This window comes from Rattus rattus, chromosome 11, assembly GCF_011064425.1.
Source record: "Rattus rattus isolate New Zealand chromosome 11, Rrattus_CSIRO_v1, whole genome shotgun sequence".
Lineage (NCBI taxonomy): Eukaryota > Metazoa > Chordata > Mammalia > Rodentia > Muridae > Rattus > Rattus rattus.
The window spans coordinates 46,934,492-47,006,580 of record NC_046164.1 but is presented as its reverse complement, the minus strand read 5'-3'; positions in this window follow the sequence as shown (position 1 = coordinate 47,006,580).

Below are 72,089 nucleotides of genomic sequence, written 5' to 3'. Positions count from 1 at the left end.
TCCACCCAAAAGTCTTCAACCCAAAATTTGTCCTGCCTACAAAATATGTAGGATAAAGATAAAGCAAAAGGACATGCATGGTATATACTCACTATTAAGTGGATATTAGCCAAAAAAAAAAAAAAAAGTGCAGAGTACCCAAGATACAGTCTACAGAACCCAAAAAGGTCAACAAGCCAAGGGTCCAAATTAAGACACCTTAATCCCACTTGGGAGGGAGAAGAAAGCAATCACAGGGGGTGGGAGGGAGGGAGGGACCGAGGGACTAGGTAGGAAAGGGGACTGTGGGGGGAAGAAGGGAACATGATCTGGTATTGGGTGGAGGAAAAGAATTGAAGTCCTGAAGGCCAAGAGAAATAATGTAAACAGGCAACTTCAAGAGGTAGGAAGTATTGGGGGACCCTCCAGAATGTACCAGAGAGCTGGGAGGTGAGAGACTCTCAGGACTCAAAGGGAGAGACCTTAGATAAAATGCCCTACAGTGGGGAGAGGACAACAGGGCATCAACTGAGGGAAGGCGTTGCCATCCAGTTCAAACTTTGACCCAAAATGGAATTGAGCTGAGGGAAAGGAGGTCCAGATACGGGATCAAAGTGGGGTCCAGTCGAAGGGGAGGCTCCAAGACCTTACACTACTCCTGAGGCTATGGAATGCTCACAAAAAGAGACCTATCATGGCTACTCTCCGAAAGACCCAAACAAGCAGCTAAAAGAGTCAGATACAGATAATTACACCCAACAGAAGCTGCTGACCCCTTCGGTTGAATTAGGGAAAAGCTGGAGGATGCTGTGGACGAGGTCAACCCTGTAGAAGGACCAGCGGTCTCAATTAACCTGGACCCTGCAGTTGTTTCAGACACTGGATCTGCAACCAGGCAGCACACACCAGCTGAGATGAGATCTCCAACAATTATACAGCAGAGGACTCCTGGGTCTGGGCTCTGTGAGAGAAGATGCACCTAACCCTCAAGCGACTGGAGTCCCCCGAGTATTTTGAGGTCTTGTAGGATGGGGTGGGTGTTATCCTTGTGGAGACAAGGGGGTGAGAAGGAGGTATGGGATGGGGAATAGTCAGAAAATGGATCAGAAGGGGGATAAAATCTGGAGTGTATATAAAATGAAATAAAATTGTTAAAAAAGGTTCTTAAAAAGGTTTTAAATATAAGAAAAATAGGCAAAAACCTTATAAAGTTCAAATGATTTAAACTATTTCCATTCAATTCTCACAAGATCCATACACATAGATTAATATAAAAATACTTATCTAGGAAATGAGCAATGACAGCAGAATAATATCTTCTCAGAAAAGTAAATAATGTTTACAATTAGAGGCTGAAAAAATTAGTTATTACTCTCTTGTGAATTTAAAATATACTAAAATATAAGACCCAAATGGTCATTTCTTTCATTTAAGTTACCCTTTGAACAGAGTATTTAGTATTAAGAAATTACAAAGAAAAAACTGTTTGAAAACACTATACGATCCCTACCTGTAAAACAAGGTGAAGCCACTGAGTCTGAAATTAACAAGTCCCTGAAATCTGAAGGCTATTGTTTTTCACAACTCTTGTTAGCTAAATTGTGAAATAATTGCAAACATTTCCTCATGGCACTCAAGCTTTATGAATCAACCTGTTGGTAAAGTTTGGAACATTTAGATCAAGGCACAGTTCCATTCAGGATCAGCATGTTAAAAACAGTAGCAGGTGCCTTTATCCTTTCATTGCTGATAATTTCCATCTACTAGTAAAGGACACGAACCCTCTGTTCTTTCAATTTGCCATTCACCTCCTCATTTATGACTTAGACTATTAAGACCAATCACAATGTCTGGAAAAGGACTAAGGAAACCTTAATATGCAGCTAGGCACATATGTCTCTATTACAGTGATATTTAATATTTTGTTCTATGTGGGTTTTGGAAGGAGGGAAGGGAAGGTGGGATTGGTGTAATTGTATTATAATCTCAAAAAATTTAAAAAAGATTGTTGAGAAATTTTAAGAAAATTTAATGAAGTAACCCAAAATGAATTATTTTAATGTATGTTAAAATATTGTATGTATATTCAAGTTAATTATTTCACAAAATATATTTCTGGTGACTCTGATAATTCTGAGCACTGGCCAGGAATTCTCTGTGATAGTCCACAATTTAATTTGTCTGTTTTGTAAACGTTGTGGTATCTCAGAAGAAACTCTGAAATAAACTTCCTCTCTTGCCATACCCCCAAAAAAAGTCTCTATAACATATGTATTTATAAACACATGTGTATATTAGTTTCATGAGTTTCCCTTATATTATGATAAAATATGATTCTTGTTTTTAGTACCTATTCATGTATGAAATTTTCAAACACATTTTATTCTTTAAATGTTCAATGCATTGAGTTATATTTCTTATGAATTTATTATTATTATTTGCAGAAGGTTAAGTATGAAAATCAAAATTGATATTTGGTATTGTGGCTTCTTCAAATTTAAAAATGAGAGAATTTTCTTATCTAACTTTAGACAAAACTCATACATAAGCTTAGGTAAGTTTGAAAAAATCCTTGAAGAATCATGAATGTTTAGATTGCTTAATTAAAAATAAATGTCTTGTTTAGAGTTATGTAGTATCTCTTGAATTCTGTCTATATTCAAAATGTAGTATTTCTATAGAGAAATATGGTACAAAATGCATTATTCTCTATGTTCATTTGTAAATGGAGAAAATTAATTCTGACTATATTTCTCAACATTTTTCACACACACAGTAGCCACATGACAACTTACATTTAGTCTCAGTGTCGAAGCTAAGGTCAAAGCAATTTCATAGTGTTCAATGCTAAGAATTCCCTGTATATTATACTCTAGATATTCAAGTAGCCTATGTATATTCTCAGTAACAAACAAATGCATTCCATCTATGAATTCAATAATGTTTAGCTTGCAAATTGCATGTGATATCCATAGATGAAAGAGACATCATAATGTACATCATAAGACGTTTGTCTTTCTTAATCTGAGTTACTGTCTTTCTTATGTTAAAACTAGGCAGCATGGAAGCTCACACCGTACTCCTTTGCCCAAAACAACCTCTTTGCTCTGTAGCTAGCACTCTAACATGAGAGATCTCCACATCAATTCATACTTCTTGGTATCAGGTTTTTTTTTTTTTTTGAGTAAATTTTAGTACTTTTGAGTGAAATATATTATACTAGTAAGGTATCATAAATTTACTTTTGAAAAGTAAAACCAATAACAACATTTGAATCAATAAATGATAAAAATAATTTGGAAAAGGTACAACAGATTTTACTACTGGAGAAAATTATATTTCCAATGAAATAGAAGTAATTTTACGTATATGTCAATATTTCTAACAGTCTACACCACCCATTTATTTAACTAAAGCAGTCTGTAGCTGAATCTAGTATTATTCATTTAGAATTGAATTCTGCTGCACAAGAAGCAAAAAATGACAATAATCCATATTTCCCTTGTATAGCAAATATATATATATATATCAGAATGATGCAAAATTTACTATTTATAGACCAACTATTTTTTATCTCTTTGAAAATTCTTTCATAACTATAGATTTAGTATTTTGAATACATCAGACATCTCCCCAGCTATATATTTACAGTGCTGGACAAAAACACTTTTTTTCCAAGTTATATTTATAGAGTGTTTAATAGACATAGATCCCCTAGTATTAGTCCATTAAATTGTTGAAGTCTTCTATGTGAGTACTGTATGTATGAGTAACCATCTCACAGGACAAATTCCATCCTAGTTTCCCCTTTATCCTTTATAACACTAAATTTTCGATTTCCCTTCCTTGGTCCCACCTTCCCTACTTACTTTGTAGTAACCTGATCCCTGTGGATATTTTAAATGAAGCACATGCATCTAAGGCTTTTGAAAGTTAACATCCACATATTAAAAAAAGTGTGTGATGTTTGTCTTTCTGGTTATGACACACTTATTTTTAACTTGGGATATTTAGGTATTTTATACTTATTGTAACACATTGTTTATTGAATTTTTATTTATGATATCATTTTGGTTCTACTTTAGCCCATAAAGCTCATATGGGCTCTTTTGTTTATGTTTTTAATTTCCTCATATTAAGAAAGTACTTTGTGATACTCCACCATTCCACAAGGACACTTGCTTAACTATGTTCATAGCAGCTTTATTCATAATAGCCAGAAACTGAAAGTGACCTAGATGTCCCTCAGCTGAAGAATGGATAAAGAAAATGAGATTCATTTATACAGTGGAATACTACACAGCCATTATAAACAAAGATATAATGAATTTGGCAGGAAATGGATGGACCTAGAAAATGTTATTCTGAGTAAGGTAACCCAGACCCAAAAGGACGTGCATGGTATGTACTCCCATATTGGCCGTAAAGTGCAGGTAACCATGTTATATAATCATCAGAACTAAAGAAGTCAAATAACAAGGACGGCCCAGGGGAAGATGCTTGAATCTTTCTCAGAAGGGAAAAAATAGATATCAGATGTAGATAGAAGGCAAGAACTAGGTGGAAGAGGTGATTGGGAGTGGTACGGGGTGGGGGGTGGGGGATGTGCAATCATATGTAGGGAGAGCATGAAAGAGAGAAAAGGGAAATCATGGGACGGGTCAATTTCTAGGACATGCCAGAGACCTGGGATAAAGAGGTCCCAAAGGTTTATAAAGGCAACTCTAGCTGGGAATCCTAGCAGTGGTGGATATCCATCCTGAAGAAGAGGACACTTCTGTAGCCAGGCAGGACTCCCAGTGGAGAAGAAAGACAGCAACCCACCCATAAAACATTCCACTAAAATATATATCTTGCCTATAAGACATTCAGATATAAAAGTTGAGCAGAGACCAGAACACTTACCAATTACTGCCTCAACTTGAGACCCATCCCACGAGCAACAACCAGTCCCTAAAACTATTAATGATAATTTTATGCTTGCAAATGCTACCATAACTATCCTCTGACAGGCTCCATTCAGGAACCGAAAAAAAAAAAAAAAAAGAGAGAGATGCAGACACTCACACCCAAACATTAGATGGAACTGGGGAGGATTACAGAAGAGTTGGGAAAAGGATTGGCTGAACCAGAGAAGAAAAGGACTCCACAGAACAACAGTCAACCAACCTGGACCTTTGAGAGCTTCCAGAGACTGAATCACTATCCAATTTGCAAACAGGCTGGAACTAGGCCTCCTGCATAGATGTAGCATATGAGCATCTTTGTCTTCATGCAGGTCCCCCAACAACTGGAGAGGGTACTCTTCCCTGAGCCAGTTGTCTGCCTGCCTGTGGATCCTGCACTTCTAAATGGACTGTCTTGTCTGGATTCAGTGGGAGAGGATAACCCTAAGCTTCCAACAACTCCATGTGCATGGAGGGAGGGTTAGAGTCAGAGTGACACACAGAGGGTTGCATCCTCCTCTTAAAGGACGGTGGATTAGAGAAAGACTTCCATGGGCTACTGAGAGGAGAAAGTGACTGATTTTGGGGATATAAAGTGAATAAATACTTAAATTTAAAAAAGTAGATATCATCTAACTTCTAGAATTATTTTTGCACCAGGGACCAAAGATCAATGGCTTTGTCTAGCTCTTGTGGTACATCTTGTGAGAGTGCAAAATTCATACCTTTTGCAAGAAAGCATCACAACTGGGGTATGCATGCAATAGTAATTGTTGAAAAACCCTGAAAGACAGTCTGGTTCCTGGTTGATGTAAGGTTAAAAACCCTGGTGAGCCTGATGGGACGGTAGGCATTTTGCCTCTCTCTCAGGCTCCAGGCCCCTGTCCCTAGTCATAGCTCTCTATAGATTTTTGGCAACATCCCAAGCCACTCCACAGGTAGGGGATGTGACCAACAAATCTCCATTTTAATGAGGTACCTAAAGGCCTGGAGGCTTAACCAATGAACTTTTCTTCCTAGACACTCCTTCTTGCAAAAGGTATTTAATCTCAATCACACCCTGAGAAATGGAGTATGGTTTTCTCATTCACTTTCTGCCATGACAATAAATGACTTAAAACTATGGACCACATCTTTTCTTCAGATTCTGCATGGGGAGTCACAGAGAAGGCCTTCACCCACAAAGCCATCTTTGAATCTCCCTTAGTAGGCTTCTCTGTACTCCCTGCCATGACCGCAAAGCCAAACCCAAGCCTCCAGCCGACATCTACTCCATTCTCAGCTCTTCATGGAGAGACTGAGAACCTGATGGCCCCAGTCTCCTTGCAGGCCCTGAAACCCTTGAGTAAGTTCTAGCTATGTCCTGCACCTCAGACTGCACTTCCCCACCCCTGTAGTGGTGTCTCATGGCTTCCCTGCACCCCAAAACCTGCCCTTTAATGGGCATGGGGTAAGCAAGGTCAACTTCCTGCCTCCCCAAGCAGCTGAGCCCTGTGACAGAACAGATGTGGGACCCACTAACCCTACAAAAGAGGACATGAATTTGAAGGAGAGTGGGGAAGGCTATATGGCAGGGTTTTGAAGGAGTAAGGGGAAAGGAGATTTGTAATTAAAATAAAATTTGAAAAATAAAAATGAAAAAAGTATAGAAACTATTATTATAATGTTTGTCATTAAATTGCCTTCCTTTGAAGCAAGCCTCAAATCTAGTAGGTAGTTCATTGTCCCATAACTGTCATGCCATGTCATGTCCCAAAACATGTCATGTTTTATCAGTAGGCACAGATATCTTATCAAATCAGCTTTAAAGTCTGGAGTGTGCTTAGTTGAGTACAGCAATTGATATCTTCCCCCCCCCTTGGCAAGCTTTATAGAATCTTCTAGTATTATGGAAGCTATCTAACCATGAGGAAGTTTTCAGGTGTTATCAAACTGATTTCTTTATTGCTTATAGCCAAAAAGTATGGTGTCTCCAGGAATGTTGTGTTGACTTGTAGTTATGGTGGAGAGCCAAGGGCAATGGTCACAACTTCTGCTATTCTGGAGAGCCCTGTGAGCTTCCACAACAATAAATCTTAAGGAGGTACTAAATATTGAATATTGCATTTTTATGTAAAAATATATATCCTCTGTGACTAACATTGTCTACCCAGTGAAGGCTCATTCCATTTAAACGCATTTTGTAGATTCTGAGAGCAGGTCTCATCATGTGACTCTACCTGGCCTGGAAATTGGAATGTACAACATGCTGTCTTTGAACTCACAGAGATCGGACTGCCTCTCTTACCCAACTCAAATAATGAGATGATGTATGCTGGATACTTCAGAACGTTATATTTGAAAGTAGCTTAATAAAGAGTGGATTGATATAAGGTGGTTCATACATCCTTATTTTCAGTTAACCAACCCATAACCTGCTTGATCGTTGCAATTCACTTATTGCTATCTCACAATATCATCCCTGCCTCATTTCATATGTAGCCCACTGTCCTTGTTCTTTTCTTTTTAAGTTGGACTGTGAGATAATAGGCTTTCATACTGCTTTCCCCACTATAATATTTTGGTATGCTAAGCCCCTGCATCCTTCATATTCCCTTGTGTCTTCTTGCTAAAGCCTATTGACTTTGAGTATTGAACTCATTACTTTCATCTTGTTTATAATCTACTGTATCCTCATACTTAGTAGATTCTGCCAAAAGCCTGTTTCTGTTTTGTTTGCTTCTGTTTGTGCTCCAAGTTAAACAGAAACACAAAGACACACACACATACACACACATATGAAGCTAGAACTTACATATGCAAGCAACTATATAGTGGGCATGTTTCAGGACCTGAGTTACCTCACTTGATGGAATTTTTGTTATTTCTATCCATTTATTTGCAGATTTTATTTCACTTTTCTTTACTGCTGAGTAATATACCATTGTATATATGTGTCATACCTTTTCTTTTGTCTGGCAGTGTACATGTAGTAGGATTTGTATTTTTATATACATTTTCCCCTTTTTGAATGAAAATAAATGTTTTTATCCTATAATACATCCCAACAACAGTTGCAGAAGAATTTTAATCCAGGAATATGGCTGCTCTGGCAAGGTAGTACATCCAGAGATATGATCAGACTGGAATTCCAACAGCTATATGCCTCTAATCCCTCTATCTGGAATACAAAACATGACTTTAGTACATACCTTTAAGTTCAGACAATGGTGTCTAATTGAGAGGTCGACAAAGTTACAAATAAAAGAAAGATTTGACAGAATAAATCCGAGATAGAATATATATACCACACTCTCATGAGAAGAGACACAAAGGAAGGCTACTTAAAGAGCAGGGACGAAGAGAGAGGTGTATGAGTTCAACTCAGCTCAGTTATCCTCAGTTCAGTTTGCAGCAGTTCAGTTCAGTGGAGTTCTGAGCAGTTTAGTTCTGAGCTTCACAGGCAGTTTTTCCAAGCAGAGCAATCCAGTCAGAAATGGACAGGAGTCAATTTGAATAATTCAACTTGGAGATGAATTTGAGCCAGAGCAGCTGAATTACATCACCCAGGCAGAGTTCAAAATGAGCTAGAAAGAGTGAGTTTATTCAGCAGTAAGTCTGTGGGGCTAAAACACTCTAGGCCTAGGTTAGCAGATGGAGGCTTGAAGCTAAAACGTTCAAAGTCTGGGCTTGTAGAAGATTAGATTGCATGAAGGCTAGAAGCTTCCAGGCCTAGGCCTATGGACAGTTGGAACAGAGAAGGAAATGTTTTCAGCTTACCACAAGCTGCGCATTTGCACGTCTTACATATGGCTCTCATCTCATCCTTTTCTTTGGGGAAAAAAAAGCAACATAATTTTTTTCCAGTTGTTACTGGACATTTTATGTATTTACATTCCAAATATTATCCCCTTTCTTGATTCTCCCTTCTCCCATGCCCTCTTCTCCTGCTTCTATGAGGATGCTCCCCCTCCAACCCATCTATTCCCACCCTATCAACCTAGCATTCTCCTATATTGGAGAAACAATCTTCACAGGACCAAGGGCTTCTCTTCCTATTGATGTCACACAATGCCATCCTCTGCTATATATGTGGCTGGAGTCATGGGTCCCTCCATCTGTACTCCTTGGTTGATGGTATAGTCCCTGGGAGCTCTAGGGTGTCTCGTTGGTTGATATTGTTGTCCTTCCTATGGGGTTGCAAACCTCTTCGGCTCCCTCAGTCCTTTCTTTAACTCTTCCATTATATAAACACACAGTATCCCTTCCTACTACTTGTCCTAGATTGTCCTCAACCTCCCAAACGCTTCCTATGTACTCCTCTGTACCCTCTTCAAAGATTAACAGGCCTCCAAAGACAACAGCAACCAGGATAAAACAAGAAACAATCAGACAAGAAGAAAACCTTCATATTGAGACTGGACAAGGTAACCCAATAGGAGGAAAACAATTTCTAGAGCAAGCAAAAGAGACTAATTTAACTTGATTTAAGCTAGTGGTAGTCTTAATTGAAAAAAATTCCCCCACCAGATATATCTGTGTGCAAACCTGGGATGCCTTTTGTTCACTTTCACTGTTGTGTGTCTACCCTACAGGGTCAAGCCAGAAAATATCATTCCCATGGCTTTTGCTTCAGTTTCTGCCTCCAGGATCCTGTGATGAGTTCCTACACTGAGTTCCTTCCAGGAAGAACTGCAATATGAAAATAAAGAATAATCTTCTCCTCCCCATGTTGCTTATATTCTTGGTGGTTTAACAAAGCAATAAAATCATTTGGTAATACACCTCATCACTGTCAACAAAGTAGAAGTGAACACTGAAAAAAAAAGTTGAAGATGATTTTATTTAAAGAAAGAAATATGAGTGCTGGTTTTTGAAACCAGCCCATTTTAAAGAAAGAAATATATAAGAAAAATTGTTTCGGGTTGGGGATTTAGCTCAGTGGTAGAGTGCTTGCCTAGCAAGCACAAGGCCCTGGGTTCGGTCCCCAGCTCCGAAAAAAAGAAAAAAGAAAAAGAAAAAGAAAAGAAAATTTGTTTCAATTCTTTATAAATCAATCTTTGTTGTGCCATTCAAATCCATGACATCATAATATGAGCTTTCAAATACATATATATATATGTATATATATATATATATATACACACACACACATATAATGTGTGTGTGTGTGTGTGTGTGTGTGTGTGTGTGTGTGTATTTTCAGGTTTTTCTATGAAATACATATGATTTGGAGAAAGAAAAAAACTAGAGAAACTTTAAAGAAAATTAAATAATCGTATAAAGTGTTTTAGCTCCTGTTAATATTTGTTGAATCTAACAAGTAACCAACCAATAATCAGCCAAACAAATATGCCTGCTAAATTGAGAAATTATAAAGGAGGAACTAGCAATCAAATTCAACCATTATATGTAAGAACATACCTTCTAAAGAACTGATAACTGAATTTATATGTGGACGATCACTTCCTTACAACAGTCCAATAGGGTGGTAATAGGGATAATGTTTTTAAAAGGATGGTTTCTGGTCCATCTGTATCAGCATCATCAGGGTATCAGGGAAAATTCAAACTCTCAGACCTCTCAGCAATTATACTGGATCAAAAATGAGGGCTGCAGGTACCATTGTCTTTAATAAGTCCCACAGGTGAATCTGACACACATTCTACAAAAACCAGTTTTCCTTGAGACTTAGATGTACTTTTACCTTAAATAAAGTGTGGAGGATGTTATGTATATTAAATCCTGTTGATATTCAATTGCATGAAATTGCCATTTATTTCAAATAAAAGGGCAATAGGAAATGTAACATATTCCAGTCTTTTCTCCAGGGAAGTAATTAAGTTTCCGTCCTTCCATCTCTCTCTCCCTCCCTCTCTCCCTCTACTCCTGCCTCATGAATGCTCAGATATCACTACTTCAGTATTAACAGAAACATATTTCTTTTATTAATCGTTAGTCTGGTAACTTCCTTGATTACAGTGCTGTGTAGTAAATAAGTCATCAATTGTGTAAAATAGTGCTTATAGGACACAGAACTAATTTTCTGACATGAATTTTTATAGTCTATAATGATTTGAATATGTACTCCTATTGGCTCACACATGGAATGATGGGCAGTCAGCTGGTACAATAATTTTTGGGCACTGCTACAAAAATCAGGTACATACATGGGGTGTGCTTTTAAAGGATGGTGCAGTAAATCGCTAGAAGAATGAACCTAAATAATTGCTTTCTCTTTGATGCTGTTTTTGTCATGTGAACTGTTGTAATCACTCGAAATGTATATAAGAAATACTCAAGTTAATAAAAAAAAAGAAGTTAGAGAAAAAAAAAAGAAATTCATTACCAATTTTCAAACTTTTTGTCACAATTTTCCATGAAAAAATACTATACAAACTTTGGAGTCTATATCCCATCATTAATGGTTATGCTCAGATGCAGACTGTAGGTGATTCCAAAGCCAAGATGGTACTTGAGATATGGAGGTTCTCAGGCCTCAAGAGGACAACCACATCTGAAGCAGCACGTGTGAGCATCTGCTACATGCTCAAGAGAACACAGCAGGTGCACCGATCACATCTTATGACAATGCTCCAATCTCTTGAACCTAATTAAAAACCTGCCATGGAGACATGCAGCAAGGATGTTGAAAGGAAAATAAAAGCTACACATGAGTGACACACTGCCACTGCAATTATCTGGGCATTCATCCATCACTCCAGTGGGAACACAGTGACCTCTCCCTGGTAAGTGAGAGTGCAAACCACATGTTTGCACTATCTACATGGTGATTCTACCTTCTGTTTACTCTGTCTCTTTCCACCGTCACAGCAACCCTTGATTGTATGATTTACTTTTATCACTTTTCATATTTTCATTACAGCAATACATTTAAGTTGAATGTGCACAGGACTTTTTCATCTGAAATATATTCTTTAGAACAGAATTTAGAGTCCAGTTCTTATGGAAATACACACAGATATTAACAGTTGACAGGAACGTATAAACTATTAGTATTGGACTAATTTGGTATGTTCAAGTAGTAACACTTTAAGAGTAAGCCAGACATTCAATCCACTTAGTTTTTGAAATAGGTTTAGATAATACAAAAATTTTTAGACCATGTATTTTATTGAATATTGTTTTAAGTAGATTTCTTTGGGTTTCAGTATAAGAAAGACAACTCCTAGTACATTGCTCTCAGCAATAGAATATTCCAAGAGATATTTTGAAGTACATAAATGTTGCATATTTTGTATAACATTCATTTACTAATCTCATTAAGGTTTGAAAGATTAGACTAACGGGTGCCTGTTGCATTCTCTTGACCATGTAGAATATTTTAATGTGTGCTGCTTTAGACACCATTATTCTCTTGAGTCCTGAAATTATCCATATCCATAATTTGGATATTTTTAGATCTATGTTATTTTCTTCAAATTTATTGTGTTCAGTTTTCTACTCCTAATAGTTATGTCTATGCATGTTACAGAGAATACGTTTCTCTGAATGCCAAACTTTATTTTATCATGATTACATCCAGAGAAACCCTGAGGGCCTGGGAGATGATGCTTCTCTCAGTCACATATTCAGTGGATGAGGATTTCTACAAGATTCTATCAATGTAAGCTTTCTGTCCTACTGGTCGTCCAAGCCTGGTGCATGGGGCACAGATTTTGAAGAGCTTCTCTTCAGGTTAAATGAAACCCAACAACTTCATGGTTCTCTGTCTTGATACTAGCATTGACATATTTGGCAAGATAGACCCCTCAGTTAAGAAATTACATAAAAAAGATTGTCCTGTGACATTGTGCCTATGACATATTTTCTTGATTGCATTTCTGATGTGAAGGAGCCAGACCATGGTTGCTTGTTGTATCATTGCACATGATTGCCTGGGCTGTATAAGAAATGTAGCCAGAAGAAACAAACGAGAAAGCAATATTCCTTTGCATCATCTCTGATTATGTACTTGCTTCCAGGTTCCCACTGTGGATCACTGTCTTGATTTATTTTTCTTATTTACCTCAATGATGGACTATGATAAGAATATATAGGCCAAATAAACCCTTTTCTCCACGAATTTGTATTGGCCAGGGTTTCATCACAGCAACACAAACCAAACAATAAACGTGGCTACTGGTCTCTATTTCTTTCCAGCTACATTTTTCACTACTTAAATTTTTTCTTAGAAGAACTTCATAAAACAGGTTTAGTTAATTTCTTGTCTTAACATGTGCGTCTGCTAACTCAGTCTAGGATGGTGAATAAAAACACCTGTGTTCTTAGGAAATGGATGACAGAGAATCCAGAAACATAGCACATCTAATTGATTTCTATCTACTGTAATATGCTCTATTTTCTTCAATTTGAGCACAATGAAAACAATTCAAATGACTGAACCAATTTCTTTTCTAATTCAATTTGTAGCTCATGAATCATTTTTCATTTAAAAAAATCAACTTCATTAAAGGAAGATTTAATCTAATTCATTTGGAATATATTCATCGGGGGTGGGACTCAATAGGTTTGACGTGGTTTTAATCTAGACATACTTAAATCAGTAGAAGAATATGTTAGGATAACATGAGAATGTAAATAAGTCACATGCAAAATAATGTTAGCAGTACGATGGTTATTTTCCATTTTTTTAAACCAAGTTCTCTACAGCAAACCTAAAGTTGGGAAATTATATACCCTTACACGTGTCATCTATGCATACATTTGTTTTATCACAGATGTACACCTATGACGTAGAATTTCAGATCAACCGGAAGGGTGGAATATACGAATTACACTAATGGGTAGTCTTTTGCTCTTCAGAGTTCCACTGACCCTCTGAAGAATTATCTGAGACTACCTGCAGCCACTAGCTTTATCACCACTCTATTTACATATTGCCCACTGTTCTTACACTGTATGTTCTTTGAATACACCGACATCATCTGTACTTTTTGATCTCAAAATTTTGTAATTTTAACAATTCTTTAGACAACCCACAGTCAAATATTTGTAGATACATTGGTTAGAGCTCTGATAATTTTCCATGTATATCTAATCCCTTCCCATTGTGCATTAAGAAATCTAATGCAGGACGGGAAAGCATGCTCAGTAATTAAGAATGTTGGTTGGTCTTTCAGGGGTGGTGGTTCAATTTTAAGTCCCCACATAGCACTAATGTCTCAGTTTGAAGTCCCATCTTCTTAAGTCATGGACACCATGAATACATATGATGCATAGACATAAATTCAGTCAAAACACAAATACATGTAAAAAAAATCAATGAATAGTTTTAAAAGGCTAATAATCAAATATCTGTTGTGAATATTTGATGGTTTTGGAAGTTTCAGATATTTAGATTAAATGTGGATTTTGATATATTGGTGATTCAACACTAATGAGCTCTGCATGCGTACCAGTTGAGAATAAATTGGTAACCACACTATTATCAAAAGCTGAGCAAACATATGAGCAAAGACACACTGATAATTATACTATCAAAATCTGAGTTTGGCTTTGAATCAGGAAATATATTTTTTACTATACCATTGAAGAACATAGACATTTATGGGAGTATTATCTATAATATATCACTATTTAAGACACACAAAAAATATTTAGTGCTGTGAAAGTATCAAACTTCAAGCAATCATTTCTTGAGAGGTCCCATCTTCTTAAGAAATCTTGCTCTGAACATGAACATTCATGAGAATTAGACTCTGAAGTGACAGACTCGTGTGATTTGGGAAATAAGCATAACATTCACAGGCACCACTTCAGTGAGCGTTTAAAATGATAAAAATTGTCTTTGCTATCACCAGAGTGTCACAGGAATTGCTGCCACCTCTTCTGCCACATAGAACTCAGGGGAATGACATTACCCTTGTCAAGCACTCTGCTTCCTTCTGTAAAATCTCCTTAACTACTTTGGAAAATATGTATTGCAGTTTTTCTATACTTTAAAATCACTTGCAAGTATGCATATTTTATATTACTGTCAGCAAACTTAAAGATGAAGAAACATATCTAGCCAGACTTCTCAACAAATAGTTTTCCTAATAATTTCAAATCTTTTATACCTTACACTTTTCCTACTGTAAGAACCATCAACTAATATTTCAGAGTTTACAAAAAATTATATGTTTATTAAGTAATATGATAGTCCTGTACTGCTTAAACTGTTATTCTTTTTAGAAAGAAAGTAGAAATGTGTTCAATTTTTTTGGATTTATGGAATAAATGTTAAGTAAAGTAATATTCATACTCTATACCGATATTTTAGGCTCATATGAAAAGCAAAGCAAAAAAAGACAATAGAGAAAAGATTCTTCATGAAGAATAATGAATTTCTATTACAGACTTACAGTTGCTAAAGCAAATGCCAACCACATATTACAATGATAAACTATGAATTTATAATAATATGTTTTGTGTTATTTATTGTTAAATTGTATACTTTTTAATAAAGTGAGAATGAGAAAAACACTTAAAAGTTTTATTTTGTATTTCATCATGCAAGTAGTCTTTTATCAAACTGTTAATTTTTTCTTCTATGTCCCCTCTTTGTTATTGCTCTGTTATAAAGCAAATGTACTCCTAACATGATTATTCCTATTTTGTTCCATTAATTCTGCAAGCACTTGCTTATTATATAAACTTAAGCAAGTTTAAGTATTTTAAAAGTAGTTTGTGAAAGTTATTTAGATAAGAAAGACAAAGTATGTTATGTCTTTGAATATACATTGTCACCTATAATTCCACAAGAACTTCAGTATCATTAATGTAGGTTTGAAGTATTGCTGTCATTTCAGCACAGGCTATAATAGTTCTCCCAAACTTCATAAACACTGCTTTCATTTCCACAGACCACCCTATTAAAGGACTTTACAATTTAATGAGTAAATTCATAAATATTTTATTACTCTATGGTTTTTTTACCAACATGTTCAATATTGTTAAATATAATGGTTATCGAAAACATAAAACATATTATAGTGAATGGAGCTTGTAAAGAAAAACTAGAACATAAAAGGAAGGTAAAAGTGCAATGTCTATATTTACCATGGTCAATAAAATCTTATTGAGGACTTTCTATTTACTTAACTTTAGGTTAGATGCAGAAAATGAAAAGAAAATTATGACATAGTCCTAGAACTGACAGTCATTACATGTTTCTAGGATGATTGACAGAAAAACAGTAACAAAATTTAAGATAAAGATTGAAGGAGAGTGAAACATAATTCTTTCATTTTCTAGTCCTTTTTCTATTTCTTTTTACCTATTAAGATGCCCTCAATGTGATATTTTACATATGTAATTAAAGAATAAATTAATTGCATATTTAGTTATTAGGTTGCTAAAGTATTTTTTTTATAAAATTAAAGACAAAATTCAGTTTGTTTAAGTAATTACAATGATTTTAAATAGAGTTAGAAGTATCTGTTGCCAGATTTGGCTGAATCATACTTAACACTGTGATTTCTCACTAATAATGTGATGATCTCCTAAAAATGTAGATTATGATTTAAGATCTAAACTCTTCAAGGTTATTCAAAGGAAGTAATCTCATATACCTGAATGGTCTTCAATGTGTCATAAGTCTAAGAGATTTTCTGAACACAAAGCTATACTCTTTTTAAAAACTAAATTTATATATTTATTTACTTTATGAGCCATATCATTCCTTTCTCTTCTCCCAGTTTCCATGCAAGTCCTTCCCCCATTCCAACCTCCCCCTCTATTTCTGAGGGAACTCACCCTCTGGGCGTCAACCACCCGACCCCCAGCCACTGCATATCAAGTTGCTGGATGACTAGATTCACCCTCTCTCACAGAAGCCAGACACGGTTGTCCATTTAGGGGCACAAGGTCTACAGAGGCAGGATGCAGGTTCAGGACAACCTCCTCTCCAGTTGTTGGGGGAACCAGCAGAAGACCAACTTTTCCATGATCATTTTGTTGTGTAGGTGTTGGTCTCAGCTTAGAATTCCACAGTTAGTATGCAGAAAGCAAACTTGTGTCTTAGCAACAGTGTGGATTATTTGCAGATTTCCATGGGATCCTGTTGACCAACAATTCAATTGAATGCAAGCCATTCCTACCACTTGAATCCTTGCCTGGTGCTCTCCAGCCCCTGTGGCTCTAAAAAAATCTCTCTGCTTATTCTTTCTTGGGATTCCATGAGCTCAGAGAGGAGGGATTTTTTGAGAATTTCTTTCACCTAGGTCCACTCTGTGTAATATCTGGCCATGGATCTCTGAATCTGTTTCAATCTCCTGACACTGCAAGTCTCTTTGATAATGTTTTCTTTCTTTCTTTTTTTTTTTTTTTATTAACTTGAGTATTTCTTATATACATTTCAAGTGTTATTCCCTTTCCCGGTTTCCAGGCAAACATCCCCCTCCCCCCTCCCCTTCTTTATGGGTATTCCCCTCCCCATCCTCCCCCCCTTGCCGCCCTCCCCCCAACAATCTAGTTCACTGGGAGTTCAGTCTTAGCAGGACCCAGGGCTTCCCCTTCCACTGGTGCTCTTACTAGGATATTCAGATAATGTTTTCTTAAGGCACTGATTTATGAGTACAGCAGAATACCATAGGAGCCATATTATTGATTTTTTAGACTAGTCATGTTGGGTTTTACTCTATGTCTATGGAGTTAAATATTCTCTCATTCTTGGTTACCTAAACCATGTCAGTAAATCAGACATTGGTTAACAACTCGCACAAATTCTGTGTCTCCATTGCCCTAGCATATTTTGCCTGCAGGACAGAAGTGTTGTGGCTGGTTTGGTATTCATGTTCCTCTTTTGAAAGCCTGCAGAGTATTTCCACCAAAGAGACTAGAATGTAGGAGTAGAAGCTCCATTTAAGAACAAGCTTAGAGAAAATTGACTCTTCTTTTAACGGAAGTTTTCAGTTGCCAATCAATGGAACCGGAGCTTTGGGTGGGAGTCCATGTGACCTGTCCTTTGTATGCTGGGATTTTGTCTGAATAAAGCTTTCCCAGACCTTGCTTATGCTGCAACATCTATGAAATCTATGAATTTATAGTCCACCTGCTCTGTTGGGTCTCAAAGACACTGTTTTCTTGAAGTTATCCATTTCTGATGTCGTCTTCTATTATCTTACCATTTCCACAATGGCTTTTATTTTTAATGTCTTGATTAAATGGATATGTATGTGTTTACATTTTCTCTTGCTAAAATGGATAATTTTGTCTAACTCTAGACTTATGTAGAGTTTCTATTCTTATGTCTTCATATGCTTCCAGCTATATTCTGATGTTTCTATATTCTTGTTAGTAACTAAAACCATTACATTCTTCATTGCCTCAATTAGTCAATAGTTTGGGGCATTTTGTATTGTGGTTTATACTCATGCATTTGTGTTCAAAGACGGAAATAATAATACCTAAGAAAATGTTTTTAAAATGAAAGATTACCATATATATTTTAAGGGATAAACTTGTGCATTTCCCTTAGTCTTCTCAAATTCCATAACTTATCTTTCTATATTAAAAACAGAATAACAAGAAAAACATATACAATGGTTTACCTTAACTTTTACATTTGTTAGCATTTTAAACAAAACATAGTGGCCCTAGGAAGCCTAGGAGCAAAAATGTGTAAACTGTGTGCACACTGTTGGATGGACAGAAAATTTTCCTTGCTCAGATTTATAGAAAGAGGCTTTTTGCAGAGTTAAGATGGTTTATTGCTCAAACATAAAAAGAAGTAAAACCTAGAACAAATATTTGAGCTGCAGTGCAAAACACCATGAAATTCACTCATTACTTGTCTTGCTGTACAACGCTTTGACAGCAATGTCACCCCTGTGTCGATTTAGGACACGTAGCTGTCACACATTGGTTTTTATTACTGCCATCCAATGAAAGCAACTGGAGAAACATGAGGGAATTCTAGGACTAAGAATGGAAATAGCAAAGAAAGAACAGGAGAAGCACATGACAATGAAGGAGAGAATAGTGAAAAATGAAAGTAGATGTAGAGAGTGAAATATAGAAAAGAAAGGAAGAAGCAATGGGAGGGGAGATGGAGCAATATAGAAGTTAAACTAATGGAAGTATCTAAATGATATGCAAATTTTAACTAGAAGAGCTTTACCCTGCCAAAATCTAGGGATTCCAGCAATGACAAGTATAAAACTAAACATTTTCCAAGTGTTTCCATGACATCAATGTTCTGCAAAAACAACTTACTGTGGGCTTTTACCCTACTTGCTCCCTGAGTTATCTGCTGCAGAACTCTACAGAGTTGCTTAGAAAGTGATCCTATTCCAGGACCAGAGAGGGGGTTTTTAGTAAACAATTAGTGCCACTAAGGAAATACTTTTTACCTCAGTTGAAAACATTCTTTTTCTGCCTTGATAATCCATCTTCCTGGGAAATCTCAGTAAAGCTGAAGCTCAGCTAGTTGTGCAAATTTGTTTTACTTGCCCCCTCTTTATATCTGTGCTGTCATTATTCAAATCTTACTTAAGTACATTTCAATAGTACTTGGTTACACAGAAAATTTGTTTTAATTTTCTCTTTGGGCATCCAAGAAAACAAAAAGTGAAGGAACACACCACTGTAAGTGTCTATTTCTGTTAATATAGATGTAACAGAAATGCATATAATACATATAACATGGATAACTGATTTACAAGACATGTTTTATTATCACTTCATTTATTTTTGTGGTGAAGATGTGTTCTTTCTCTTTTATTGGATATTTTATTTACTTACATTTCAGATATTATCCCCTTTCCTGGTTGTCCCTCCAGAAAACCCCATTCCATCCCTTTCTCTCCCTGTTTCTATGAGGTTGTGACCCCATCCACCAACCCACTTCCTCTTAAGAGTTTCATAGCTTTCAATAAAAAATAGTCTTAGAAGTACTGTGTTATGTTTTGTTAGTATAAAGTTTAGAAAGGAGTCATTGAGTTACAAGCCTTGTCAAACTTGGACAAAGCTTCCTGAATTTATATAACATAGCATGACCTTGAATAAATGATCAATGTTTGAGGGCATATGCCTATGTTTGTGTTTTTAGGGTATGTCTGTAACTTATTCCATAGGAATATACTCATGTAGTTATATTTTAAACACAATGTGTTTAAGGAGAAGAATGATTTTGTCATTTATAGGACTTTTTAATAAAATAATATAATTCCATATTATCTTAAGAGTAATTTTAAATGAATGATAGATGCAAAATTAGATGATGAACTTAGAAGCATGTACTCATCACTTCTATTAATTTTAGGAGAAAAGGAAAATAGAGGAAGGGAATAATAGCAAGAAGGAAAAAGGGAAGGAAGGAAGGAAGGAAGGATGAAGGAAGGAAAGAAGGGAGAAAAGAACCTGGGGAGCTTTCTAGGACAACAACACAATTCATTTATATGCCAGTAATATCATGTTTTTTCCTGTAGTGTAATATATTCGCTTTGAAGAGCTATTTTCTCTGGACAGAATATATTTCAACTTCTGAGTATAGAGAAGATGGCAGTTGGCATGTGTCCTTCAGTTTGACAACTCTACTTCAGCTTTATGCAGCTCAGTACATCTTTACTACCACAGCAACTGCTCTTCCTGCTCTGCACACATGGAGCTGTACCCAGGAAGGTATGAAAAAATGAGCTTTCTAACAGAATCTTCTTTCAGACAAATGCTGAGTTTGGCCTGAAATTTCTGTGATTTGTCTTCTCTCTGCACACCTCTGGACACTCAGCAGTCAAGACAATTACAAAGTGCACTTGATGAGATGATTAGATTAATGAAAGTGATAAGAATACTTTCTACAGAGACCGTGTGTAAACTTTAGGTCATAAAGTTGTCGAGTCATTCTATTAGTCGTTTAATATATTTGTTGTCTGCAAGACATTGTTCGGTTTTATTTCTTCAGGGGCTAATCACATTTTTTTTTCCTAAAGCATTGAGACACTTGTCTGAGTCTATTTTCTTAAGTGTTTTTTGGCCAGATTGCTGGTTTGCTAATAAACAGCGTGGTATTTTCTCTATTCTTAAAATTACTTTTTATGTATATCACACTTTATCACCCCTGTTTCCTTTTCTCCCTCCAAGTCTTCCTATATACCCTCTCTCCTCTCTTTACAACTCATGGCATCTATATTTCATCAGTTTTTGTTACATACAAATTCATTCTTATTTTCCCTTGGACAGGAAGCATACGAAAATAGTTATGAGGGTCTTTCTTAAATACCATATTCTTGGATCTGTTGCTTTCATTTCAGTCTGAATCTATGATAAAGTAGAGATTGCATTGTCATGAAGTAAAGTTATTTTGTGATTATTATTCTTCAGAGAGTTTTTATTATATTTGAGTATCTTTATACTGTAGGAGGAGTGGGCCTGTGTATCATATTGTATAATAAAACCAAGTGTACTATGCCAATATGAGCAAAAGTACTCTGTTGGTGATATCACAATAATTGCTTTTCAGAAACAGAATGTTGAAAAAAGTGTGTTCTTTAGGCACAGTGATTTGTGGGGGAAATTATGGCACCTTCAGTACATGATCAGTTATATTGATTGAATTATGGTGAATGAAAAATGAGTTTTTATCATTCATATATATTTAAATAATTAGGGTCTATCACTGGCTATATGAAAGTTACCTCTTCACAGAGAAATCATGTTAGTTCATATTCACAAAGTTCTAACAGATATCTAAAGATATCCAGAAAAGTAAACAGAAACAAGGACTAATTCATTAAAAGTTCTTGTGATACTCTGAGCTAAACAAGCCTGCCATTCAAAATGTAAGGTAGCTTTAAAATATTGATATTCAGAATCTAGGTAGGTTAGACTTTGGCAAAATAGTGCCAATTTGAGTTTCAAAATTGGAATCAGGAACTCTCAAATTGGTTATTCAGCACAAAATATTATTGTTGAAATCAGATACACATAGATAAAAATGTATTTAGCATATATTGACATGAATAATTATGTATATAATATATAACAATAATAATCTAAAGAAAAATAAATTTTCATTGAAGAGAAAGTGTTGGGAGTAATTAAAGGAGTATGAAAAAGGGGATATGTAAGTGATTTGAAAGAGGAAAGATAAGGAAAAATGTGAATATATTGTAATTTAAAAGTATTTTTTAAAGAACAAAAAGAAAACAACTAAGAAAATGCAAACAATTGTAGCTTCATACGGAATATTAGTTCAAATAGATTATCAAATAATTCTTAAAATAGATGTACAAATCAAATCTTAGCTGACAATGACACCAATAGACAGAAAAAGAACACAAAAAACATCATTCATGAAAATGGTATAGGTGAGCAGAGAGGAAGTAACTGGTGAAGAGTGAGAGAGTGGAAGGCATCTCAAGAACATGCCAGAGACCTGGGGTAAGGGAATAACTCAAGAATCAGTGTGGTGACCTTAGTTGAGACCCACAACAGCTGCGATATGGAACCTGAACAGGCTTCTGAAGAGGCCACTTACTGTAGCCACACAGAAAACCCAGTGAAGAGATAGAGACACCTACCCATTCACAAAATTTTCAACCCAACATTTAACCTGTCTATGCTCAACAAAGGAATGGATACAAAAAAGTGGTACATTTACACTGTTGAGGCTAACAGGACTCAACAGTGATGACATTAGCTGAAATACCCAAACAACAAAGGGTAGAGAGAACCTGAAGAGACCATATCTAGACATTAGGTATGGCCTAACATTGAGGGATGGGCCCCCTCCCTTCTCAAAAATTTAACCAAGAATTGGTCCTGTCTAAAGAAAATACAGGGGCAAAAAGTGGAGCAAGGACAGAAGGACCATTTAGAGACTGCTCTACCTGGGTTTCCACCCCATATGCAGCCATCAAACCCAGTCACTATTGCTGTCAGGAGCCTGATATAGCTTTCTCCTGAGAGGATCTACCAGAGCCTGACTAATAGAGATGTGGATGCTTGCAGCCAACATATGAACTGAGCAAAAGGATCCTAATGGAGGAGTTATGGGAAGAACTGAAGGAACTGAAGGGGTTTCCAATCCCATAAAAAGAACAACAGTATCAACTAACCAGACACCCTAGAGCTCTCAAGGACTAAACCACCAAAGGAATCGTGGCTTCAGCTGCAAATGTAGCAGAGGATGGACTTATCTGGCATCTATGGAAAGGGAGGTCCTTGGTCCTGTGAAGGCTTGAAGCTGCAGCATAGGGGAATGTTAGGGCAGTAAGGCTGGAGTGGGTGCCTTGGTGTGGGAGCACCCTCATAGAAGCAGGAGGATGGGGGATGGGTTTGTTGAGTGGTTTAACATTTGAAATGTAAATAAAATAACCAATAAAAAAGAAATACAGAGAAAGGGAATAGAGCAGAGATTGTGAGACTGGCCAACCAACAACTGGCTTAATTTGCAACCCATCCCATGAACAAGCACCAATCCTTGACACTATTAATTACACTTTGTTATGCTTGCAGACAGGATCTTAGCATGGCTTCCTCTGAGAGCCTCTACTGAGCTGAATGAAACAGATGCAGATACCAATATGCAAACATTGGATGGAGATTGGGGGCCTTTATGGAAGGGTTGGGTGTAAGGATTGGGGCCCATCAAGGGGATAGCACTCCACAGCAACACCAACAATGTTCAGATACTGAATCGAAAATGTATGCAAGGGCTGGAGAGATGGCTCAGCGGTTAAGAGCACCCAACTGCTCTTCCAGAGGTCATGAGTTCAATTCCCAGCAACCACATGGTGGCTCACAACCATCTGTAAAGAGATCCGATGCCCTCTTCTGGTGTATCTGAAGACAGCTACAGTGTACTTATATATAATAAATGAATAAAAAAATTTTTTAAAAAAGTATGCAAACTAAAGAGCATACACCAACTGGACCTAGATCCCCTGCACATGTGTATCAGATGTGCTTCTTTTGTCTTCATGTGGGTTTTAAACAACTGGAGTTGGAGGTATCCCCCTAAAGCACTTGTGTGTCTATCGAATTCATTCTTCTAACTCAGCTGTCTCATTTAGTGTGAGTGGGAGAAGTTCCTAACCTTAAAGAAACTTGGTGTTCCCCAGGGGAGAGGTTACCCAAGGGAGGCCTGCATTTTCTCACAAGAGAAGGGGAGGATGGAACTGAGCATGGGGGTAATGATTGTAATGTAAAGTTAATGAAAGAAATAGAGAGAGAAATAGAGAGAGAGAGAGAGAGAGAGAGAGAGAGAGAGAGAGAGAGAGAGGAAGAAAGCAAGAAAAAGTATGTGGATGGTAAATTAATTTCCTGTGTAGTAGTCTGCAACTTTACATTAAATAGTAACTTTATTGCCAATAGAAACCACCCATAGACCTGTTAGAACACCTCCATATTATAACTGCTATGTGCTTTGAATTCTACACTTTCCCATTGAAGGAAAAATCTGTTTCTTAGTTCATGAAAGAGATTGAACTCAGATCATATTTTTCTTTTGAAATCATTAGTATTCTGTTAGTACATGGAAATCTTAATAGGACAAGTTAAGGACAGTCTATCTGGTGGGCAGACACATAAGCAAATTATAAAAAGAGTAAATAAGTGAAGAGCCTGCCTTTAGAGGACTATTTGTATTTTTATAATTCATGGGCTTCATACAGCTAATTTTCTTGTTTTACCAATAGAAAATTACATTTTAATGGTAATGCAAAAGAAAATTCACAGAGGACACCAATTTATCCATTTCCTGGCCATTTAGAGAAAAAGACAAAGAATGTTCTGGGTATGAATGAAAATAGCAACAAATATTCAACATAGCTCTAGAGTCAGTAAAACAGCCTGTCTCAAGCAAAGAGGGCATAAAATAATGGAGCAGAAAACCTCTTTATGCTTTCTCATATGTTTTCAGTCACAAGCATCTATATATACATATGGACAAACACCATCACACAAACACACACACACACACACACACACACACACACACACACACACACACATTTACTTTCAAGCTTAGATGGAGAGTGTAGTATAATATAAAGTCTAATTCATAGTGTAGGCTTATGTTTTTATAATATAATTGATGGTGAGCATTTTTGGGTACATGGTTATGTACATTAGAATGTCCTTTGCACTGAATAGAATACATAATATTTTAGTCAATATTTTAGTCAATGTTAAGAGGAAAAGAATCATTTGAAAATGGAAGATGGTAAAATACCCCAAGGACACAGTGCAGTGAATCATCAGTAAATGGATTACATCAGGCCATTAATGGTAGTCCCATGTGGATACAAGTAGATATTAACTGAGATTGACCCTTAATATATTCTAGTTGTCACTCATCTTGCAGCAGAAGCAACAGCTCATGATACAAGCTAAGGTTTATAATGGAATTGCCAATTAAGTTCTTTCACCTGGGACGTGTTTCTTCCTGCCAATGTACACATTCAGTGTTACAAAAGTGCGTAAATGAGCATGAAGACAACATTAAAGTCATATCCTTATCCTTTACCATTCTGAGAGCAAAGGAATCCCTGGCGGCTCAAAACAGGTGAAGCAAAGGGTAAAGTTAATGAAATATCTGTATGAAATAGGAAAATAGATATGAGTAGAACACTGTCCTGAAAATATTTCTCAACATGTGTGAATTAGAGAACTATGACTCCTCCCTCACACATACTAAGCAAAACTGATTTGTGCATTTTATTAATTGTTGTGCTTAGTAGTGTACATTCCTAGATGCCCTAGAGATTGGTAAATTTAACACAGCCAACTGTCTTAACTGGTAGCCATTTAATTGTCAACCAGGGAGAAACAAATTGAAAACTAATATAGCCTTTGCTTTCTGGTATAAGATTAAGTAAAATAGTTCATAGCTTTTATGTTAATATTGGAAATGTAAATACTACACATGATTAGCAGTCAGCCTGACCAAGGAAGGTGAGGGTCTAAACAATGAAATGATAGGAGAAGCAGTTAAGCACGATCGTGGAAACTAAAAGAAAAACTCATGCGTATATTTCCATCTATGGGTACAAATATCACCTTTGCTATTCAAAAATATACTTATAACTGAAATCCAATTATTTCACTTTGCCCCATCCTTTTTGTGACTCCAGTTACTTCCAGCCACCCTCCTTCAAATATCCCCCCATGTCCAGCATTCATAAGTTACCTTTGTTATTGTTACATATTTTTAAGAAACAGCATGTTGATAACTGCATGTAATCAGAGATAAACAGGAGGATCTTGTGTCACCTTTCTCATTTATATGACATTTATTAATTCTGCTGGTAGAAACTTCCATCTTGGTTTCGTGGCATCATGCAAATTGGAAACTGGATTTTAAACTCACCAAGTCCTCTGTCAGTCTAATCTGAACAAAGAGAGTTGAAATTCCACTTGCTCAGTTCTTGTCAAGCCATTAATTTGCTCCCGATTGGTTGTGTATACCATTCTGAACTTTTTCATTTGAAGTAGGAACAGTATTTGCTGATAGATAAGATAACAGTAGGACTATTGGACTTGCACAATAAACCGTGCAGCTACTCAGGGATTATTGATTCCTACTCAGTGCAAGATTCGAAGTAAGAGATGTATGGGTCAATATGACAATAATCTCCTTGTAAATATGCTCTTGGTCAGTGTACTCATGGTATTTCACAGCGGTGAGTTTGTTTCTAGGGAATGATTTTTAACAGAATATTTGTGGGTTAGCAATTTTATAAATCTATAACCTATAGATACATGGACTTTGCATTGTGTACTTGGCAAATATCATAGAAATTACTCAGTCCTCAAAATGGAATTTTATATTAACCTAAGGTTGTTCAACCACACAATAACATTCAGGAAATCATAGGCAAAGGGATCACAAAAAAAATCAACAATCACATATACTTTTACCAATCAATTTCCATGGGCTTCTATTATGCTTTCAAACTCATGTCTGTTGGCCCTAGCTTTCTTTAGTATCCCATACTAAATGTATAATGTCGTACAATGAGGCATTATAGCTTCCAAACATAATTTTGAGCATTCTCTCCATTGTCTATTACTCAATGGCTATCCTTCTTCATTAAAATGCAGGATATATGGGAAATGTTTTCATTATTTTACTCATCAGTGAAAAAACATCCTCTTCAACAGCAACTAACTACATGATGTTATTATAGAATTATGGAGTGGATAAGGGATAATGGATAGTAACTGTGTTGCCATGAAAATTCAGACACTATGGAATATACAAATGTCTTTAAAGAAAGTCTACATAGAGTGGAGGATTTAGTCATATTTTTTCAATAATTTAAATAATGCATTTCTGAATCTTGACACCAGAATGGCTTAATGTGAAAGAATGGGGACCTGCAAATCTACAACTGAATATTCCTCAAGCTGAATAATAACATAAACTTATAAGATAATAAAGTAAGTCATTTAGATGACAAATGGAGATGCACTTGCCTTTTTTCTTAAAGTAAAAAGCATCTATATTCATGTTCAAGCTTATGATTTTGGTATTTTGGGTAGCTGGATAAGTGTGTATACTATTTTACACAAAATTTCTAAATGAATTTTGCAGGAAGATAATTAGGAGTTAGAAGCAGATTACTTGTATTTTACAATAATAAGCATAGTTTGAGTTGAAGTAGCTTTTTGTCCACAATAACAACAAATTTTATTTATGTGTCCATCTTTATATATAGAACACATTAACTTAACCATAACCATAAGACACTCACTTATGTTTTTAATTACAGATGTTCATTTTAATTGAGGAATTTGCTATCAATAATTTACAATTTTCCTAAATTACAAAATTATTCAGTTCTATTATAATACATAATTTATAAAAATGAAATAATGAAATTGTATAAATCAGATATAAACTAATTTATTTAACAAAGGATAAAATATATAATTATTAATATTGAACAATATTATATAAATTTGACCTGTATTCAGATTTCAATAATCAGTTATTTTGTGTTTCATTTTATATTTTTAGTATTAAGAGAGTGACATATTTTTCTAAACATTGCAAAAATATATCTTATAGATCAAATTACTTGGGACTGACTACTACAGATTTTTGATTAATCTGAAAGTGATAATAAAACAATACAAAGACATTTTAAAATATGTGGAATAAGCCATGACATTACCATTGATGTGGCATCTCTCTTTTTATTTTTGGAAGGTAGAGTGATGGCATGCAAAGCTACTCACAATCTAATCCTCTATAGCTCTTACCATGCCAAAATCAAGAACGAAGAAAAGGTAAGGTCACATGTGAAATAAAGTTGCTGACCAACTGACTCTATGGTGAAAATATAATTTTGTTATCAATGTATAATATACACCTTGAATTGGATTCCTTGAATTGGAAGAGGGCTATAGCAAAGGAAGTAAAGATATATAGTGTCAAAACGATTCAGATTTCTTTATTCATTTTGAAGGAGATACTCTTAATTTATAGCTTAAAGCTGGTAAAGGCAAGAAAACAAATTTTCCCAATATCTTTCAAAGGAATATTTATTGTTGATATGTTGGCTTTGACTATTGAGATCATTTCTTTCATTTAGATATTTATAAACTATTAAATAGTATATTTGTGTTCATTTGATTCAATGTCACAAATATACACATTTCTATTTCCAATATCTTTTTAATTCCTCATACAAAATAGAAATTTTCTCTGCAGTCCTCCTTTTTCATGTAATCACCATGTTTAGGCACTGTATTACTTGTTTGTTTTTTATTCCATGCACATTCCTAAGTAGTGATGGTAATAGATACCATATAACATTTACAATCTATGTACTTTGAAGCAAAGCCATATTTATTGTATTTTCATTATATTTATACTTTAAAGTATTATTGCAATAAATTCATTAAAACACAAAACCTTAAATTACAAGATTTCCAAACTGTCTCCAGACAGTGCTGTTGCACACTCTCCTTCATTTTATTCTAGTCTTATTATAAAGGGAAAAGTAGGTTTGTTGTTGTTGCTGCTGCTGCTGTTGCTGTCTGTGATTTTTTTCTTATTCATTTCATATTTCAAATACTCACTTCAGTATCCCAAGCTTCTGTGATATGTAGAATTCTAGAAAGATCCTGAGAATTCTATCTAATTCTTTTGTACACTTCATAATCCCTTATCACTGAGTATGCACTCCACTTTGAATTTGCTGGAGTATTCTCCCATGATTATACCACTTGTTTGATTGAAGAAGAGACTAGTAACCCAATTAATTGGGTAGGAAGCAAAGCTTGAAGCCATAAGCCCCTTTAAAATGTCAAGACATATTTTGATATACAGGGAGAGATGAATGGCAGATGACAGAGATTTTTAACAGCTGAAAACAATTCCAGGAGAAAGGAACACAAATCTGAATCCTATATTCTACATAGAAAATAACTTTTCATTTATAAAGGACTGTGAATCTCATATTAAATCAAAATATCCACTCAAATTTGAGTCGAGCACAGAAGCCATTGAAAACATGCTTCACTTTCTGATACAAAACAAAATCTAAAAGGAATAAAGGCTTGCTATTATAATTTGTTAAAATGTAATAGTTTGTTGTACAGCATGAATGAATTATTCTATATACCATACATATTTCACTTCTTTTTCTTGTCTGTTTTTTCTTTTTGAATATATATTCAACACACCAACCAAAAGGTTCAGTGAATCGTCCATATCTTCAATGGTGGCACTAATTACTGAACCACAACAATAATACAGCATTGCTTTGTTGTCACTTTTGTTTGCATAGACCACTCTAGTGGTACCTATTGACTTTCCCCAGCAAAAATGCACTTGCTTTCAAGAACAGAGAGTATAGGTGGAAATTCTCTCTATTGTTGATATAGTTAATCTTATTTTCTTTGTTTTGAATTTGGCTCTCGCTTGGTTCTGCTCTGGTAAATCAAGTTCCACTTCTTTTCACTAGACTGATTACAGAGATTAAGTTAGAACTATCTGGACTGCCTCTCTATTTCCCTCCTAAGGACACCATGATGAACTATCAAGTGCCATAGGTCTGTCACGAACCAGACCGTACTCCTCAGCGCTTTGACTTTCCAGTTCATTATGATAACTGCAACTCACTTGTCCATTATAAGTAAGTACTGCCATTTGACCCCTGCCACACTGGCATCCAATTAGCTCCACTGCTTTTAAAGATCCAGTTCCCTGGCTGTAGCTCCCACTGAAGTGTACAACCTGCACGGAATAACCACTTGGACCTTAAAAAATGCTTGGGCTTCCGTTACCAATTTATTCTTAAGGTCTGTAACAGGGCTTAAATAAAAAAAAAAACTATCTTATGCTTTAAAGAACTTCAATAGTGTCTTCAAACAGTAAATATAATTCAAAATATTTGGGCTAGGCCAAATTCTGTTCACATTTTATTCAGCCAACAAGAAAAATTCTTAGCTACTTCCTAAACCTGCTATATATAATATTCTATTACTATAATACTATGTTCTGTATTTCTACTTTATTAGATCCAAGTCATAAATTTCATGAGATTAATATTTTTGTTCTTCACAACCTTTCTTACAGATATTTCTAAGGCATATGCTTACTTGACTTAGGGAAAGCATGCAGTTATTCAAGAGTGAAGCATAATTTTTCACAGTTCCCATGTCGTTCATTACAGACTGACATTTGAGTCTAGTTAGAAGTCTAATGCCACAGAAAGATACCGAGTGCAGATCCTGACAGAAGCATTGTCTTACAGTAAAGTACATGACCCTTATCCGCAGGTGCTATCTTCTCAGATGAGGACTCAGGAGAACTGGTAAGCTCTATTTCTTTAATGAGCTTCTCCTTATGTATTCCTTTCTCATTTCTTCCCCTCAATATCAAGTCAGTGCAATCACAGTAATAGCAGAAATTCTTCTAGATCAGAAATCTAATTTTCCTTCTAATAAGTGACCGAGCTCTGAATTCTTTTTGAAGAAATCTCATCTTCCAGCTACAGCAGAAAAGACATTGTTTATGGACAGACACCAAGATGATCAGTTCATGTGTGCTCAGATTTGGAACACTTTCTTCTGTACATTTTCAGCACTACAAAGAGACAAGAAATGTTACTTTTTTTTAAGTTTCTAAGGGATACAATGACACATATACACATTCTCTAATTATTACCTAGTTATGAGTATATGAGAGAGACCACTCAAGTATTTTTAGTGGTATTTTCATTTATCACTGAAAAATAGGAATTGATGCTTTTAACAAAATTAGGCTTGTCAATCAATTTCAGAACCCAGGAAATACAAGCAGCTCATCTTTAATTACTTTTTTTGCTTTACAATTCCTTAGTATCAAAATCTTTAACCATCAAAAATTTTAGAGAAACTCAATTTATAAAGACATGGGCGTAGAAATATATAGATCGGGGCTGGAGAGATGGCTCAGCAGTTAAGAGCACTGACTGCTCTTCCAGAGGTCCTGAGTTCAATTCCCAGCAACCACATGGTGGCTCATAGCCATCTGTAATGAGATCTGATGCCCTCTTCTGGTGTGTCCGAAGATAGTGACAGTGTCATATACATTAAATAAATAAATCTTTAAACAAAAGAAATATATAGATCAATATGGATATTTTAATAGATGCAAACATGAAGATATTTATGGAGGAAAATATGAATGGATGAACATCTCTGAACCATGGAAACCAAAGCTACACTGAGTAAGGGGAGCAAAGCAGTAGATAATACTGTACCTGACTAGAAAACAAAACAGTATTACAAAACTGCACAAATGAGAATAGGATTTGTAGTTTTTTTCCATTACTTGACTATTTTCAACAAGGATATTTGAGTATTGGGATGTATGCTTCTCTTCACCAAGTAAAATGGAAATTTATCCTGTATTATGTTCACCATAGTGGAATTTGGAGACTGTGCAATAGATCACACTTTACCTTATTTGAGAAAACTATGTTCCATGTTCCGTGTAGTAAGGACTACACTAACACAGAGTTTTACAAACTGCTCAAAAACCTCTCATTTGTAACATTCTGGCCAGTATGCAATAGTTTATATCGTGTTTGTTATAGCCATTTTAATTGCTGTTCTTTGGTTGGCTTTTCCTTAATGACTAATGACATTGAAAGTTTTATAAGGTTGGTTATCTGTATCTCCCAGATTCATATTGGTCCTTGTTTTGATTCTGTTATTTTTGACCTTCTGATGTTAAGCTGTTTGATTTTCTACATATATTTTGTATTACTTTCTTGTCAAATAGTTTGGATTTTTTTCTACTATGTAAGTTTTGGTTTTGGATTTGTTATTGTTGTTCTATAAATGCTTATTAACAAGGAATAGTACCTCTAGTGCTTTGTGGCCTTTTTAAAAATTTCTTTTATTCTTTTTTGGTTTAACTAAAAACAACAACAACAACAAAAACTTCTATCCCAGAATTTATCTCATGATTATTTTATATTTGTTTTTCAAGTTGCAAAGTGACAATTCCCACATTTGTAACTGTTTTTGTAACTACTGAGAGAGAGTGGATCTGTTTTTGTTTTTTCCATTATAGAAATATTTTATTTTTCCTGTACTGTTTGAGATTATTGTTTCTTAAATATACATATTCTTCATAGAAATCACGTTCACACCACATATGTAGGATAGTTCTAGGAATTCTGTTTTATTTCTGCACTGAGTCTCATTTTATGAATTTTCTTAAAGAAAATTCCTATTTTTCTCATTAGATGATCTAATTTAAAAGTTTGATAGCACATTTTGCTAGATAATAATTGCATTACCTGAAATTAAGAATGTGCCAGAATAGTAAAATACTTTTTAAAGAGATGACTTATAGTTTACGAGACATGCAGAGATTCTCCATTTTGTTTAAAGTAACTCTTCCAGGTTTCAAACAGCTTTTACAATAGTATTAATTATCATTAAGTGAAACATATCATAGCATATTGGTAAATAAATAACTATGATGTGGTCCAAGGTATAATGCATAAAATACTGTACAATAGGATAAGTAGTTTATAGTTTAATCTGTTTTAATATTCAATTTTAAACCAGGACAGAAATCAAGGTAAAAACCACCTTCCACTAAAACATGAGATCTATGTTTTATATGTATTATATATGTAATATTTACACAACAATATTATAAAGAAACCTTTGTCTTTTCTAACATTTGAAGATTTAACTTTCCATAATATAAACTGAGTAGCATTAATTAGATAGGCAATATTATGTATTTCTTATGAGAGCTATTGTTAATCCTCTTGATTATAGTCCGAAACGAGATGTTAAAGCACAGTTGCAGAAGATACCGCATATATGATTCATAGGACATGGAGAAATCAAGCTGCTACTCGCTTGGAATCTTCAATCCCCATTTTCTAGCTTTTAGAATTCAGAAATACCACTCTCAGATCATTCTTACTTTTTCTGTCCCTCCCTTCCCTCCTCCCAATTCCCTTTCTATTTTATAACATTCAAACAACTATTTATAAATCAACTTGGTAGGGCAAATAATTTTAAGCAAAGATAATGAAATGACATCTCAGGTAACTTTATGGTGACAAAATATGTTTTGTGAAATGTCCACTCTCAATTACTAATTCTTCTCATTCTAGAAACTTGGGAATCTGCCAAGATTGCTGCCATGGTGACTATTCAGATGCACTGTTAGTGTGCTCACATTGTGGGTTTTATTTTTATATACAAAGATGTTTTGTGATTTTTTTTATTGATAATATATCATATAGTATTGAGCATGTTATAAAATCAAGTCAATATGTGGTGAATGAAATAAGATACAAGAAGAGGATAATAATTGTACCGTCCTACTATTTTGTCTGTCTTTATTCTGTGTGTATAGACTTTGAACTCTGAACAACACAATTACATTCTGCTTTCAGTATTGCAGATGTAACTCATTACTTAAACATGTTAAGAAAGAGCTGGACTACTAAGCAATGTCCACACTCATATTTTTATATGATATAGATATGCAATGGTCTATTTTAGAAATATACTCAAACATTATTTATAAACCATTTAAGTTTTTCATATATCTTGATGATTGTTAATGGTGCTAGGATAAACTTTTTTAGGAATATTACTATTAATTTCAATGTTTGTATCATTATAAATGGCATCTTTGATCATGCAATTCTTGATTAATATTTTTGGATAACTGACTAATATAGTAACTATAACTCTGTATATTAGTAACAATAATATGGATTTGTGAGTACTCCAACTTCTTCATGTTTTCTCACAACCTGGTCTTCTCCACCTGTCTAAAATAATGATTCCCTCTGTGGTTGATGTAAAAGGATATTTTTCTGGGTATATCATTTTTATTTGTTTAAATTCTTTTTAGTGATTTAGTCTTTCAAATATTTCCACCTCCTCTCCTCCCAGTACCTTCCTCCCTCCTCCCACTTTTCTATCCATTCCGCCTCTGTTTCCCTCCAGAAAAGGTCAGATCTCCCAAGTATATTAACCAACCATGGCTTATCAGTTGCAGTAAGACTAGGCATGTCTCATCATATTATGGTTTGATTGGGCAAACCTGTAGGGTGATAAAGGTCCCAAAAGCAGACAAAAGAATCAGACTTTGCTCACTCTCCTAAGACTTCCACAATAACACCAAGCTTCAAAACTATAACAAATATGCCAAGTCCTAAGTAAGCCCCATGTAGTGTCCCTGGCTGTTGGTCAGGCTCAGTGAGCACCTATGAGTCAGGTTAGCTGGTTCTGTGGGTTTTCTTCTGGCGTCCTTGACTCTTCTGTCTCTTTCCTCCCATGTGTCTAGAGGATTCACTGAGTTCCATCCAATGATGGCTGTGGATCTCTGTATCTGCTTCTATCGGTTGCTGGATGAAGCCTCTCTGATGGTGTCTATTCCAGGCTCCTGTCTATGAGGATAGCAGAATGTCATTAGGAATCATTTCTACACATTTTTTTGGTAAAAAGATATTTTATTGTAATTTAATTTGCTATTATCTAACTACTAACAATGTCTATTCTCATGGATTTACTGGAATTCATGAGTTATTAATGACAGATCTATGCATATCCTATATAACATTTTGGATTTGGATTATGTAGATCCTCTTTATTTCATAAAATCTATAAAAATATTTGCCAACCCATAAATGGTATTGTTGCCACACCTGATAAAGGATAAATTTGCCTTACTTAGTCTACAAATTTCCTTTCCCAGCATAACTGAGATGGTAGTAGGTTTGATAACAGGGAGTAACTGATTCAGAGAAATTGTTTAAATGGAAAAGAAATAAATGATGAAGAATGTAACAATGCTCATTATAGCTGAGTTCTTTGCTGTTGTATAGAAAACGATTCTACTTTTCATAAAACGCTGCATTTTTTGTTTCAGGAAATAGTATGCCTAGCTACAATCAGTTTAATGCTGCAGACAATATTAATCCAGAAGCTTAAGTCATATTCAGTCTGTGAAGTTGAAGAAATCCCCTTTCGGTAAAGAGCTGATGTTAATTTTTATCATAACCTTGATCATATATTTTGAAAGTAAAGAGTACTTATTTCAAATAGACTATATGTGTAACAGTTTGAGTCTATGCTAATGTATGTATCCCAATATATTCATTATTTATAAGAAATATGTGATGGAATATTTAAAAGTGTTCTATACCACTTCATATACTCATCCTTAAAAATCTTTCTTTAATCCAAAAGCAAAAATATCTCCATGCTATTTGAGATAAGTTTTTGCTTTTGCTAGTCACATTTGAGCTATTTGTGCAATTGCTCATTTTACCAAAAGATAATCTCAGAAATATTTTTTAAAAACTAACAACTCTAGTTTGTCATGCAGGTTGCTTATGCATTTAAATCATTTTTCTTTTTTGTCAACAACCTTTTAACACTTTTGAATGGAAATGCTTTCAAGGTACAATATTTTCACAGAAATTCAACAATTCAAAATACTTATCTAATGAAAGGATGTTTAAGAGAACTGCACTGTATGACAGAAAATGTTTATTGTACTTTGAAAATAAACATAAATATACAGTCCAGAAGCTTAAAAACTATAAATATGCGTAAAATGAAAATGATGGCAACACAGATCTGCAAAATGGCTTCATTGGTCTTCCTTAAGACATAATGATGGCGCTCACTAGTTCTGCTTCACACATTTGTTTTAAAGATTGCATTGTACAGGCCATAAGAAGCTTAACAAGGAAGGCCCTAGTGCAGATGCTTCAATTATACTTAGAAGGGAGAACAAAATCAACCTGGGAGGTAGAGTGAGAGAGGGACACAGAAAGGAGAGGGGAGGGAGAAGAAAAAAAATGGAGAGATCAGATAATGGAAGAGACAGAAGTCCAGAAGCTCAGAAAAATGAATTAAAAATATGTAGGGGGGTCAGAAAAGGCAGTGTGGAACCATTAGAAAGTCCCAGATACCAGGGAAGCAAGAGGGAATGACATTAGCAGAAATACCCAACAGAGGGGAGATAGAAGCTGGAGAGAACTTCAATAGATAAGCATGTCCCCAAGTTGAGGGATGAGGCCACCCACCCATCTCAAAATTTTTAACCCAGAATTGTTCCTGTCTAAAGGAAATTCAGGGACATAAAATGGAGCAGAGACTGACGGAAAGGTCATTCATAGTCCACACCACCTTGGGATCCATCCCATCTGCAGATACCAAACCCCATCGCTATTGCTGATGCCAAGAAGTACTTTCTGACAGGGGCCTGGTATACCTGTTCTCTGAGATGCTTTTTCAGCACCTGACTAAGACAGTTGCAGATACTTACAGCCAACTATTGGACTGAGCACAGGAACCCCAATGGAAGAGTTAAGGGAAGGACTGAAAGAGCTGAAGGGGATTGCAATTCCATAGGAAGAGCAGCAGTATCAACTAACTGTACCCTCAAAGGCTCCCAGGGACTAAACCACCAACCAAAAATTATATGCATGGGCCAGTCCACTTCTCCAGCTATACATGTAGCTGTATTATCTGACATCAGTGAGAGGGCAAGTCCTTGGTCCAGAGGAGGCATGATGCCTCAACATGGGACTTTTAGAGGGGTGAGTGGGAGTGAGTGTGTGGGTGGGGTAGCAGCTTCTTAGAGGGAAAGGGGAGGGACTAAGGGTTGGAGGCTTTGTGGAGAGGAGACATTTAACTGGGACATTTAACCTATGAAAATGTATTTTACAAGAAACTGATATTGCTCATTTCATAGGCATTTGTGCTTCATCGAGGAGGTGGTAGTTATCACAAGTTTGTATAAAACTAGAAAGATAAGTTAACTACATAACCATTTTATATAAATATGAAACTCCTTGTTTTGGATCTTGAGGCTCTATTGATATTGCCTGTAATGGTTAACTTGAGGTTCTGTGACGAACCTAGTGAATGTTCTAAAAGTATTTTCTTAATCTTTCCACTTTTGTTTTTCATTGATAAAGAGGAATTTTAATCCAGCAACATGGTTGCTTTGGCAAGGGATCATATCCAAAGTTCTTCTATGTCTGTGTGATCTCACTGGAATGACACAGTTTTCATCCAAGTGGCTAAAATACAGACACACCCTTATTTCCTACTTTTAATCCCAAACCATGTAGATAAGGTTATTTTAGAAAGAAGCAGCCCTGTTGAAAGTGTCTAATTAGGGAGCAATTCAGTGAGTGGTGTCAGTTAAGGTATTGAGTTGAGTGAGTCACTGTAGCAGCGTTAAATGCTTACAATTCATTGGTAATGCAGAGGGAGCTGAAGCCAGAGAATAAGAAGGGGACAGAAGTTTAGAACAAATTGCCAGATTTAGTTTGAGGCCAAGCAGAGCAATTCCGAGAGAAGAAGAGAGAAGCCAGACTCAAAATCAGCTTTGAGCCAGAACAGCTGAATTGAACTAGACAGAAAGAGTAGAGGACTGTCGGATCTGGCCTCAGTGAGAGAACCAGAAACTAATCTCATGGGAGGAGGGGGAAGGTGGATGGGGTAGGGGGTTTGCAGAGGGGAAACCAGCAAAGGGGATCACATTTAAAATGTTAATAAATAAAATATCCATTAAAATAAAGAACTAGGAGAGGTGAGCTTATTCAGCAGTAAGCCTCCAACATGCCAATTACATCTGGAGAATAAGTTACTGTTACATAATGGTAGTTTGGCAAGGGCGATGAAGAGAGGAAGATAAAAGAACAAAATTAATGCTGAAGAACATACCATCTAAGGCACTTGATTAACATATCAGAATGAGTGGACTACATATTGTAAGGCCTATAAAATATGGGGGTAAAAGAAAAAGCTGAGTCACACACTGTAATATAAAATTATTATTACACATCTATTGTAATTTTTCCTTTCAGTTGTAAGTAATTTATTTACTGAAATGCAAAGCTAATTTTGGTGTCCAGATATAAATAAAGTGAACAATAAAAATGAAAACAAACAGAAGGCATTCTTCTTAGGAATGAAATAGTATTTTACATTGGAATTCATGTTTTCATGAATAAAGAACATTATTTTTAAGTATGCTTTTAACCAAAAGTGTTATCTTTTAAAAAATAAAAAATATGCCAACTATTGCTGGTATATGTATGTGTCTACTTTCTTAGGACTGTTGAATTATCTCAAATTTGCACATATTCTATTATTCTATATGCCAAACTTTATCTCTCAATTTTAGCTTCAGCGTACTTCATATATTAAATATTAGCTACTTTTCTGGCCTTAATTTTGCCTAGAGCTTTTATGAGCTATGAACTGTAGTCATAGCAATTGTTGTTTGCTTTGATACCTGTGCTACTGTCCATATTTACTACAAAATATATTTTAGCAATAAATATAGATTATAAATATGTTCATGATTTCTTTGAATTAATTTAATTTTTTTATTAACTTGAGTATTTCTTATATACATTTGGAATGTTATTCCCTTTCCCGGTTTCCGGGCAAAAATCCCCCTAATCCCTCCCCCTCCCCTTCCTTATGGGTATTCCCCTCACCATCCTCCCCCCATTGCTGCCCTCCCCCAAACAATCACGTTCACTGGGGGTTCAGTCTTAGCAGGACCTAGGGCTTCCCCTTCCACTGGTGCTCTTACTAGGATATTCATTGCTACCTATGAGGTCAGAGTCCAGGGTCAGTCCATGTATAGTCTTTAGGTAGTGGCTTAGTCCCTGGAAGCTCTGGTTGCTTAGCATTGTTGTTCATAAGGGGTCTCGAGCCCCTTCAAGCTCTTCCAGTTCTTTCTCTGATTCTTTCAAGGGGTCCTATTCTCAGTTCAGTGGTTTGCTGCTGGCATTACGCCTCTGTATTTGCTGTATTTTGGCTGTGTCTCTCAGGAGCGATCTACACTTCTGCACTTCTTTGCTTCATCCATCTTGTCTAATTGGGTGGCTGTATATATATGGGCCACATGTGGGGCAGGCTCTGAATGGATGTTTCTTCTTGTGTCTGTTTTAATCTTTGCCTCTCTATTCCTGCCAAAAGGAATTCTTGTCCCCTTTTTAAAGAAGGAGTGAAGCATTCCACATTTGATCATCTGTCTTGAGTTTTCATGTGTTCTATGCATCAGGGTAATTCAACATTTTGGGCTTACGCCACTTATCAATAAGTGCATACCATGTGTGTTTTCTATGATTGGGTTACCTCACTCAGGAGATATTTCAGTTCCAACCATTTGTTTCATGAATTTCATAAAGGCATTGTTTTTGATAGCTGAGTAATATTCCATTGTGTAGATGTACTACATTTTCTGTATCCATTCCTCTGTTGAAGGGCATCTGGGTTCTTTCCAGCTTCTGGCTATTATAAATAAGACTGCTATGAACATAGTGGAGCACGTGTCTTTTTTATATGTTGGGGCATCTTTTGGGTATATACTCAAGAGAGGTATAGCTGGATCCTCAGGCAGTTCAATGTCCAATTTTCTGAGGAACCTCCAGACTGATTTCCATAATGGTTTTACCAGTCTGCAATCCCACCAACAATGGAGGAGTGTTCCTCTTTCTCCACATCCTCGCCAGCATTTGTTGTCACCTGAGTTTTTGATCTTAGCCATTCTGACTGGTGTGAGGGTTGTTTTGATTTGCATTTCCCTTATGACTAAAGGTGTTGAACATTTCTTTAAGTGTTTCTCAGCCATTCGGCATTCCTCAGCTGTGAATTCTTTGTTGAGGTCTGAACCCCATTTATTAATAAGGTTATTTGTCTCAATGCGGTCTAACTTCTTGAGTTCTTTGTATATTTTGGATATAAGCCCTCTATCTGTTGTAGGATTGGTAAAGATCTTTGCCCAATCTGTTGGTTGTCATTTTGTCCTCCAAATCCACGGTGTCTTTCCTTACAGAAACTTTGCAGTTTATGGAGATCCCATTTGTCAATTCTTGATCTTAGAGCATAAGCCATTGGTGTTTTATTCAGGAAATTTTTTCCAGTGCCCATGTGTTCCAGATGCTTCCCTAGTTTTTCTTCTATTAGTTTGAGTGTGTCTGGTTTGATGTGGAGGTCCTTGATCCACTTGGACTTAAGCTTTGTACAGGGTGATGAGCATGGATCAATCTGCATTCTTCTACATGTTGACCTCCAGTTGAACAAGCACCATTTGCTGAAAATGCTATCTTTTTTCCATTGAATGGTTTTGGCTCCTTTGTCAGATCATGTGGTTTTATTCTTTCAGTTTCTTTATATACTGGATCACGTTGATGGTTTTCCGTATATTAAACCATCTCTGCATGCCTGGGATGAAGCCTACTTGATCATGGTGGATGATTGTTTTGATGTGCTCTTGGATTCGGTTTGCCAGAATTTTATTGAGTATTTTTGCGTCGATATTCATAAGGGAATTTGGTCTGAAGTTCTCTTTCTTTGTTGGTCTTTGTGTGGTTTAAGTATAAGAGTAATTGTGGCTTCATAGAAGGAATTTGGTAGTGCTCCATCTGTTTCAATTTTGTGGAATAGTTTGGATAGTATTGGTATGAGGTCTTCTATGAAGGTCTGATAGAATTCTGCACTAAACCCGTCTGGACCTGGGCTCTTTTTGGTTGGGAGACCTTTAATGGCTGCTTCTATTTCCTTAGGAGTTATGGGGTTGTTTAACTGGTTTATCTATTTCTGATTTAACTTCGGTACCTGGTATCTGTCTAGGAAGTTGTCCATTTTCTGCAGTTGTTCAAGTGTTGTTCGTTATAGGCTTTTATAAGAAGATCTGATGATTTTTGAATTTCTCTGAATCTGTAGTTATGTCTCCTTTTTTTTCATTTCTGATTTTTGTTATTTTCACACACTCTCTGTGTCCTCCTAGCTCTGGCTAATGGTTTATCTATCTTGTTGATGTTCTCAAAGAACCAACTTTTGATTCTGTTGATTCTTTCTATGGTCCTTTTTGTTTCTACTTGGTTGATTTCAGCTCTGAGTTTGATTATTTCCTGTCTTCTACTCCTCCTGGGTGTATTTGCTTCTTTTTGTTCTAGAGCTTTTAGGTGTGTTGTCAAACTGGTGACATATGCTCTCTTCTGTTTCTTTATCAGGCACTCAGAGCTATGAGTTTTCCTCTTAGCACAGCTTTCATTGTGTCCCATAAGTTTGGGTATGTTGTACCTTCATTTTCATTAAATTCTAAGAAGTCTTTAATTTCTTTCTTTATTTCTTCCTTGACCAGGTTATCATTGAGTAGAGCATTGTTCAAGTTCCACGTATATGTGGGCGTTCTTCCCTTATTGTTATTGAAGACCAGCTTTTAGGCCGTGGTCATCTGATAGCACGCATGGGATTATTTCAATCTTTCTGTACCTGTTGAGGCCCGTTTTTTGACCAATTATATGGTCAATTTTGGAGAAAGTTCCATGAGGAGCTGCGAAGAAGGTATATCCTTTTGCTTTAGGATAGAATGTTCTAAAAATATCTGTTAAGTCCATTTGGTTCATGACTTCTCTTAGTCTGTCTACATCTCTGTTTAATTTCTGTTTCCATGACCTGTCCATTGATGAGAGTGGGGTGTTGAAATCTCCTACTATTATTGTGTGAGGTGCAATGTGTGTTTTGAGCTTTAGTAAGGTTTCTTTTACGTATGTAGGTGCCCTTGTATTTGGGGCATAGATATTTAGGATTGAGAGTTCATCTTGGTGGATTTTTCCTTTGATGATATGAAGTGTGTCCTTCCTTATCTTTTTGATGACTTTTAGTTGAAAATTGATTTTATTTGATATTAGAATGGCTTCCCAGCTTCTTCGACCATTTGCTTGGAAAGTTGTTTTCCGGGCCTTTCACTCTGGAGGTGGGTCTGTCTTTGTCTCTGAGGTGTGTTTCCTGTAGGCAGCAGAATGCAGGGTCCTCATTGCGTATCCAGTTCGTTATTCTATGTCTTTTTATTGGGGTGTTGAGACCATTGATGTTGAGAGATATTAAGGAATAGTGATTATTGCTTCCTGTTATATTCATATTAATTTAATTTTTATATAATTGGAGAATTTTTCTGAGTCTCAATTAAGATCCATACTAATGTTCAGGTAAGATTCACATAGATTTTTTTTGTTAAATATAAAATTATTCTGTAACATGCTTGTGAATTTTTAAGTTAGAGGTGAGGACATCCAGAGGGCTATATCATTTCTTTATCTCTAACATCAGGTGGCTGAGAGAAAACACTCTGATTACAGGCTACAAATTATTCAGAGGCTTTAACAGGATTTATTTAACATGAGTTTTCTTTCTTGTGTAGAAAATAGTGGAGACAGATCAAAGATTTTGCTTCTATAAGAGTATTTTTCTGAGCAAACATAAGTTAGCATGTGCTGCTAATGCTGCCAATTATAACATCCACTAAAATGCAATCCCAGGTTCTCAAAAACTTTTTTCCCCAATACATAGACATTGTATGAAATATTTTGACTCTTTTCTGCAGCAAAATGGTGTGACTAAAAGTTAATCATGAAAAGTTAGTTTAGATTCAAGTGAGTGTCACATAAACCACAACTTCTAAACAAATAAACAAATAAAAACCAAACCGTTTGGTCATTTTAAAACTCACTGCAAACCATAGTCCAATTCTCACATATGAAATTATCCTTTCTGAAGACTTTTTTGTTTTCTCTTGATATTTCAATCTAGAATAAAATATTTTGTAAGGACATTTTTCCCAAAATTACTGAGTTTTATCACAACTGTATGCAAAATGGTGAATTCATCTCTTGAATTAAACTTTTTTGCATTTAAAAACAAAGGCTATATTCTTACTCATAGATGGGCATGAAGACACAAGGCACACATACATAACTTTTTATCAGTCTAATGAAATTCAACTTGTATGGCCCATTCATCAACAACCACTTTTACAGCATCAGTGATGAAATGGTACAACTACCAGCACTGAATGGAGTGGTGAATGAGGCATGTATGGCTGCTCACTGATCTTACATTCTAGTAACAGCGTCTTACATTGAAGTAAATCAGGTATCCTTCTTGAAATACAGAATTATTGAATTATAGAGCTCCAGATCACCGGGATAAATATAGGCTCTTATAACGAGGTATTATAACAAGATCCTTTCATATTTAATTTGTTTTCTAAAGTGAATATTGTATGTCATAATGACTATAATTAAATACTTATTTCACAGCATAACAAAAGTATTGAAATGCCATGTATACTCATTACATTCATTATAAGACAGAAAGCCAAAAGTCATTTGAAACTGGAAAATGTTTTGTTTAAATAATTATAATAACTGAAGTCTTAGAAATGTATTTCTATGAATTTCTTTTCCCTTAAAAATGAAACTTCAGATCAGTTTCTATTTAACTATGAGGTTTTAAAGCCTGAGACTATAGAGACGGCTCAGTAGTTAAGAAATCATCCAGCCTTCCCAGAGGATTTGAATTAACTTTCTTGCACCCACCCTGTGTTACTGCCTCTAACTTCAGCGGTGAGATATCTGATGCCCTGTTCTTGCCTCCACGGGGACCAGCACACATACAACACACACTTACACTAAGAGAAACAGACATACGCATAAATCCATAAAAACTAATAAATAAATTGAAATTTAATATGTGCCCTGAAATTCCATTTATCAAACAAAGACATTCAGTATCAAACTGGAACACAATTTCCACTATATTATTATGCTAATCAGTGCAATACACGAATCAATGAAGCGTTCTCTAAGAGTTGTTTTCTGGTGACTAGCATCTCTTAACTTTTGACTTGTATTTTGTTGTTTGTCTCTACTACGGTTAAATCATTCCACTTTAGTAACACAAATGGCTGATAATTTTCTGATATTTTAATGAAGAGGTCATTTCTGATAATATTAATTACTCCATTTTTGGAAATATAATAATCGTTTGTAAATTTATTTATCTAAACAACATTTAAAGTACTTTTCTTTACAATCTCATTTTACTATCTTTCCATTTCAATTTCTACAAGAGCTGGTGTCCCAGAAGTCAAAATAAAAAAATTATCTCACAGGATTCTGTAGAGTGGGAGACCAAAGTAGTGCAAAAGTTGATGCCGTTGAGAGTTCATGGCTTGGTTTGTAAATAAAAACATTCTGTTTGTTCCTTTGTTTATTTGTTTGGTTTTCAAGATTACAATTACAATACTTCTCCCTTTCTTCCCTTCAAACTCTCCTATATCCCTCTCAAATCTTCAAAGTCATATTGTCCCTTTTCATTATTTTTTATATATATAATTGTTACATATATGCATATAAACACATACACCTATGTAATTATACTTTTATATGTTACAGGTTATATATTGTTTTTATCTATAACTGTATATATGTAATTTTGTATACTATATATGCCTCATTTTAGCCAATGCTGTCCATATAACTATATATATATATATATATATATATATATATATATATATCTTTTTAGGACTGACCACTTGTCACCAGCTGACCAAATGGCTTACTAGGGCATGCCACTATCTCTGCCACTGTCATCTTTTCTCAACCCTACATAAAGTAAAATCCAACTCCTCTATTCCTTTCCTGAATTACTGTAAACACAGTCTATCTCTTTGAGATCAATGAATTAGTGTCAAGGTGTTTATGATTAATATAAAATGGCAATGAAAATTTGGGAAAAAAAAACAAGATTTTAACTGTGTGGTTTAAATCCCACTGTTGCCAATATGGTTTGACTTCTGATTCAAACCTCTAAAACTCTGATAACAAAAACAGAAATGATCTGAAGGAAACATTAAGTGTCTCTGGTTTGTCTGCATTTTTCTGCTAAGGAATGCAGGTGCAAATGTTTTCAGTTAGTTTGTTTGCAATCGTGGTATAGGAATCCTGTACGTGAATCTGAATGTCAGATCTCCATGATTCCAGGGAAAAGATTCTAAGGTCCAGGAACGTCTAACAAAGTGGGTTTTGTAGTGATTCCTGGAATAAGTCTGATGTTCTCGAAGTTTAGCAAAATTTGGTTTTATTTTACTTAAAAGAAAAAAGACCTTAGTTTGCTCCATTTCCAAATTACCTTTTGTACTTAGAAAATGAATTGATAGTGAGAAGACAGTATGCAATTTAATAAATTATAAGTAAATGAGTTGGTAATTCAAGCACACAGATATTATTCTTCATGAAATCATAGAACAAAATGAATCTATGCAAATGCTGCTTTTTGTGCTTGGGAAATTGAGTGTTCCTGATGTCACTTGTAACATAAAATGATGCTTTATTTCTAATTATCACTGACCATGTTTGAAACCTTGATACAAAACACATTCTATGATGGTGATGTTCACATGAATATTGTGGACTCCAGATCCAGCTTGGGGAAAGAACATGGAATAATTTCCATGCTCTGACAGGAAAATGGGCTCCTCATTCAGTCAAGGCTTAATACAAACAACAATGCCTCCTGAGGAAAACATAATTAAATTTTACATGCATCACACAACAGTGCTTGACAATGAATTCCCTGTGAGTTCCTCCAATGACAAGATGACAGATACAAAAACTCCTTTGAAGAAAGTGCTTGCACACAGAGCAGAGGGTAAGCCAGCTACATGAGAAGAGGGTTTCACATAGGTTCTGCTATAGCTGTGGGTGTGTTTAGCAGGATGGGAGTTACAAAATGAATTTTCTTTTCTGTTTTCCAGAATTGGTGTGAAATAATCCTAATATTCCTACCGTCAAGTTTGAAATACAACATGAAACAGATAATGAAAGTATAGAATTATCATTTTTATAAGAGAATTTTATTGTTAATTTTGTATGTGAGTTATTTAGCTACAAATGTGCCATATGTGTGCATGATGCTAATGAAGGCCATAAGAGGAATTTAGGCTACTGAAACTGTATTTAGAAATGATTGTAAACTGTCACATTAGTCCATAAATTTATCTCAGGGCTGTGAAAAGACCAAAGTGCTTTTAAACATTGAGCCATTAAAAGTATATTATTATTTTAAAGAAAAAAACATTCATTATAAAATTATACCACTTCAAAATCCAATAAAATTGTTAAAACAGTAGTTGTTAAACTATATTATGTTATTATGCTAAACTTTATATAAAAATTCCCAAATAGAACAGTAAATAGCAATATTTAATATTTTGGATTATTACAGTATTTTGAAAACTTAACATGTAATAACAATAAACCATTATTATAAGCAATAGTATTATGTGCTATTCGATTGATAACAAAATTTGATTGAATCTAGTTTGATTGGCTAGATTTCTCTTTTATAATTTTTAAAATATATTATTTAGATACTTTCTGGACTTGGGACAGTGAGAACTTCCAATAACAACCAGTTTTAAGTTCTTGTTACAAGGAAAAACAAGCATAGAAAACAATTAGGCATTTGAAAGCCTCAAAAAGGGCATCTACTATGACATCTATTAAGAGTCACCAAATTGACAAGAGACAAAGAAATGTGATCTATGAATTTGGGAACATTTTGTGAAGAAATTCGAACTTATGTATTCCCTTAGGTTCCACAATATTTTGGAATAAGATGGTTATCCAAATGCTAGATAATGCATCAACATACCTGAAACTTGCCAACTGTTTTCTGGCAACAGTAATGAATTTTGAACAATTTAAAATAAAATATCTCCTTTAACACTCTACACCACTAAGTGCCACATATTTATAAGTTGGAATCCTACTGCATATATTTTTCTGTAATCGTTAAAATTTGTTTGAAAACGAGTGGTTGGCTTGCATGTAAGCCTTTCAGACAGAGATATTAACTATTTTCAATTTCTTTAATGTATATGTATACATTTTAAATTGTCTTGCTCATTGTCTCCTCAAACTTTTTATTTGCTGTCAATTTTTTTTATCTTTATTAACTTGAGTATTTCTTAATTACATTTTGATTGTCATTCCCTTTCCTGGTCTCCGGGCCAACATCCCCCTAACCCCTCCCCCTCCCCTTCTATATTGGTGTTCCCCTCCTCCTCCTCCCCCCATTACCACTCGTCCCCCAACAATCACGTTAACTGGGGGTTCAGTCTTGGCAGGACCAAGGGCTTCCCCTTCCACTGGTGCTCTTACTAGGCTATTCATTGCTACCTATGAGGTTGGAGCCCAAGGTCAGTCCATGTATAGTCTTTGGGTAGTAGCTTAGTCCCTGGAAGCTCTGGTTGGTTGGCATTGTTGTTCATATGGGGTCTCGAGCCCCTTCAAGCTCTTCCAGTCCTTTCTCTGATTCCTTCAACGGGGGTCCCGTTCTCAGTTCAGTGGTTTGCTGCTGGCATTCGCCTATGTATTTGCTGTATTCTGGCTGTGTCTCTCAGGGAGAGATCTACATCCGGTTCTAATGATGTATTATTTGACTCTTCTAATTGAGGCGAAATGAATACAGATTAACAGGGTTGTCTTCATAGTGACAGTGCATATTTTAATTTAAAAAGATTATCAAATCCACAATAAGGTATAGAAAATTCTCTAGAGTTTACAGTCAGACGATTCAGGTTCATGCTAGTTTATTTGCCATAAACTTTATTTACTAAACTATTGCATTAACCAAGGAATCCATTGGGCTAAAATTCTTCATCCAGAATAATCTGGTATTGAAAATGGATACCCGAAATGACTTTATGTACTAACACTAAGGACTAATGAAGTATATAGGTTTTAAACAGCCACACACATTTGAGATATGAGAAACCTCAAAATTCTAGACTGAGAATCAACCACATCCAGAGCCAGCAGCAGAGCCCGCCGCCAGTGAAGGCAGGATACACAGGAATTTTGTCATTGCTCTTTGGATTGTACTGATTTAGAAATGGGAATGGTTTCAGGAGACACATAAAGTGATTTAAAACTCCATGTAAGGTTTGGAACAGCACTCTGTGTTTTATTGCTTTATGCTCTTCAGAGGACCATAGTTTCTTGTCCAGGACCCACATGGGGTCTAACAACCAACCACAAGTAACACCGGTTGCAAGGATCTGAATTTATATCTCCTGATAGCCTAGGAAACTGCTAGATGGGCAAATAAAATAAAATAAAATCTTTGAAAATCTGTGTAAAATGACCTCATAGTTACAAAATTAAATGGATAGGCTTAAACAACCATAGCCATACAATGAGGCAAAACTGTAAAAAGTAAACCCGTTATTAATATTATTGTGAATCTAGCAACAAATTTTCCAGTTTATAACATCATTTATAACAGCAGTAATATATAACCAATTAAACAGATCGATAGATTTATGGCAGAATATTGAGACCTGTAGAATCAGCAACAAGCTCCATGGTTCTCCAGCAGGCTATCTTGTCTGGTCATTGTGGGAGATGATATGCTAACCATGCAGAGACTTGATGGGCTAGGATACATGGATTCCCATGGAGGAGAGAGGGATTGTGGGGAGGGACATTGTGAGGAGGTTACTGGGCAGAAGGGCAGCAATTGGGATGTAAAATAAATACATAAATCAATAAAAATAAATAAATAACAGAAAAATCATATTATTATAAGACTTATCTACAATTATCTCTCCCATTAATTATCTCTCAGATATAGTGAATTTCTTAATATTTATTCTTTGTTTTGTTCACACTTAAACATTATGTCTTCAGAATTTTCACAAAGTTGATAGCATGTCATTGACTAGAATCTTCAAAATAGTATTTCAAAACTGGTATATTTCTTTGACTAAAATAAATCAATCCTGCAAAGTCAATTCTGGGCTGGACTGTTCCTAATTTTTCCTCCTGGCCCTATCCTGATAATGAATTAACACTGTTTATTAACTTAGGAAAGTCCTTAATTCTAGAAGACAAGTCTAGATGTTGTTTTCCTAATAAAGTTTTTCATTTTCAAGTCTCACGGAGCCATATCCAATCTTGAGGGGAAAAAGTGTTACTTCCTTTCACTGCATGATTCCATAAGCGTTTTGTCTTTGCCATGTCTCCATTAAATTCCTCTTGGTGACATGAAACATCTAACAAGTAGAAATCCAGGAAGAGATTTCAATATTCTCTGCTCTACTCTATTCTACTTCATATTTCCTGAAAAACAGTCCAGCAAAGCCTACAAGTCTTAATGAGAAAGAACTATTGAAGGATAAAGTTAATAATACTTCAAAAAGAATTAGGAAACAAAGATGGTATATTATAAATCCAAAGAACAAGGTGAGAAAGAGACATTGTGTGAGTTTCTGAGTGGAATCTGTGTTTATTGTTAGAGAGGAGGCATGAAAACAACAGAGAACATGACATATTTACAAAACTTCAGTTGGTTTCTAAGGACAAACAAAAACACAAACACAAAAACAAATCACGATCACTGCTCATCTAAAGAATATTTTCCCTGACATATGCTCAGGGGCCAACCTAATCTAAAAATCTCTATATTGATATACCATTCTCCAGTGAGTCTTAATATGTCAAGTTAACAAAACTTACCATCATAACCCTATTATTTCTCAAAACGACACATAACATATCACTTTAAACCCATACCTTTCTACCTCTTATCCCTAAAACCTCATTATTATCTCACAGGATAAAATAGAGTTTGATTTGAAATCAGTACAGTTCTTTAAAGCTAATGAGAGAGAGAGAAAGAAAGAAAGAAAGAAAGAGAGAGAGAGAGAGAGAGAAAGAAAGAAAGAAAGAAAGAAAGAAAGAAAGAAAGAAAGAAAGAAAGAAAGAAAGAAAGAAAGAAAGAAAGAGAGAGGACCAGGACCTTGAACAAGAGAAAATATGGGAATATGGGTATGATTGAATGGAGCAAAGGAAATGTAAAAGTGATGCAAGTTTATTATAATCTTTAAAATAAAAGAAGTATTTTTCTTTCACCTTGTAAGATTCATTTATTTTATTTACTTGTGCATATGCTTTATCAGATTTTCTGCGTGTTTTTATATTTTGTATTATTTGGTAATTTCATACATTAAATCCTATCACACTCACCTTCTATCTTCTGGGGTCTATCTTCTCACCCTTGTGACCCCCTCCCATCATACCATTTCCCTATACCCACTTCCCCCATCTTAAAAGAAGATGCAAGACATGGATTTGCAGAATTTGGTACTTTGTAAACTGGATTTTTGTTTTGTTTTGTTTTATTACTTCTTTCTATGCTACTATGTTTCTGTTTTAAAATAAATATTCTGGGTGAATTATTGGTTTCTTTGTTTAGAGTATCTTGTCTTAGTTTTGTTACATGAATTTTAGAACATTTAAAGTGTTGAAATTTTATTTCGTAAAAATTATTTCATGGTCTTCCTGAAGCCCTGAAATAGATTCTCAAAGTAAAGTTTTGAAACATTATGTCCAGTATCTGGGGCATCTGATGAAATTAGAAGGCTTCCAAATTGTTTGTGTCACCCCAGATCCTTCAGGTTTGCCAACAACAGAGCACATAGATTCTGTCTTTGGGTGGTTCATTTCTATCTACTTCAGATGTTCTATGGTCCCATAATCTCTACTATTCTTGTATTCCCAATAAAAATGAGGCTTTACCTTAACAGGTTCTTACACTATCCTCTCATAGACTCCAATCCAACTACGGTGCCTGCCCTCTGGTGCTTACCTGATTCCTTTGATCTAGCAGCATTCAGTATAATCTCGATGGCACTGTGGGATCTCGTTAACTTAAGATTTACCCATTCTCCATTATTATACCAACTTCTTACTTGGTCTCTAGAGAAATGCTATTCCAGAGACTTGATTTCTAGGGGCAGGGAAATCCCCTGAATTATATTTTAAATCTTTGTTTTTATAAGACACTCTTCTTTTTAAAATGTTTTATTCTAATACTATTTCATTATTATTCTTTAATCTTTTTTTTCAGTCCAGTCATTATCTTCCTCCTGGTTCACCCTCTGATTGTTCGCCCAACAGTCCCCCACTGCTGTCTCCAAGAGGATGTTCCAACTCTCCAACCCCCACCCCACCAGAACTCCTCACTCTCTGAGGTTTCAAGGCTCTTGAGGGTTGGTGTTCTTTCTCTCACTGAGGCCAGACCAGGCAATCCTCTGTTTTATATGTGTGGGGACCTAATAGGAGCTGGTGTATGCTGACTGGTTGGTGGCTCAGTGTCTGAGAGATCTCAGGGGTGCAGGTTATTTGAGACTATGGTCTTCTTCTTTTTCTTTTTTTTTCCATCTTTAGTAACTTGAGTATTTCTTATTTACATTTTGATTGTTATTCCCCTTCCTGGTTTCCAGGCCAACATCCCCCTAACACCTTCCCATCCCCATCCTCCCCCCATTACCACCCTCACCAAAACAATCCCGTTCACTGGGGATTAAGTCTTGGCAGGACCAAGGGCTTCCCTTTCCACTGGTGCTCTTACTAGGCTATTCATTGCTACCTATGAGGTTGGAGCCCAGGGTCAGTCCATGTATAGTCTTTGGGTAGTGGCTTAGTCCTGGAAGCTCTGGTTGGTTGGCATTGTTGTTCATATGGGGTCTCGAGCCCCTTCAAGCTCTTTCAGTCCTATGGGCTTACCCTCCTCATTGGCACAGGGATGTAATTTCCTAACCAGATCTCTAATGGCTCAGGCTCTGAGATCAAGAATTGATAAATGAGATCTCATGAACTGAAAAGCTTCTGTACAGCAAAGGACATAGTCAATAAGACAAATAGGCAACCTACAGATTGGGAAAAAATCTTTGCAAACCCCCAACTGATAGAGAGCTAATATTCAGAATATATAAAGAACTCAAGAAGCTAATCAACAAAAAACTAAACAACCCAATAAAAAACGGGATTTATTACTGAACAGGGTATTCACAGTAGAGGAATCTTGAATGGCTAAGAAATACTTAAAGATATATTCAAAATCCTTAGTGATCAAAGGAATGCAAATCAAAACAAGTCTTCAATTCCACCTTATATCAATCAGAATGGCTAAGATCAAAAACCTAAGAGTGATAAACCAAGATCAGGTAACCTATTTAAATAACCCTATAGCTCCTAAAGAAACAGAAGCAGACATTAAATGCTTCCCAATAAAATAAAAGTGTACATTCTACCAATCACAAATATAAGCTAATGCCAATTCTCCTTAAACTACTTCACAAAATAGAAACAGAAAGTGCACTTCCAAACCCATTTTAGGAGGCCACAGTCACCCTGATACTTCAACTACACAAAGACTCAACAAAGAAAGAGGTTTTTGCAGACCAATTTATCTTATGAACATTGATCCAAGTATACTTAGTAATATACTCCCAATTTATATCCAGGAATACATTTAATACATCGTCCATCATGATCAAATAGGCTTCATCCCAGGGATGCAGGAATGCTTCAGTATATGAAAATCCATTACTGCAATCCATAATATATACTGAATGAAAATAATCACATGGTCAACTCATAGATTCTAAATACCTTTGACAAAATACAACACTCCTTCTAAAATCTTAGAGAGATCACAGATACAAGGCACATACCTAAACACAATAAAAGCAATATACAGAAAGCCAATAGCCAACATCAAATTAAGTGGTAAGACAATTAAAGAAATACCACTAAAATCAAGGACAAATCAAGGCTGCCCAATATCTGCCTGCCTGTTTAATATAGGACTTGTAGTTCTCAATAGAGCAATAAGACAACTAAAAGAGATCAAGAGAATGCAAACTGAAAGGGAGAAATCAAAGTATCATTATTTGCAAATGATACGGTAATGTAGCTAAGTGACCCCAAAAATTCTACCAGAGAACTCCTAAAACTGATAAACATCTTCAGCAATGTAGTTTGATGACAAAATTAACTCAAAAAATCTGAATATCTGTAGTTGTACGTATCTGATGGAGGAAAGGAATTGGCTGAGAGATGGAATGGGGAGGGGAATAGGGTGTGTTCAGGATCAGGTTGGGAGGAGACTGGAGAGATGATCAGATGACCATGAGAATAAATGGAAAACATGGCTGCCAGGTTTTGGAGGGGTGAGGGGCATCACGAAGATATGCCAGGTAAGTGGGATGGGGGAGGCTCCCAGCAGTTCACTAGCATGACCTTGGCTGAGAGTTACAGCAGTGGGGATGTGAAACCTGAAGGGGCCACCTCAGAGAAACCAAACTACCCACAAAATTCAAGTCAAAATTTATCCTGTAATCAAGAAATGCAGGGACAGGGATGGAGCAGAGGCTGAGGAAATGGTCAACTAATAATTAGCCACCAAAGTTGAGACTCATCCCAGGTGCCATCACCAGTCTCTAACATTATTAATGACACTCTGTCATGCTTGCAAACAGGAGCCTGGGATAACTGTTCTACCTAGGCCTAGAATGTGCCTAGTACTGCAGAGACCGGTTGTGCCAGTGTGGGTAGATACCCAGGAGAGGCCTCCACCCTCTCAGAGGAGCAGGATAGGGAGGATGGGGGCAGGTACTGGGATGTAAAGTGAATAAGAGCAATTGCAGCTCCCCCTAGCAGCTGACTAAATGAGATGCAGGCACCCACAGTCAAACACCAGAACAGTGCTTGGAGTCTCTTAGGGCCTTGAAGGGGATAGGCACTCCTTAGGAAGACCAACAGAGTCAACTAATCTGGACGCTGGGAGCCCTCAGAGACTGAACCGCCAACCAAAGGGCATACGTGGGCTGAACCTAGGTCCCATGTACATATGTGTCAGCCTTCATGTGGGTCTTCCAACAACTGGAGTGAGGGTGATCCCTAAAGCTATTTCCTGACTGTGGAATACATTCCCCTAATTGGAATGTCCCCTAATTGGGGGTGTTTTCTAGCCTAGAGGGAAATGATGTATATAGCTCTGCAGAGGCTTAATATGCTAGTGTAAGAGGATATCATCGGGGGCTTCCACCTTCTCAGAGGAGAAATGTGGGGAGGATGGGGCAGCGACCGGGATGTAAAGTGAATTTAAAAAGATTACATGAAGTTAGGAGAGGTGAGGAGTGTGTCTAGGAGGGTCTATAGAAATATGTAAGGGGTGAATATGATCAAAGTATAATATATGCTTGTATGACAGACTTAGCTTTAAAAGACAGAGAGAGAGAGAGAGAGAGAGAGAGAGAGAGAGAGAGAGAGAGAAAGAGAGAGAGAGAGTAAAAAGAAGAAAGAGATGCTTCCATAAGAAAGAAATGCTTCCATAAGGTGGGTCTACCCTCACCTTCCATAATAAAAATTTAAGGTAATTAAAACAAATGAATTACTGACAAGGTATTAAATAGTTTAATTAAATCACACCCATTCTTCAATAGAAGAATATGAATCCATAGTGAAGTATGATGTCAGTAGTAACTGATATAATTCTCAAGTAGATTAGTTCATAAATTATACTTTCATACAAACCTTGTCCAGGTATTCTTTATGGAAAATAAATGCAAGAAAGTACATTTCCAGAAAACAAAAACAATTATAGTTTAGATTTTACTGGCATTTTGAAGAGTTGAAATGCTGTTGTATTATTTGAAAGGTGAATAGAGAAGTCATTGGGAGTCTAATCTTAACCAGTCTTGTTTCTAAGTTGATTCCAGCAGTTGCTGTATTTGTGTATTGATTAACCCACTTCTCAGAGATTGAATTCAGAAAGAAAGATTTCAGTTGGGATTCTGTTCTTTGAAGAAAAGGGGACTATACCTATTAAGAGAGAAATTTTGGAAGTCTTTTTCTTTAATTTCTCAGTACAAACCCTTGACATTTTCTATTTCTAAATTGTTTCTTTTTCCTTTCATATGTTTATGGAAGATGGCCTCTGCCTCATGAATTTCTTTAATTTTTTTACCCTTTGCATTTTTTAATGTGACTAGAATTCTCATGTAAACATCAGTTTTTATTTTTAATTTTTGTATAATATACCTTGGTCAAGTTCTTTTTTCTTTGTTATTTCTCCCAGATTCAGTTCTAGTCTGTATTCATCTTCTTTTTCTATATTAAAAACCCCCCACAAAAAAGAAGAAGAAGAAGAAGAAGGAGAAGAAGAAGAAGAAGAAGAAGAAGAAGAAGAAGAAGAAGAAGAAGAAGAAGAAGAAGAAGAAGAAGAAGAAGGAGAAGAAGAAGGAGAAGAAGAAAAAGCCATACCAACAAACAAACACAAAAGCCCAAACCCACACACAAAGGCACACACACACACACACACACACACACACACACACACACACACACACACACGGATTCCACTTAGTTTTGACCAAACACACATGAGATCTGCCATGGAATGCAACTGATATATTCATTGTCACTATGTTTTTCAAAAGTCTGATATTTCTATCCCAAGCACTATCAAATACAAATACATACTTGATTAGGAGTTGAAATTTGTGTCCAAACATAGCATTCTTCATGATAGGATTTTATCTAGGTTGAACACTTGTGTATCATGTGTATGTTATTATTGTCTCTGTAAGTTCATACATATATCAGTTTTGTTAGGTCTGGAAAACTTTTCCTTGAAGTCATCCACCATCTCCAGCTTTTGTAAATCTTTTTGCTTCCCCTTTGCTTGGATCCTTACCCTTGAGGGGAGGCACTATTAGGCATACTGCTTAGGGATAATTGTTCCAGTTTCTCATTCTCTGCACAATCTCCTGAAGTTGGTCTCTGTGTTTATTCTGACCTGCAGCAACAACAAACTTCTGTGATAAGTGATGATCAATGTACTGTTCTATGGATGCAGCAATATATATTTAAAAGTCACTTTGTTGTTTATGTTCATCTGTCAGAATAGTAGTTAAGTTTTCCTCTAGAGTCTATGTCCTGTCTCATTCTTGGTACTTAGCCTCAATTACAATGTAAAGCATGGGTTTAATCACATGGATTAGTCCTTAAATCCAACATTTTAAAAGTTAATTGATTACTCCTATTATATTTATATATTTGTGTGTCTGTCTTAACTTTAAAAGTAATTAATTCCTTCTATTGTAATTAGCTTCAGTTCAGCTTCCCAGGAGCCATTCATTGCCCCACAAGTCTATGTGGTGCTAAGACACAGCCACAGAAATTCCAACTATCATTATCATTTTCTAGTCTATTAGCTTGTTTTACATAATATGTAACTCATTGAATATTTATATGCTCTCATATACTTATTTATTTAGATAAGAATCCATTCAGGGATGTTTGATAAATATTTTGTAAGTTTATGTAAGCACAATTATGAATACTTATTTACTTGTTATTATGAGTAAAATAATATAGTTCAACAACCTCTTTTTTGACATTATATTGTATATAATAGCATAGGCAATCTTGAAATAATGTAAAGGTGATAGATATAGATTATAACCAAAACATTACACAATTTTAGCGATGAATTAGGCATTATATTTAGTTATCTTCTAGGGTCCTTTAAAATATTCTCCATTAATATAAAGGGATTAAAACATTAACACAATTGCATAATATTGAACACTATATAATAATATTAAGTAAATAAATGCTGTGAGTGTTAATAAAGAAAAATATGATATATACATCTGTAAGTCTAATAGGTGAGAGGCTGAGGTAGGTTCAAGACTAACACAGGCTACATAAAACATGCAAAGGCAAACTGTGCTACTGAAATTCTATCTCAAAATAATAAGTAAGTTATTAAGTAAGTAAATAAAGAAATAAATAACCAGTCCATATTGGATCTGAATGAATCCGGTCAAACAGCTCCCTATACCCAAATCCCGTGGAAGGGAGAGCTAGACCTTCAGAGGGGCAGATATGCCTGGGAAGCCAAGGAGACTACTCTCTGCCCACATTTATGACTCTACAGGAAAACTCCTAGCACCAACAGTGCCCCCAGAGCACAGGGACCCAGAAGTTGGGGCAGGCCATTCTGGCTGCTGCCCTCACAGAGAGCTGAAACCAAGACCCGAGGAGCAACTTCAGGCCAGAGACCAGAGGTAAGACCAACTTTTCTGCTCCAAGTGACCTGCATGGTGGACACAGTACACACACCCACAGGAACAGCTGTAAGTCAGTGGACAGGAATGACTACCTGCCTAAAAGCAGAACACTCTGTTCCCATAACTGGCTGAAAGGAAACAGGAAACAGGTCTACAGCACTTCTGACACGCAGGCCTATAGAATGGTCAAGCCACTGCTGGAAATACCAGAACAAGGTAACACCAGAGACAACCTGATGGCGAGAGGCAAGCACAGGAACCTAAGCAACAGAAAATAGACTATGTGGCATCATCAGAGCCCAATACACCCAACAAAGCAAACACTGAATATCTAAACACACCAGAAAAGCAAGATCTAAATTTAAAATCACATTTGATCAGGATGATGGAAGACTTTAAGAAAGACATAAAGAACTCCTTTAGAGAAATGTAGGAAAACACAAGTAAACAAGTAGAAACCCTTAGAAAGGAAACAAAAAATCCCCTGAAGAATTACAGGAAAACAGAATCAAGCAGGTAAAGGAATTAAAAATGGAAATAGAAACAATAAAGAAAACACAAAGGAAGACAACCATGGAAATAGAAAACCAAAGGAAGAGACAAGGAGCCATAGATACAAGCATCACCAACAGAATACAAGAGATAGAAGAGAGAATCTCAGGAGCAGAAAATTCCATAGAAACCATCAACACAATTGTCAAAGATAATGTAAAACAGAAAAAGCTACTGGCCCAAAACGTACAGGAAATCCAGGACTCAATGAGAAGATCAAACCTAAGGATAATAGGTATACAAGAGAGTGAAGATTCCCAACTCAAAGGACCAGTAAATATCTTCAACAAAATCATAGAAGAAAACTTCCCTAACCTAAAGTAAGAGATGCCCATAAACATACAAGAAGCCTACAAAACTCCACATAGATTGGACCAGAAAAGAAACTCCTCCTGTCACATAATAGTCAAAACACCAAATGCACAAAACAAAGAAAAAATATTCAAAGCAGTAAGGGAAAAAGGTCAAGTAATATATAGAGGCAGACGTATCAAAATTAGACCAGATTTCTCACCAGAGACTATGAAAGCCAGAAGATCCTGGACAGTTGTCATACAGACCTGAAGATAACACACATACCAGCCCAGGTTACTGTATCCAGCAAAACTATGAATTAACATTGAGGGAGAATACAAGATGTTCTGTGACAAAACCAAATTTACACAGTATCTTTCTACAAATCCAGCCCTATAAAGGATAATAAATGGTAAAGCACAACACAAGGAGGCAAGCTACACCCTAGAAAAAGCAAGAAACTAATCATTTTGCAACAAAACAAAGAGAAGACAAACACACAAACATAATATCACCTCCAAATACAAAGATAACAGGAAGAAACAATCATTATTCCTTAATATCTCCCAACATCAATGGACTCAATTCCCAAATAAAAAGACACAGAATAACAAACTGGATAAGTAATGAGGACCCAGCATTTTGCTGCCTATAGGAAACACACCTCAGAGACAAAGACAGACAGTACCTCAGAGTAAAAGGCTAGAAAACAACTTTCAAAGCAAATGGTCTGAAGAAGAAAGCTGGAGTAGCCATTCTAATATCGAATAAAATAGATTTTCAACCAAAAGTCGTCAAAAAAGATAAGGAAGGACACTTTATATTCACCAAAGGAAAAATTCACCAAAATTAACTCTCAATCTTAAATATCTATCCTCCAAATACACGGGCACCTATATACATAAAAATACCTTACTAATGCTCAAAGCACACATTGCACCTCACACAATATTAGTAGGAGATTTCAGCACCCCACTGTCATCAATACACAGATCATGGAAACAGAAATTAAACAGAGACATAGACAGAGTAACAGAAGTTATGAAACAAATGGACTTAATAGATATTTATAGAACATTCTATCCTAAAACAAAAGGATATACCTTCTTCTCAGCACCCCATGGTACTTTCCCCAAAATTGACCAAATAATGAGGCACAAATAAAACCTCAACAGATACAGATAGATAGAAATAATCCCATGTGTGCTATCAGACCACCAAAGGCTAAAGCTGGTCTTCAATAACAATAAGGAAAGAATGCCCACATATACATGGAAGTTGAACAATGCTCTACTCAATGATAACCTGGTCAAGGAAGAAATAAAAAAGAAATTAAAGAGTATTTAAAATTTAATTAAAATGAAGTTACAGTATACCCAAACGTATGGGACACAATGAAAGCTGCGCTAAGAGGAAAACTCATAGCTCTGAGTGCCTGCAGAAAGAAACAGGAGAGAGCATATGTCAGCAGCTTGACAGCACACCTAAAAGCTCTAGAACAAAAGGAAGCAAATACACCCAGGAGGAGTAGAAGGCAGGAAATAATCAAACTCAGAGCTGAAATCAACCAAGTAGGAACAAAAGACTATACAAAGAAATCAACAGAACCAAAAAGCTGGTTCTGTCGTTGTAAAAATAAAAAAAATTATTTTGCTTTTACCTCAATTTAGTCCTTACCATAGGGTCCCAAAGGTATAAAATATATCTTGGTGAAACACATCCCAACTCTGTGGCGCCCCAGTGTCTCCAGCCACACACATTTTTTTAAAACTAAAATCGGGTACACATAAATGAACACCCAACATAATCTTTGACCCAATTGACAATATATAATTGCCCACCTAAACATACAAAGCCCAGTACCATCCATCCCTTAAGAACACTGATAACAACCTGTAAATACACAGAGCAGAATCTTCACATCAGCCTCCATTGTCCTGCAAAGATTTCTCTCTCTCTCTCCCTCCTCTCTCTTCTCTCCATTCCACTCTCCTCTTCTTCCTTCAAACTTCTCTCCCACCCATACTTCCATCTCCTTCAATGACAGGCCTCCTTCTATCCTGTATCTGCCCCTCACCTATATTTTACAAATTCAATGGGGAGAAGGTTCTGGTTAAGTCACCTGATTCCTAAGTGCTTGACGAGGCAGCTGTCCTTGCTTCAGTGGGATTAGCATCAAAATACAGATAACTCCAGGGCAAACCACAACATGGTTCTTTGAGAAAATCAAAAAGATAAATAATCCCTTAGCCAGAGTAACCAGAGGACACAAAGAGTATGTCCAAATTAACAAAATCAGAAATGAAAAGAGAGACATAACTACAGAATCAGAGGAAATTCAAAAAATCATCAGATCCTACTACAAAAGCCTATATTCAACAAAACTTGAAAATCTGGAGGAAGTGGACAGTTTCCTAGACAGATACCTGGTACTGAAGTTAAATCAGGAACAGATTAACCATTTAAACAACTCCAAACTCCTAAAGAAATAGAAGCAGTCATTAAAAGTCTCCCAACCAAAAAGAGCCCAGGTCCAGATTGGTTCAGTGCAGAATTCTATCAGACCTTCATAGGAGACCTCATACCTATACTATCCAAACTATTCCACAAAATTGAAACAGAACACTACTGAATTCCTTCTGTGAAGCCACAATTACTCTTATACCTAAACCACACAAAGATCCAACGAAGAAAGAGAACTTCAGAACAATTTCCCTTATAAATATCGACGCAAATATACTCGATAAAATTCTTGCAAACCGAATCTAAGACCACGTCAAAACAATCATCCATCATGATCAAGTAGGCTTCATCCAGGCATGCAGGGATGCTTTATTATACAGAAAACCATCAATGTAACACACTATATAAACAAACTGAAAGATAAAAGCACAAAAATAAAGAAAGAATATTAAAGCAGTAAGGAAAAGGTTAACATATAAAAGGCAGACCTATCAAGAATCACACAAAGATTTTTTTTGAAACTAGAAGCCAGAAAGATCCTGGACTGATGTCACACAGACCCTAAGAGAACACAAATGCCAGCCCAGGTTACTGTATCCTGCAAAACTCTCAATTAACACAGATGGAGAAACCAAGATATTCCATGACAAAACCAAATTTACACAATATCTTTCTACAAATCCAGCACTACAAAGGATAATAAATGGTAAAGCCCAACATAAGGAGGCAAGCTATACCCTAGAAGAAACAAGAAACTAATCGTCTTGCAACAAAACAAAGAAGAAAAGGCACACAAACATAACCTCATCCAAATATGAATATAACAGGCTTAATAATCACTATTCTTAATATCTCAACATCAATGGTCTCAATTTTCAATAAAAAGACATAGGTTAACAAACTGGATATGCAATGAGGACCCTGCATTCTGCTGCCTACAGGAAACACACCTCAGAGACAAAGACAGACACTACCTCAGAGTGAAAGGCTGGAAAACAACTTTCCAAGCAAATGGTCAGAAAAAAGAAGCTGGAGTAGCCATTCTAATATCAAATAAAATCAATTTTCAACTAAAAGTCATCAAAAAAGATAAGGAAGGATACTTCATATTCATCAAAGGAAAAATCCACCAAGATGAACTCTCAATCCTAAATATCTATGCTCCAAATACAAGGGCACCTACACACATAAAATAAACCTTACTAAAGCTCAAAACACACATTGCACCTCACGCAATAATAGTAGGAGATTTCAACACCCGACTCTCATCAATGGACAGGTCATGGAAACGTAAATTAAACAGAGACGTAGACAGACTAAGAGAAGTCATGAGCCAAATGGAGTTAACAGATATTTATACAACATTCTATCCTAAAGCAAAAGGATATACCTTCTTCTCAGCTCCTCATGGTACTTTTTCCAAAACTGACTATATAATTCGTCAAAAACAGGCCTCAACAGATATAGAAAGATAGAAATAATCCCATGTGTCCTATCAGACCACCACAGGCTAAAGCTGGTCTTCAATAACAATAAGGGAAGAATGGTCACATATACATGGAAGTTGAACAATGCTCTAATCAATGATAACCTGGTCAAGGATGAAATAAAGAAGAAATTAAAGACAACCATTCTCGAAATCAGTCTGGAGGTTCCTCAGAAAATTGGATAATGCCCTACCTGAGGACCCAGCTATTCCTTTCTTGAGCATATACCCAAATGATGCCCCAACATATAACAAAGACACATGCTCCACTATGTTCATAGCAGCCTTATTTATAATAGCCAGAAGCTGGAAAGAACCCAGATGCTCTTCAACAGAGAAATAGATTCAGAAAATGTGGTACATCTACACAATGGAATAATCCTCAGCTATCAAAAACAATAACTTTATGAAATTCATAGACAAATGGATGGATCTGGAAAATATCATCCTGTGTGAGGTAACCCAATCACAGAAAAACACACATGGTATACACTCATTGATAAGTGGATATTAGCCCAAATGCTCGAATTAACCCTAGATGCACAGAGCACATGAAACTCAAGAAGGATGACCAAAATGTGGATGCTTCACTCCTTCTTTAAAAGGGGAATGAGAATACCCTTGGGAGGGGATATTGAGGCAAAGTTTAGGACAGAGGCTGAAGGAACACCCATTCAGAGCCTGCCCCACATGTGGCTGATACATATACTGCCACCAAACTAGATAAGGTGGATGAAGCAAAGAAGTGCATGCTGACAGGAACTGGATGCAGATCTCTCCTGAGAGACACAGCCAGAAAATGGCAAATAAATAGGCGAATGCCAGCAGCAAACCACTGAATTGAGAATAGGACCCCCGTTGAACTTATCAGAGAAAGGACTTAAAGAGCTTGAAGGGGTCTGAGACCCCATATGAACAACAATGTCAACAACTAGAGCTTCCAGGGACTAAGCCACTATCCAAAGACTATACATGGACTGACCCTGGGCTCCAACTGCATAGATAGCATTGAATAGCCTAGTAATGGCACCAATGGAAGGGGAAGCCCTTGGTCCTGCCAAGGCTGGACCCCCAGTGAACAGTATTCTTGGTGGTAGAGCAGTTACGGGGAGTGGATGGGGAGGGGAACACTCATATAGAAGCGGAGAGGAAGGGGTTAGGGGGATATTGGCCTGGAAACCGGGAAAGGGAATAACATTTGAAATGTAAATAAGAAATACCCAATTTAAAAAAGATGGCAAAATAGAAATAAATATTTATTATCTCTATGCTTTGAGAACTAAAAGAAGAAAACATACCACTCTAAATGCATAATTAGTAAATTGATTTTGAGGGATGTACAAGGAGCATAAAATTCATGCTGATGAAAAACAGTGAAATGTGGATTTTCTGTGAATTCTCAGTTCTGCTGCACTGCCTTTATAAACAAGAAAGGTTTGGAGCTTGTGCCTAGAACATAGAAGACTCAAATCAGGTGTCTGTTTGAAGGCCTTCAAACTTAGGTAGGGCTATCATTAATCCGAGTTGCAGCAAATCCCAGAACGGAGATAGAAATCTATACAGCACTGTTTTCATCTGTCCTACCTTGACCTTCGAGCTCATTGAAAAGGGTAAACTGCAAATACCTTTACCTGCTGAATGATGAAACCCAACTCCAAGTTAGACAATGTAATAATTGTGTTGTTTGAACCCATTAGTCAAAGAGAGTCCATACCCACCCTCTTGATTATTAAACAATAGAAAGATTAACTGACCTCCAATTCTAGTGAAAATAGAAGTAATGGAGTCTTCCCAAACTCATGGATTGCATGTTTCCCAAATGAGGAACGCCAGAATGTACATATCGACAACATGTTCTCTGGTCTATGAGTGCACCGCACACACACACAGTACACAGTTTACGCATGCAGCTAAAACCACCATACCTATGAAATGAAAATAAGTGAATCTTTTTTGTGATTATACTTTAAAACATTTGAAAAGACGTAAGTGAGCAATATCGATGGAGACAATCCTAAGATCTTTCACTCTAATGCTGCAATCAGCATTGAATCAAACCACCTCACCTCCTTCATAGATTTCTGCCTCTAGGCGTATCATTACCATGTGTATTTTCATTTCCTCCATGAATGCTTTAAAAATGGGATTCTCACAGAAGCTGCTGACCCCTGTGATAAAATGAAGGAGAAGATGGAAGAAGCTGAGGAGGATGGAGAAGAAAAAGAAAAGATGGAGAAGCTGTTAGAGGACCATCCGTCTCAACCTGGATCCTGAGATCTCCCAGACACTGGATCACCTACCAGGCAGCAGACACCAGCTGAGATGAGGCCCCCAACACATATACAACAGAGGACTCCTGGGTCTGGGTTTAGTCAACGAAGATGCACCTAACCCTCAGGAGACTGGAGGTCCCAGGGATTGACTTTAGAGGTCTGGTGGGGTAGGGGTAGAGGGGTAGGGACATCCTTGTGGAGACAGGGGCAGGGAGGAGGTATGGGATGTGGAATAGTTGAAGGCTGGGTCAGGAGGGGAATAAAATCCGGAATGTTAAAAAAATGATTAAATGAAAACTGAAAAAAAGAAAAAAAAAGAAATGGAATTCTCACAGTTGAAAACATTGTTCTGACTAAGGCTCAGGACAAAACAACACATTTTCTTGCTAGTTGAGTCACATAAAATAAATAACTAAAGAAATAAAAAATTAAGTATAATTCTTAACATTAAAGAAAGTGGGAGGACATTTCTCAACACTGAAGATCATATTAAATAACCTCTGTAATGTGATGCCAAGATTTATGACTACGTTTTAAAAATACTTAGAAGAGTGTTGTCATTTCTTTAGTACAAGAATTCACCTGTCGACTGATGAGTTAAAATTTTCAATTGCTGCAGATGAAAATAATGTTGTCTAATTGATGTTAAGATTATATTTTAATTTCCAAAACCATTTTAAACTACTGTCAATCAAGAGAAATCAAGGATAACATTGTTAAACTGTTTTTAGTCATACAAATGAATCAGATGCTGAAGTGTTAGCTAAACATGGTAACTTGAATGTTCTTCAAATATCCATTGGAAAAGTCAAAATATTCTATCCACAAACTGAAAAACAGCATGAGTAACAATAGTTAATGTGCAAAAGTGAACATTATCACAGGAATTTTAAATAGTGAAAATCTGAATACAATTACTATGACTCAGTGATAAGTATATAAATGAATTTAAATTCCCTTCAAAACTACGGTGTAGTTATTACTGTTAATTATGTTTATTTAGACTGGAAACTCCTTTACAATGCCTTGTAAAATTGGTTATATTTTCTTTTACATTTTCTAAAGAGAAAAAGATATATTCCTCTACAAAATTCATGCTTCAATTTTCATGGACTTAGGATATTGTACTCTTGTTATACTAGCAATTAAAATTACAGCCAATGTTCGTAATCCACACTATTCTTATTTGTTACATATATACAATGCTATAAGGTGAATTTAAAAAAAGTTCTCAATGAAGTTTCCAACTCATAAAGCATATTTACTTTTCTGACAGTTCTTTCTACAGATTTGGCCAAACTCCATTTGTCAAAGGATTGGATACAAGTTTTGTGCCATTGGGCAAAGGTAAAAATTTGGCATTGAATCCTAATTGTAGATCTTCTTATCATAAAAGATACTATCTTTCATGTTCATCAATACCCACCTCTTTGCTTCATGGCTATCTAAGAGAGTGGCTTTACTTTTCAGTGTACTCCCATCTAGATGTAATGGTTCTTCACAATCTTACATACAATGACATTATGTATTATGGATTAGAATTTGAGAAACCATGAGTCTAAATAGACACATTCCTTTTATAAGTTTATTATCTTTTATCTGCTCACCAAAACAAAAAAAAATGTCAGGAAGAAGTGGGGATTTCCATTGTATCCTACCTGGAATAATGTGAGTTTTTTTTTTTTAATTTCTATGCTGGGAAATTTGAGGAGTTTGGAGAGGTAGAGTACCCAAATGTGGGTCCTATGAACAGGGTTTTAACAGTGATACTTGTAGGTGGTGAGAAGTGAAGAATGCTGATAGGAATAAAGCTAGCAATGCTATACCAACGATTTCTCAGTTGGAAATTCTGTTGGCAATTGTGCTACTGTACAGTGTTCTTATAAGCTGAAGCTCCATGCAAAGTAGCCGTGAAATGTTTCCAAGAGAAATGTAGTTATTATGATTACTGAAAAGGTTTCACAGATGATAGAAAAGACACCCCATTATGAGATATGGCATGTTTTAGGCTGTTTTAATCATAGGAATAAACGTATAGAAATGAAGATTTGTTTCAAATAACTTTATTCTAAACATTTCTTAGAACTTGGAGGTAAAGCAAATGGATCTTTCTCATTAGGATTCAGTACATAAACAGTAAGAAATGTTCAGGTGGTTGACTTTACATTATACAAATGCTGCTGTTTCAGCAATACATACTGAAGAGATAAATTATAATGGTGGCTTTCACAAGGAATTCAGAGGAAAGCAAGAGAGGCTAGAACATGTGCAAAACTTTTAGGTTTCCCCAAAGCAGCAACTGGGCAATGAGTGGAGTTATGAGAATAAAGCTGAGGCTCCCACAGAGACTCCAGGAACGTGGAGGTACCAATAATATGTACAACTACTATGGACAAAGGGAGCCATCATTAAAAGCCAGTAGACTGCAAGCAACACTGTTATACAGGCAAGGTCACTTAGGTACTTGACTCTCTGCATACCTGCCACAGTGTGCCTTTCCTTTGTGGTAGTCATCATCCCAGCCATAGTACCAAAGGACTGAATTAAAATATTATTTAATGTTTACAGTGCAGTGTTTCATATCAAGCGATCTATTCATTACTTGTTTCTTTTTTTTTGTTCCTCCCCTTGAACATTAATGTCTATTCTGTAAATGTCTCACCATTATAGTTTATAAATTTAAAACTTCTGTTTAAAGCTTTCTTTATTTCAATCTGCATCCTGTCTGTCAAAACTTTAAATTGGAACATTTGTGCTATTCCTGAACACAGTCTGTACTCAAAGACGCCAAGATTCTATGTCAGAGGATGTTTGTTTGGAGATTCAGCAATAGAAATACTAGGACCTTGTATGTTCCCCGAAGATCTATGCAGTGAGGGCTTGGTCCCTAGCTTAAAATTAGTAAATGGTGTTGAAAACTTCAAGACTTTCAGTCCTACTGTTAGATATTTGGGTTATATGCTTTGATGAGAGTTGTTAGAACTCTATTCTCATTCTCTTTGGCTTCCCTCTTTGGACACAAAGTGGTGATTCAGTTGTGCTTCTTGCTTCTTCCATGACGTGTTTTCTAATCACAGCCTTAGAAGTAGCAGGGCTGGCTCATCCTGGACAGAAACTTCTATAACACTTGAACAAAATAAACTTTTGTTTTTAATATACAGATTATATATTAAAATTAGTATATTCATAGAAACATGAATAAAAACTCCTTAATTACAGACTAAACTAATATGTGTCTTTCTAATAATGGAAGAATCATGTTTTTAAAATAATGGAACTAGATTTCTTTTTTTACATAAAATTATCTTTTTGAGAAAGCACTCCAAATGTCTATCAAATACACCTCAGGGACCACAGTAGTTCCCTCTGTGCAGTTTCTCTTCCTTTCCTTTTCATTGGAATTGTAGCAAACTGTGGTAGAAAGCAGGACATTCCACAAACACAATACTGTGTGTGTATTCTTGATCTTTCAGTTAGCACACAAAATATCCCTTTCCAATATTTTCACAGAGCATATAGCATATGCCCTTTTGTCCATTGGTAGCTGGTTCAATTGTCAAATGAACTCTCAGTATATTGTAATTGGGGAAAATACTGTATGAAATAATTTTCACATGGTATGTGGATACAGCCACACTGAGCATAATTCATAAAATAGACTCCTTTACACTGGTTTTTTCTTTAAAAGAGAATGCATGGTATTAATAGAGAACTCAGTAATTCAGTACTGTTTGCAGTTCTAGGGATTTGTGGGGTCTCTTGGAATGCTTCTTTGCAGGATGCAAACTATCTTCAAGAAGGTGAGGTTGTTGTTGTTGTTGTTGTTGTTATTATTGTTGTCGTTGTATTTTATTAATGTTGAGATTTGAACTCCCACTTCTGGAAAATATCACTCTTGTGTCCTGTTCTCTCTCCCTGTTTCTCTCTTTAGCTGTTGTTGGAAAATGCACAGAACCGTTTCTTCTACATAAGGCCAAAGTATCCAATTAAATCTGAAATGAGAGTGCACATCTCCATTACATTCATTCGTTCAGATCAGTACCAGCTGGTGTTTTCATGGTCTGTGCTTTCTTCAAGCCAACAGATTGAGGTCAATTCTGGTTTACTTTCAGCTACAAACTATATAAAATGTCAGTTCAAGATGAGGGACAATACCAAATTGTAACATAGCCAACTAATTTAGGCTGATGCATGTGGGTCTACTTCATTTTGGAATTTTCCATATATGCCCAAATCTAATATGCATTTATGAACTGTTAAAGGAACTACCTTATAACCTCTTCACATGGCACTAAATTAACCTCAAAGTTTTGATTGAATCATTATGATTTGTGTTGCTTATGTACTGAAAATCTATATAATGTTGTTTCCCAATATCACAAGATAGGTGGAAAAGTCATGTGCCATGCTAAAGTTCCAAAGCTCATTAGCAATTCTGTATGGAATCAATCAATTCTCCAACGAACTAAGAAAATGCACAATAATTAAACAAGTCCAACTGAGAAACTTGAAAAGACCCTATAGAAATAAGGTTTCCTGAGAAAGTAGAGCCACAAACATAATCTAATTCATGCTTGATTTTTACTCACTGTTCCTTGTATTTTAAGGCATTTCTTTTGGGTATATGTGTTTGTGTATATGGTGTTTATCTATGTGTTTTCTGAGACTTGGGAGCCTCTCTTCTATCTTTTGGAGGAAATGTTTTAAAATGAAGGAAATTGATGCACAAAATAAACATATATTCTAAACATCAATTTAATTATGTATAATAGAATATGATTAAAATACATGTTCATAAATTATAAATATATCATTTAAATGTATATAAACACACATATATGTGTATGTGTATTGCATAAATTATATATTTAAATATATATATATATTTCACCTGTTTGGGTACACTTATATTGTTAATCACATTTATCCAATAAAGGTCTTCATATGACCATTATAGAATAATTCATTATTTTTATCATGACTCATTAGAGTAACAAAATTTCTTGAAAATAATTGTTTTGTCATATGTGATAAAATATTTTTAGGGGGCTGGGGATTTAGCTCAGTGGTAGAGCGCTTACCTAGGAAGCACAAGGCCCTGGGTTCGGTCCCCAGCTCCGAAAAAAAGAACCAAAAAAAAAATATTTTGCATTAACATTATTTTATTATAAGTATTTATTTTGTATTATAGTAATGTGGTTTGATATCTTAAAATTTTATGACAAATATTTTTATAAGGCAAGTTTTATTACAAGTGAGATAGTCTATTTCAATGCACTATGAAGCATTTTCATTTGTAGAAGTAATCTCTAAATAATTTCAACTATTTGTTCCCTACTTCATCCTATACTATCACAAAAAGAGTATAGTTGGCCTCTATATTTGTACTTTTTTCCAGAATAAGTTTGTCATAATCAGTGAAAATTAAAAATTACAGAAGAGGCAGAAATTTGTGCTTTTACGAATTCTCATTGTAATAAAGTGGCCTACTAAACTTCAAAGTTGACAACTATAAAAAATCAAGTGTGCTATTGCCTTAGGTTCCCAAAATTGTTGGGGGATTCAAATAAAAGAGTCCTTTCAGATTCTAACCAATCTTTGCAATCGTCATCATTCACCCTTACATCCCCTGGGACACTGGCACAAGCTAGAGAGCTGGAGGACAATATCAGTTACTAATGCAAAATCCCATACATGATTTAAAATTTCCGCCTTTCTCTAACATTAATTCCATTGTTCCTGAGACATACTAGATGACATTTGTATTTTTTCTTTAGATTACATTTACCAGAGAAAAAAATAAGGAAGGACATTTAAGGCAAAAGTGTAAGCTACATTTGAGTTGATGGGAAAGTGAGTTTTGGGTAAGAAAGTTAAAAGCCAGAGGCCTCATAGAGACAATAAGGTCAGAATTTGCAAGCAGAATTGCTGTGTAGGAACCCAGCTTGTCTAGCAAATCACTATGAAGATCTGCAATATAAAACTTTGAAAAACACAGTTTGGAGACTGTCTCTATTTCAAGCACCTTTTTTTCCATATCGTCTACTACATTCTAAAAGGTGCTACTCTAGGATAAAATAATTAGGAAAAAAAGTGTTTTGCTTTGAGACTCGTAATTTTCGCATTTCTTTTTCCTCCTTGAAGAACCTCCCATATACCCCTCCTTGCTCTGTTTCATATTCTTGGCCTCTTTCTTTACCAGTTATTTATATTATATAACTTTACCAGTTATTTATATTATATATATAAAACCTCAGTTGGTATGATGTTAAAAAAATATCGTGTGTGTGTGTGTGTGTGTGTGCGCGCGCGTGCGTGTGTATGCATTTGTGACTGTGCACGCATGTTTGAGTACATGTGGTTGTGCACCTGTTTGCATTCAAGTCCAGCAAAAGACAACCAGACTCTTCCTCTGTTTATTTTCCATCTTATTACCATGAAAAACTGTCTCTCACTGAACCAGAAGTTCAGTGTTTTTGTTAACCATGCTGGTTGATGGGCTGCCATTGGGTTATAGACATGCATGTCCATCTCAGCATTTTAGTGGATTGCTGGAGATTTGAACTTAGGCCTTTATATCTGCAGAGCATGTATTCTTACCTACTGATCAACATACCTAGCCTTGATTATTGGAAATTTTAAATCAAAGACTTAGATTTGTTGTTGTAAAAATATAAAAATAAAAAAGTAAGGGTTGTCTTTTTCCCCGCTTGGTTCGGCACCTCGGTGCCCCAAGACATCTGCTAGATATCTTGGCGGAAATACATCCCAGCCACACACTTTCCTACACTCAAACCCTCACATAACAGAACACACAACACAATAATCTTTGACCCAATTGGTAAGATATAATTGCCCACTTAAACATACAAAGCCCTGTACCATCCATCCCTTAGGAACATTGATAACAACTTGTAAATACACAGAGCAGAATCTTAACACCACCTGCCATGGCTTCTCCCCATCTCTTCTCTCCTCTCTCCTCCTCCTCCTTCAAACTTCTCTCCCGCCCAGCCTTCCTTCTCCTCCAATGACAGGCCTCCTTCTATCCTGTACCTGCCCCTCACCTGTACTTTACAAATTCAATGGGGAGGATCTGGTGAAATCACCTGATTCCTGAGTATGAGACTAGGCAGCTGTCCTTGGGGCAGTGGAATTAGCATCAAAATACAGATAACTTCAGCGCAAACAACAACATAGATTCTCTAGAAATGTGATAAAACTGAAGTTCTGAGCACCAAATACTTGTTCACTAGGAGAGCATCATGACTGTTTATCTAAGCAAAAGTGTTAAATTGTGCATCACTAATTCCCATGTTATAATGTTCTGGTTTTTCCATTTATTTTATATTTTCTTTTTGAAGATGATATACATTTCCCATAGTTTACACTATGCTTCTAGATTTTATATTTTGAATCAATAGAAAATTCCTTTTCTTTCACATTATTTATAATGATATGAAAAAATCATATTTAATTAATAAGTTCTCAAGAAAACACTAGAGTTATCCATTCATATTATGTTGAGGGCAATGAATCTAAGAGGAGAATGGAAATGAATATATGGGAGTTATGAAGAGAAAAATGAAAAGACAAACTCATAATTATATTACATCTTTAAGTGACTAAAAATAAAATAACTTGTGTAAACAATTTAATCTTGTCTTTAAGTAGATTTTTTTAAAAATACTGCCTTGATTATAGGTAACTATGGCTTTTCCATAGAATTTTCAACAGAAATATAACTTTTATCTGAATTCATTGCCCATGCTAGAGAACTCTGATAAATCTGGTTACTTATAGTATTAGCACTGTAATTATACTGAACACATTTTGTTGATTTTAGTTTACTTTGAAACTCATCCACA